The 55,922-nt window shown below is 39.5% G+C and overlaps 4 protein-coding genes and 3 pseudogenes across 7 annotated transcripts; 4 read left to right on the top strand and 3 right to left on the bottom strand.

The window, feature by feature from the left end:
- Window positions 1–5,094: 5,094 nt before the first annotated feature.
- On the bottom strand, window positions 5,095–6,223 carry LOC121809082 (annotated as a pseudogene).
- An 8,418-nt stretch (window positions 6,224–14,641) lies between these two features.
- On the top strand, window positions 14,642–18,206 carry LOC121806609 (probable serine/threonine-protein kinase PBL5). Its single transcript, XM_042206723.1, has 9 exons — window positions 14,642–14,858; window positions 15,139–15,218; window positions 15,324–16,080; window positions 16,164–16,412; window positions 16,512–16,672; window positions 16,748–16,824; window positions 16,898–17,045; window positions 17,232–17,381; window positions 17,470–18,206. Exons 1-9 carry the CDS (start codon window positions 14,681–14,683, stop codon window positions 17,707–17,709), a joined length of 2,040 nt encoding a protein of 679 aa, XP_042062657.1. The 5' UTR covers window positions 14,642–14,680; the 3' UTR covers window positions 17,710–18,206.
- Window positions 18,207–20,787: 2,581 nt separating this feature from the next.
- On the top strand, window positions 20,788–25,017 carry LOC121809081 (annotated as a pseudogene).
- Window positions 25,018–27,071: 2,054 nt separating this feature from the next.
- Window positions 27,072–30,497, top strand: LOC121806690 (CSC1-like protein At3g54510). Its single transcript, XM_042206811.1, has 10 exons — window positions 27,072–27,351; window positions 27,624–27,767; window positions 27,847–27,910; window positions 28,040–28,252; window positions 28,349–28,540; window positions 28,659–28,957; window positions 29,105–29,384; window positions 29,483–29,761; window positions 29,919–30,152; window positions 30,256–30,497. Exons 1-10 carry the CDS (start codon window positions 27,083–27,085, stop codon window positions 30,412–30,414), a joined length of 2,133 nt encoding a protein of 710 aa, XP_042062745.1. The 5' UTR covers window positions 27,072–27,082; the 3' UTR covers window positions 30,415–30,497.
- A 93-nt stretch (window positions 30,498–30,590) lies between these two features.
- LOC121806691 (annexin D3-like) lies at window positions 30,591–32,378 on the bottom strand. 2 transcript variants are annotated; one of them, XM_042206812.1, is made up of 6 exons: window positions 32,124–32,378; window positions 31,874–32,040; window positions 31,484–31,711; window positions 31,198–31,410; window positions 31,029–31,118; window positions 30,591–30,958 (listed from the first exon to the last, which is right to left on the bottom strand). In XM_042206812.1, the coding sequence occupies exons 1-6, from the start codon at window positions 32,197–32,199 to the stop codon at window positions 30,755–30,757; spliced, it is 978 nt and encodes a 325-aa protein (XP_042062746.1). In that variant the 5' UTR covers window positions 32,200–32,378; the 3' UTR covers window positions 30,591–30,754. The 2 variants fall into 2 exon arrangements, with proteins under 2 accessions (XP_042062746.1, XP_042062747.1); XM_042206813.1 differs by having other exon boundaries at window positions 31,874–32,019.
- Window positions 32,379–39,836: 7,458 nt separating this feature from the next.
- On the top strand, window positions 39,837–48,914 carry LOC121806972 (annexin D4-like). 3 transcript variants are annotated; one of them, XM_042207153.1, is made up of 6 exons: window positions 39,837–39,917; window positions 40,004–40,176; window positions 40,283–40,342; window positions 47,916–48,071; window positions 48,154–48,450; window positions 48,516–48,914. In XM_042207153.1, exons 1-6 carry the CDS (start codon window positions 39,872–39,874, stop codon window positions 48,723–48,725), a joined length of 942 nt encoding a protein of 313 aa, XP_042063087.1. In that variant the 5' UTR covers window positions 39,837–39,871; the 3' UTR covers window positions 48,726–48,914. The 3 variants fall into 3 exon arrangements, with proteins under 3 accessions (XP_042063087.1, XP_042063088.1, XP_042063089.1); XM_042207154.1 differs by having other exon boundaries at window positions 40,283–40,347; window positions 47,921–48,071; XM_042207155.1 differs by lacking the exons at window positions 39,837–39,917; window positions 40,004–40,176; window positions 40,283–40,342 and adding an exon at window positions 47,299–47,348 and having other exon boundaries at window positions 47,868–48,071.
- A 2,874-nt stretch (window positions 48,915–51,788) lies between these two features.
- On the bottom strand, window positions 51,789–53,597 carry LOC121809080 (annotated as a pseudogene).
- Window positions 53,598–55,922: the final 2,325 nt, after the last annotated feature.

Genomic DNA, 55,922 nt, shown 5'->3' with positions numbered 1-55,922 from the left:
AGTGTCCGTTTTTGGAGGCTTAAACAAATGGGGACTAAAAGAAGTTGGATTTAATTTCATCTTTAATTTATTTGTTGGATTTAACTACATTTAATTTAAGGGTTGTTTAATTATATGATTCATCTAATAAAAATAGTTTCATTGATGTAACATGTAAGATAAATGTAACATGTAAGATAAGGACTTTAATGTGAGAATTGGTAAATTATAGTACTACGCAACATATAAATAGAGAAAGATAAAATGTGAATAAAATAAGAGAAAAATGAGAGGATTACTTGTCTCTTCGAAGGATTATTTTCTTTCGGCTGTTTCAGTCTTTTAAGTTATTTTGTTTCGATTCTTATCGAGTTTCCAGTTCCTATTCAAAGTTATTCCAGTTCCTATTCAAAGTTATTCTCTTCCTGCCTTTCACACCATATCACGTTAGAAATCGATAATTTTAAGTTGGGTTTCGGTAACCTATTAAAAAATCATACTACTAATTATTTGAATTCTTTTTTCTTAAAATTCATATTTTATCTTTATTCTCTATATTCATATAAATCATGTTTAAATTATATAAACCTGATATAAAAATCAGGTTTAATCAGGTAACATAGGGTCTCATTATGTAAATCTTACGTATTAAAAATTGTGTAAATTAGGTTTTCCGGGTCGTGGCAAACCGTGCGTGTTTAGATTTGAAAGTAGCAGGTCAAGTTCGTGTTCGGGATATACCCGATAATGACCCAACTAGCATGGATATGTCATCCTAAAGATACGTAGTGGATCCACAACAAAGTGAAGGGCTTTTTATTTAGCGATAAATAGTGGATCCACATACTATAATCAATACATATGATTTACCCAAAATTAAGTTGTATAATGAAATAAATAGTGATAAAAAATGAAAAATAATAGTACTAGAATCAAGTAAGTGTTGGGAGTAAACCAAATGGGTGCTGCGGGAACAGTATTAGTACTATTGGTATTGGTAATGTTGTGATGCAAGGGATATTAGCAATTGGAGAGAGTAACGTTGGCGCAGTGGTAGATTCCGACATCTGGTTGATGATGATGTTGTTTATGGTGGGTGAAGTAAATAGAATTGGGGTTGAAATGGGAGATGGCAAAGGAGTGGTTGGTTCCAAGAAACAAGGCGAGATGAGATTGAGATGAAGATGAAGATGAAGATGAAGACGAAGATGAAGATGGGCATGTCCGAACCCATCCATCCTCCTCCTCCTTTTCAACTCTCAAGTTTAATGAAATACTGAGTTTTGTGTTGGCATTTGTGGATATAACGTGACACCTGGAACAGCTCATCCGTCTGCGGAGCATACGCCAGGTGCTCCGAGTCTCCGACGGACTATCGGTGTGTGTCCGAATCCAAGCTAATTTGGGAGAATCCATGTCTGTCAGGTCCCAGTCCTCCAACCCCGATTCGTGGAGCTCCGACTTGGTCAAGCAAGTGAACACATTGCTTTTGCTGGAATACACAAAGTCATCACACGAGTTTTAATGTTAAATTGGTGAAGTAAGAGAGAGGTAGAGAGGAAAAGTAAATAAAATATTGTTAGTGGAGAATAAATCTCGTCTCAGAGAGAAAAGACTTTCCAAAATTAGAAAGTGCATATTCTTGTGGGACGAACGATAAAGGAAAAAATACATATTCTTAAGGGACGAAGGGAGTAATTATTAATTAATTTAATGTATTATATAATTACCCTTCTATAATAATTTAGGAAAGCGTTTTCCTTCATCAACGTTTACATTTTAGGAAATGATTTACTACATAATCAATTGCATAGTTTCTAATCAATTATGTTGAATCGATCTATTCAATTAGGTAGATAATATTATATAGTTGCATAATTTCTTCTTCCATAAACAACAAAAAGGATATTTCTTCATCCATTTCCTCTAAATTTAAACTCCCCCTTACAAACTAAATTATCTTTTTAAATTAACTTCCGCATTTCATTATTTTATTTTAAATCAACTTTGCAATTCAAAGTTTTAAAAATACTACCTAGGTATTATTTTTTAATATTATCAACAAAATAAAAAATAATAATATTCATTCGCATCCAATTATTTTATTATTGAATAATATTTAAAATTATAAGTTTATAAAAGCAACTTCATGTGTATATAATTAATTTCTTAGTGTTATCATCCAACTAAATAATCGTAGTCATTTCCATCCAATTATTTTATTGATAAACAATCTTTAAAATTCTAAACTATAAAAACAACTACTACATGTGTATATAATATTTTCTTTGTGTTGTCATCCAAAGAAATAATTATAGTCATTCACATCCAATTATTTTATTATTAAATAATTCTTAAACTTATACTTTGGCCCTCCGTCTCACAAGAATATACACTCTTTCCTTTTTAGTCCGTCCCATAAGAATATTCAATTTTCAATTTTGGAAACTCTTTTCTCTCTAATGAAGTGAGACCAATTTCCCACTTATAATACTTTAATTACTTTTTCTCTCTACCTCTCTCTTGCTTTACCAATTTTGCATTAAAACCCGTGTCGAACCCAAAGTGCGTATTCTTTAGGAACGGAGGGAGTAAATTATAGCGACTACACGCATATATGATTAATTTCTAGTGTTATCCTCCAATGAAATAAAAATAGTAATGCCCATTCGCATTCAATTATTTTATTATTAAATCATCTTTACAATTCTAAGTTACAAAAATGATTACATATGTATATAATTAATTTCTTAGTGTTATCTTTCAACGAATTATAAAATAATTATAGTTATTCGCATCTAATTATTTTATTATTAAATTATCTTTAAATTCTAAGTTATAAAAACGACTACTACATGTGTATATAATTAAAATCTTAGAGTTATCATAGTCATTCGAATCCAATTATTTTATTTTATTCTTAAAATTCTAAGGTATAGAATGAGCACATGCATACTTAATTTCTTAACGCTAACATTACATAAAATAAATATAGACATTTGCAACCTTTTGTAGTCTTTACTGTATTATTCCTATAAATTAGAATTAACATAATTATAGTAATGTAATAGCACAAGTCATGTTGGAGACTTGGAGTCTGTGATACCCATTTTCTCTTTTTAACTTATACTCTGTATATTTTTTTTCTTGTAAATTTATATATGAAATTAATTTAAACTAAAAGCAACATTGTTTTGTTTTCATTTGTTTACTTTTGTTATATCCTTATCATTTTGTAAATTTTAATGTTAACAAGTGGGAAATTATTTATTTTATGTTTTGTTCTTTTCATAAATTTATAATAAAAAATATTTTTTTATTTTTGGTTTATTCATAAAGTTCTGTAAAAAAATAATTTAAAATTATTGAATAATAATATTTACATTTAATTTTAAAGTTGTTTGAGTGCAATCTAAGAATAAGAAACAATTGGAACCTAATATGATAGTAGGATTTAAAACGGTCGAGCAAACCATCTGATGTAGTACTATTTTCATATTTTTTGTTGTAGTGATCTTCCATATTTTCAAAATTTCCATATATAATTAATGTAATTTAATAGTGATTAAACTTTACAAATATTACAAAAGGTTAAGTAAGTGAAGAAATAATAGTTAATAAGAAAACCGGTTTAAATAAAATCAGTTTAAAAAGAAGGGGCATTTTGTATATAGAAAATTTGTTAGTTTATCTTTATTCAAATTAATCCTCCTATATTGTAATGTAGTACATATCCGTGGAATATTCACATTAATATGAATCTTGAGGGAGTACACAATAAAATCTTAAGACTTGAAGCGCAAGTTATGTAAGAGTGAGAATTACAATAAAATCTTGAGACTTGAGTATAAGAGTGAATTCAATTTAATCTTCCTATATTAATTGGAGGGATATTATTATAGAGATAGAAGGGTAAGGGTGAGGGTGAGATAGAGATAAAGATAGAGATACAGCAGAGAATGAATCTCCAATTTATATTCCGTGGCACTGGTAGTAGGAATATGAATAGGAATTGGAATTAGTCGTATAGGATGATGAGGAGGAGCAGCAGCAGCAGCGTTAAAAAAATATCATCAATATCCCCATGGCGGATGCTAGCTAGCAGCACCGAAATCCTCGGATGATCATAAGTTGTAGAGCCTTGGAGAGAAGAAAGTGATTAGCATGAAGAAGCTGGAAGCGCCGGCGTGGGCACAGGGGGAGCGGCTAATACATGTAGCCAGGGCTGGATGGCATCATTCAATAAGGACAACCAACACTCTCCAATCCCATCACCCCTCGCCACATATAGTATAAAGCTTCCCGCCTTGCCCGTATCCACTTCACCCGACATTTGGCAATGTTTGTCGGAGGCAAAAGCTCATTTGCGCTTCCACTTCAACTTGACACCCGATTCTATATATTTTATGTCACAAAAAATGTACTGTAACTGCTAAATCTCTCATTACCATCCTTGTGGTCCCTTAACATACAAAAATTATTTAAAAGCAATATATCCGTTGAATCACGAATTTTCTTTTCCGTTCCATTGTGTTTTTGTAGAAGGAATGACTTTGTTTAGTAGTAGTCCAAATACAGACTGGTGGAATTCTCTATTTACATAAAAAAGAAGTTGGTGAAATAAATTGGTTCAATAATATAATAGCACATAGACTTTTGAGTAAATGCTAAAACTGGTTCTGAACATATGTCTATTTTACGATTTTGATCATAGACATTATCTTTTGAATTTTTGGATCCCAATCATTTCAACTCGGATCACAATCGGTCCAAAGTTAACTATTCCGTTAAATTTTAATGGTCAACGTTTTTAATCCCGATTTTGACCAAATTAAGCTGTTACATAACACAACAAAATTTAACAACGGAACAAATCTGTCAATAAAAAAAAGGAATCCAAGTGCTTGTATCGAGAAATGCGAAGAAACACGCTGTCAATTCCGACTGGAAAGCTCATTCATAAAATCTCATGCCGATTCCTAAATGTTGTACTATATTTAATGGGACGGAGGAAGTAATATAGTACTAAATCCCCTGTTTTCTGGCAATATTCTTCATTTCTATCAATCATAGTGAAACAAAAACCTTTTATATACAAATCCAATCCAACTAATTTACACATTCAAGTAAAAATGTATCTCACAGAATAAAAAAAAACAATAATAATCTAAATAACACATTCAATTGCTGTGATGAGCATAGGAAGAAGCAGGCACCCACCACACCCTGATACTCCTATCAAGACTCCCACTATACAACATGAAGCCGCCGCCAACCCGGACCGGCGACGCCTGCAGGCACTTCACCGGCCCGTGGTGCCCCTCGATCACCATATGCCTAAACACCCCACCACCCGCCTCCCTCCCCCACACGCAAACGTTCATATCCGTGGACCCGCTGCACACCATCCTCTCCCCCATCACGCACAGACACAAAACCGCAGACTCATGCTCCCATCCGAGCCGCCCCCGTCCTGAGTGAGCACCACAGCATTGAAGGACACGTCCCTGTGCCCTTCCAGAACCTTCTTGCATTCCAACCCCTCAACGCCCCGCCCCCAGGCCTTGATCCGCCCGTCCCCCGCGGCGATGCCGTTGATGGCGTCGTACGGACTCCAGGCACCTGAAGTCGGAGAGGCGCCACACCTTGACGGTTTTGTCCCATGAGGCCGGCCGAGAGGGCGAGGCAGGAGATTGTGTCTGAATGCTCGTTCCAGAGGGACTTGTGACCACTGCTCCGGGGCTTGACGCATTTTCCGAGAGAGTCCTTGGTGGTGGGGAGGGTGTAGAGGAGGCGGAAGACGTGGTCGGGGCTGCGGGAGAGCTGCCAGGCGCGGATGTGGGAGTCCTGGTGGGCGGAGAAGACGAGGTTGCCGGAGGAGGGCCTTGACGGCGCCGTCGCCCTAGCCGAATTTTGTGAAGAGGCGGAGGTCGGGCTGCTGCCAGACGAGGATGTCGTTGGCGAGGGAGGCGCTGAGGATGAATTCGCCGCAGAGGGGGAGGCAGGAGACGGAGCCGGAGGGGGTGCATGTGACCCTGGGTTTCAGATCCTGGAAATCGTATCGGAATGAAGGCGTGGGGCTTTCTTTTTCGGCGGTGGAGGAGGTGGTGCTGCGCGGCGTCGAGCTTGTTGTTAGCAATGACGTTGGTTCGTGAAGGAATACGGATTGAAGCCTTTTTTTTTCTGAATAATTTGAATTGGTGATTTTTTTTGTCAGAATCGAATTGGGGGTTTTCCTCAATACATGCGTATAGGAAATTAACAGAGAGAATCAATATTTTGGAGAGAGAGAATGGAATGGATTAAATCGAGAGGGAAAGGGGCGGGTGCAACGGCTACGCAGACTATACCAAAACTACCTTCTTACATTGTGCTCTCTGTTGCTGATAAATGTCTTTTATTGCAAAGATTCATACAAGTTTAATACAAATGTTTAAATTTGTAAAAGAAAGTGAGTGCAAAAATTACTGTGCGATTTACTTTATGGTTGGTGGGGATTTTTGATAATTTTGTGATGTAAAACATATAATTATAACAATTTTCAGATGTAAACAATTTAGTTATGACAATTTTTTAGATATATATTTAAACTCAAACACGATTACATACTAATTTAAGTTAAATTTGTAAAAATAAAATAAAACGTAAACACATTTTAATAAATTTTAAAGCATTGTAGAATAAAGGCGCATTATTTTCTTGATTAAATGATTTATCACTAATTAATTTAAAAAAGAACTTGGTACTTTAGAGAAATATTTGCTTCGGTACATCAAGAATATGTAATAAAGAGTATTGTAAGAGCAAATTAAAAAGGGTGATGTTTATAAATAAAAATTGATAACAATTGTTGCGTAGTTGTGATAGCTGAATGGATTAAAAATAAGGACAACAATAATGATGCATGTGTGTCTATATATTTTTTTTATATTAATATTTGTTGAAGAGATACTCAAAGTATCTAAACTTATTCATGCAATTATTGAAAATTCATCGGCTGAATTGCTCCACGATACTTGATGGAGTTTCCTCGACAATATAGCCTGCATCCATAATTTAATACTCAGTCACCATATAAGGAAGACCATTCTCTCATAAATATAATGGTACATGGGAAAAAAATTCATAGCATATATAATTATGAAATACCGATCAAATATTCATCAGATTCAAAATTTTGAATCGAAATTCCAGCCACAAATTACGAACCATGTCAACTATAGTTGTGAAAAAATTTGAACCAAGTTATTAAGTCACAATAAATAAATAAATAAATCTATATTCCTCTTTTTATATAAAATATAAGACTAAAATACTAAATTTAAGTAGAACGGTGAAATAAAATTTTGGGACTTACTTCCGCATTTTGAGTTAAGGGGGAGAGGATTGTTGCACATTTTGGCGACATGGGCGACATTACGAGGGCTAAGTACTTTCTCTGTATAAGTTACAAACATTTGGCAAAATTGCAAAACATTCACTTTTTTTAAACTAGTGCAACATTTTTGGTCGGGTTTGATCATTTTTGGCGCTGCTATATGCATATAGAGCGCACAGTCCCTTACTAAATCGATCATGCTGCTAAATTGTTGTTGGCCGACGCTTGCAGGTGGAAGCGCAGCCGCGGCTGTAGCCACCTGAGCGTTTGTAGTTATGATACCGATGATCACGACGGTTATTGACACCTTTGAAAGGTGAGTTGGATTATTGGCCATGTTATAGATATCTTGTTTGTGATTTTGTGGTATTTGATTTTTGTTGGGGTTTTATACACTTGGATTAGGCTTTATGTAATTCTAATTTGGCAATAATCAATATCTCACATTTGCATGTAAAGTTTTCATATTAGTGAACTATATAAGTCAGCAATAATCAATATTTCACATTTGCATGTAAAGTTTTCATATTAGTAAACTCAAGGGGAGGGAAATAAAGTTGATTTTATTGAAAATCCTTTTGGAATATTTTTCGTAGAGGGTTCGAAGTTTAAGACCTTAATAATTACCATGCCTCATTTACTAATATATGGTAAATTTGGTACAAATGTGACATCGTGTATGGGCAAGCTATTTATATTTTATATTACTACTGAATAAATCTAGAAAAAATAAAAATAATAAAAACAATTTAGTAAAACATACTACATCAAAGCAAATTGCTCTCTCTCTCTCTGTGCAAGGAGAAACATGCTCTGGCTAGTGTTCAGGAATTGACATCGCCTTCAAAGATGAAACAAATTATTGAGTATAAGTATCCTAAACTTAAGATTTGATTCCTTAAGATATTCATTTCATTTGGGATATGTTTCCATTATGTTCATTTATTTTATATTTGGATTATCTGTGTATTTCCTAACAATTAGTTACTTAACTAACTGTAACTCCTGGAAAATAAGTTTAAACATAATTAAGTATTCTGATAAAAGAATATAGTATGAGTATAATATAGAATTCTCTGTTAATATAGCCAATTACCAAAAATGGTAATAATTGATTTTGATATATATTATTAGCATAGAATCTTCTAAGAATTAAAATTTCAAATTAGATACTCTCTCCATCTCATGGTAGATGTCACACTTAGGCCATCCGCAATGGGCGGACGATGGCACGCCCGATGGCGCGCATCGTCCGTGCCATTCATCGTCCGCCCCCACTGTGGGTGTGTGGCATAGGCCGCAGACGATAGTCGCGGCCTATGCTTCGGGCGCGACTTAAACCGCGGACGATGGCCATCGTCCGCGCCATCGTCCGCTCCATTGCGGACGTCGCGGACGATGGCCATCGTCCGCGACATCGTCCGCCCCATTGTGAAGGCCGCGGACGATGACACGCGGTTTCGTTTTTTTATATAAATCTCGTTTCTCATTCAGTTGTGCATACGAACATATCGACTATCTCTCAACATATTCTCTCTCAACATCCAACGAAAATGAATCCCGGCGAAGACACCAATAGTTCTAGTTCGTCTGATTCCGATCGTTCGATTGACGGAGCATTAGATGCAGCCGTTGAAGAGGCCATGGCGGCTTGCTATTCGCAAATGCAGCGCGAGAAGGCGGCGGCTACAGCGGCGGCTGAGCAAGTCCATCGTCCTATTCGACATAGGACGTATGTCCGACGCAACCACGAGGAAGCTCACAGGCGTCTGGTTGAAGACTATTTTGCCGATCAACCACGTTGGGGCCCGACTGTGTTCCGCCGCCGGTTTCGAATGTCGAGGTACCTTTTTCTCAGCATTGTTCGTACATTGTCTTCACGTGAAGAATACTTCACGTTTCGAGAGGACGGCATCGGGAAACCCGACCTTACACCATTGCAAAAGTGCACGACTGCTATTCGTCAGTTGGCATACGGCACCACGGCGGACCTTTTTGACGAGTACCTCCACTGTGGGGAGACTACAGGCCGCGAGTGTCTGAAGTACTTTTGTCGGGGGATAGTAGAGGCCTATGGCGACACATATTTGCGCAAGCCGACAGCCACTGATTGTCAGGGTCCGATGCAGATGCACGAGAGGGCGCACGGGTTTCCTGGGATGCTCGAGAGCTCGACTGTATGCACTGGCAGTGGAAGAACTGTCCGACGGCGTGGAGAGGCCAATTCACAAGTGGATACAAGGGCAGCCACCCGACGATGATCCTCGAAGCCGTCGCTGACTATCGGCTTTGGATCTGGCATGCTTACTTCGGCGTAGCCGGGTCGAACAACGACATCAACGTCCTCAACTCGTCAACCCTCTTCACCGACCAATGTAACGGCAACGGCCCGGCCATAGAGTTCACTGCCAACAGACGCCAATACCATATGGGGTACTACTTGGCCGACGGCATCTACCCACGGTGGCCAGTTTTCCTAAAGACGGTCAGCTGCCCGATTGGTGAGAAGAGGGTTTTATTTGCGCAAAAGCAAGAGGCGGCGCGGAAGGATGTAGAGCGGGCATTTGGGGTGCTCCAATCACGGTGGGCAATTGTGAAAGGGCCGGCTCGTTTCTGGTACAAGGAAGTCATCGCCGATGTCATATATGCGTGCATAATCATGCACAACATGATAGTCGAGAGTGAAGGCGGAAGCATCACCGATTGGAATGACGACGACCGTGCATCTAGCTCTGCCGGCACATCGACCGAGACACCCGATAGAGGGTTACCGTTAGGTTTGGATGAGGTTTTATCTAGGCAGGCCTCAATGCGCAACCAACAGGAGCATGCGCAGCTCATGAGCGACATGATTGAAGAAGTGTGGGCTCGTAACCGCCGTCGCTGAGTTTGCGTTTTTTATTATTTCGCATTGTAATGTATTAATTTATATTAAATGAATGAAGTTTTTAAAATTCGTATTTTAAATGTATTTTAGTTTTTTTTTAAATTTGTATGTATTTTGTAAATATTACAAAATTGATGATGTGGCGCGCCATAGGGCGCGCCTTAGGGCGCCCCACTGCAGGTGGAGAAGGAGGAGGATAAAAATGCTGACGTGGCGCGCCATAGGGCGCGCCTTAGGGCGCCTCACTGCTGATGGTCTTAGGGTGGTGGCACAATATTTTAGAACATGTTGACCTGTTGTTTTGTGTGTTAAAGGGAGAAAGAAAAATATATTTTTATATATTAATGTGAGAAATATTTTTTTTTTAAAAATGAAATGTTACATTTTTTGCAAAACAAACTAAAAATGAAAGTGTGATATCTACCTTAGCACGAATGAAGTATTTAGTTAAATTATAAAAAGATATAGTTAATTTATTATTTGCTAGTTCAGTATCATTAATTTATTTTCCTAGTGCTAGATCTTTATACCAGCGATTTATTGTATTATAAGAATAAATAATTAGATAGCTAGATTTCGTTTTCTAGAATGCTAGAGCTTTGTACCCATTATTTATTGTACTATGGTAAATTGTACTTCCCCCGTCCAAAAAAATAAAGTACATTTGTCATTTTTTATTGTCCACATAAAATAGAGCACATTTAAAAAGGGAAAGTTTTCAACAACTTATCTCTTACTAATAATATGGACCTCACATTCCACTAACACTACTTATCTCTATTTTTTTCTCTTCTCTCTTACTTTACCAATTCCACATTAAAACTCGTGTCATTCACAACATGTCCTATTTTCCGTGGACGGATGGAGTAATTAATATTATGCCCATAAATGATTTTATTAAATAATAATACTAGAACTTCTAAAATATTACTCCCTTCGTCCCTCATAATTTGTCACCATTTGACCCGGGACGGATTTTAAGAAATGTAATAGAAAGTGAGTTGAAAAAGTTGGTGGCATGTGGGTCCTACTTTTATATATTAGTTTTATAATAAAATGTGAGTGTGAATGAGTTAGTGGAATGTAAGGTCCACTATAAAAAATGGTAAAAGTGAAAGGTGACAAATTTTTAGGGACGGACGAAAAATGAAATAGGTGACAAATTTTCAGGGACGGAGGGAGTACTCATTTTGTAGCATTTAAGATGTCCACATTTCTTTTTTAGTTTGTCGCACTCAAGATATTCATTTTTCATATTTGGAAACAAATTCCTTTGTCGCACTCAAGATATTCACTTTTCATATTTGGAAACAAATTCCTGTGTCGCACTTAAGCAAATTCCTTTCTTCTCTTTCCTCATGAAAATTCCAGTTACACTTTTTACTCTACTTTATCATGCCCAACTACTCCACTTAAAATCTCATGCCATTTAAATATGTGGACATCTTAAATGAGACGGAATGAGTAATCACATTCACCCAAGAAAATCATGGGTTTGAAAGTCCGCACCTAATGACAAGTCAAAGGAGATCATAAACAACACCATATGTTCAATGTTACTTCTATATGCTTCGAAATAAACAATCATTGAGATTGCGGACTTAGATTTAACCAGTATAGATATACTTATCTCTTTGTGATTTTTGTTCAGTGCTATAAAGCACTCTAGTATTATAAGCCATCAAAGATAATGAAGTAATTTTGAATAGACACTAAAAACTGCTCATTGATTCAGGGTGTATGTTGCTAATAGTAAGTTATAGTTTTGATAATAATCATAAAGATATCGTGGTCACGATTTAAACTATACCATTTTCAAATTATTACTATCTTGATATAGGATAGGTCTTTTCAAAATCACCTTATATGTTTTTAACATGAGAGCGACAATTTTTATTCTTGAAATAATTTTTAAACGCTTTCAGGGAGCTTATAAGTTTTGAGGCATCTTTATAAATTGTTTGATAAAATTTATAAATTTAGGTCTTTTCAAAATCACCTTATATGTTTTTAAGATGAGAGCGACTATTTTTATTATTAAAATAATTGTTAAACGCTTTCAGGGAGCTTATAAGTTTTGAGGCATCTTTATAACTTGTTTGATAAAATCTATAAATTCAACCATCACTTTACTTAGAAGATCTTTGTCAATGAAATTTAGATATAATATAATATATTAATGTTTACTAAATAGTTACTTGCGGAACATGTTACATTGATTAATAAATACACTTTTAATTTAACCCTCTAACAATATCGTTACCGCCAAATTTATTTGCTTTAACTTATTTCTGGGGCTTCATTCGTTGTATTGCTCCTTCACACTTCACATATATGATCTGACTTTGTAAGCTGCATTTTGGAATTAATCTTTAATCACCATATAATTAACACAAAATTATACACATCAACCCTCTAACAATGTAGTATAATTAAATAAAAAAAGATATGAATACTTACTTCCACATCTTGATTTAGCAGGGAGAGGAACTCCACAATACTTGGCTGTGCGGACGACTTTACGAGGACTATTTGGTAGTATAAAAAAGATTTTGCAAAATAATGGAACATTCACTTTTTTAATACTTGCACAACATTTTGTATTGGGTCTAAAAATTCTTGGCACCGTTCTATGCATATAAATCGAACAAATACTTTAGGAAATCGAACATGTTTCTGAAATTTTCTTGGACGCCCCCGCTCGGCACTGGCCCCGCCCCGCCACGGGAGGTGACGCTCGTGGCGGCTGTGATGCCCGTGGCGAAAAATTAATTAAGAATTAATTAATTGTAGCTCCAACACTTTAAATCTCACATATTATGTTCTTTATGGGGGTGGCTATTGAAGTACTACCATGTAAGACAATTTAGTTAGTTTGATATAAATAATGTCAAAAATTAAAATAAATGTACATAAATTTTGTATCTATATAATAGTCTGAAATTTTAAATTTAATTAAATAAATTACAAATTAATTTTATTATTAGGTATGTTATTCTATAGCAATAAAGCGAAAAATGGTATGTATAATTTATGACAAATTTTCACATTATTTCTAGTTTGATTCGACATAGTTATGTGCAATAAAAAATATTTTTTTCTTAAATATGTTGATTTATAATTTTAAAATTTTAATATTTTTCTAAATTATTGAAAAATGATTAGTATGTGATTTATTTTAAATTAATTAAAACTTAAATTAAACTTTAATGTGAAATCTTGAAAAGGTTCCTTTATATATATATATATATATATATATATATATATATATATATATATATATATGTACAATTTGTATACATTTATCACTTTCCGTACGTAAAAATGCTATGAATAAGATTTGTTTGTTTGATTACAAAACAATTTGTTACTAGTAGGAGTACTCCATCCGTCCCGGACTACTTGCACTTATTTTCTTTTTGGACGTTCTAAGTTATTTGCACTCTTTCCATTTTTAGTAAAAATTATCACCTACAGCTGCAATTGTTGACTTTGCTATACACTCATTCCTTAATCTCCGTGCCGAAAAGGAAATGTGCGAGTAGTCCGGGACGGAGGGAGTATTATTTTTTATTTTGTCTTGCAAGTAAAACAAAACTAAACCCTGTTCTATCACTGCTCTATATTCTGTTATTTACTATATGAATTATGGACAGTGATAAATGTATATAAATTCAATATGTATACTTTGATTTTTTAGGTATTTCATATATAAAAATTAATTCTTGAATATTAATTCATTTAAACTTAATTAACAGTCTATTACATATGTTACATGTACCTTCTATAACCTTTCAAGAAAAGATTAAATTTTTGACATTATATCTTACAGATTTGGGAAAAGATTTTCTTTTCCATGCATATCTAATATGTAAATAAAACAGTAAACCTAAACCATATGTGGATTTATCATTATCATAAATCCTTCATATAATTTCTTTTTCATTGGATAAATCCCAATGGTGAACTAACTCAAAAGTATGGAAATTATGAAAAATATATTGATTCGCATATTTGAAATTGCAGATTTGATACTTTGATATATTTTGATATTTGGGATTTAAATATAATAAGTATAATTTAGTACTACTAATTAATGACAAAATTGGTGTTAATAAAACTGATACATGCATATTGAAATTTAAGGGTATTGTATTATTATGTACGTATATTTATCTTTACTAATTGATCGTATTTTAGTGCGTGAATGTTCATTTTCCGACGGTAGAAATTCGCAAATATAATTCAGTACGGAAAAGGTATGTAATGATTAAGTAATTAATCCGAGTAGTTATCATCTTTAATTACTTTTGAATTTAAAACATAGTTACCTCTTTATTATTTGATCATCAAAAGAGAAGAATTCCAAAAAAGGTAAAAAAGTGTGGCCTAAATAATAAAACCTCCACAAGAGAGAGAAGAGGTTTATCACGACAATGAGGATGACAGTCGAGAGTTCCGAATTGTTGGAAAGTGGCGGAGAAGCTGGCTCTGTTGTGGTGGTTGGACTGAAGGTGGACTCTCGGAGTAAAGAGTTGCTAACTTGGGCGCTAGTGAAGGTGGCGCAGAGTGGCGATCGTGTCATTGCTTTGCACGTGCTCGATCCTAACGCCGGTGAGAATTTTTACAATTAGCACCTAATTTCACTTTCCAGTGCTGTGTTTTTGAAATCTCAACACAGAATTTTTTTTGTGTTAGTTTAACTTTGTGAAATATGTTTGATTCGAGTTTTCTTTTCCTTTGCTGGAATTGCCAAGTAGAATTAGTTTAACCGTCGCAATTTGAGGCTCTCGAAATTGCGTAGCTGGATAATTGCGTTGCATTGCATTTTCTGAGTTTGATATTTCAGTTTCTAATTTGTTGCGAATTTGCGATTTGATTTTGGGCGGAGAAGATGAATCAGACTTTCTTTCGCTGGTGAAGGCTTTTGATTCGATGCTGGTTGCTTATGAAGTTTTCTGCAACCTAAAACAGGTGTTTATGCTGTTTCTACACGTCTATATTTTTCAATTTATTTTTCGAAGAGTATGTAATTTATTTTCAATCCACAGTATTGATGATATTATCGAATTTGAGCAGGTGGATTTAAAGCTTAAGGTCTGTAAAGGATCTCCAGTTCATAAAATCATTCTCCAGGAAGCAAAATCATGTGGAGCAACGAGTTTAATTGTCGGTACTTCAGGAGTTGATCACAAAATTAGATCAAGGACCTCAGTTGCCAAGTATTGCTCCAAGAATCTTCAAAAAAATGTAGTATCAGTTATATGTGTCAACAATGGCAAAATTGTTTTTGGTAGAGAATCGAATGCTTCATGCGCCCCGTTGCTTGGAAGAGTTGATGTCAAGCGACCAAGATCAAGGAGGAACAAATTGTCCAAAAGCCCTCTGAGTCTGCCACCCCAGAGACTCTCAACATCATATAGCAATGAAACTCAGAATGTTTCAATGGCTATGGTATCTGTAAAAACACGAGAAAGGCCTGAATCTAAATCAGGATGGGCAGTATTGCGCAAGTTTTTTTGTCATGGACTGATACTATCTGAATCTCCTTCTAGTAAGAAGTCATCTGTGCTGCGACGGATATTGAGTTTACCGAGTCGACTATCTAATGCAGCTATTTATCCTGATCAGAAACAGACTAGTACATCTGAATGCCTAACATATTTGGACCCAGCAAAGGGAGATAGTGTACCGTACTCAGTCGAAAATAATTCTTATCTATTTTCATCTAAGATCTTCTCGAACGAACTCAATGCTCTTACAGAGAAGTACTCAGCTACATGCCAACTGTTTAGCTACCAGGAGCTCTTGTTAGCTACGAATAACTTCATACCTGGTTCGTTATGTTCCATTGGTTTGCCATTTTCTGATTCACTCTTTCTTCTCATGTGTCATTATTGATGTATGCTATCTTTTCAGAAAATTTGATCGGAAAGGGTGGGAGCAGTCGTGTTTATCGAGGCTGTCTACCAGGAGGCCAGGAATTGGCTGTCAAGATACTAAAACCATCAGAAGATATACTGAAGCAATTTGTTTCAGAAATTGAAATAATTTCGTGTTCCCATCACAAGAACATAATTTCCTTAGTTGGCTTCTGTTTTGAAGAGAACAAATTACTACTGGTTTATAATATTTTTTCTAGAGGGAGCCTGGAAGATAATCTCCATGGTATGCGTATTTGTTTATTTCTGTATATCGTGTGCATCCTCTAGCATCATTGGATCAACTTGTAATTCTGTATCTCTTAATTACTGCTCTTTGAATTAGGTGCTGAAAAGTCCAAAAACTTCTTTGGTTGGGACATGAGGTACAAGGTTGCCTTGGGAGTTGCAGAGGCGCTGGACTACCTACATAGTTCAGCTGAACCAATTATTCATAGAGATGTGAAGTCTTCAAATATTCTTCTTTCAGATGATTTTGAACCAAAGGTATTATAAAATTCAACTAGCACCCATTGCTGATTTCTGGTGTAATACTAATTCTGCCTATGGTTTCCCTTGCAGCTGTCGGATTTTGGCCTTGCAACTCGGGCTTCAAGTATACATCATATGTGTACTTCAGATGTTGCTGGCACATTTGGGTTAGCTTTATAGCTTTTTCTCAACATAGTTTGGCAACAGAGGATGGAGTTTAGTAATATGTTTATCTTGCAGCTACTTGGCTCCGGAATATTTTATGAATGGGAAGCTAAATGAGAAACTTGATGTCTATGCTTTTGGGGTTGTACTTCTGGAGCTATTAACGGGAAGAAAGCCGATTAATGATGGATCTTCAAAGGGCAAACAAAGCTTGGTTATGTGGGTAAGTATTCTTTTCTGAAGTCCGGATGTGATTGACTTTTCTCTTAGTCGAAATGTTTGGAATGTTTTCAGATATCAACCCATTTCTTTTCAAATTGTCACCTCCAGAATTATTCCTTAGTTTCTATTTAATCGAGAAATGACAAGCACGACTGATGTGGCTGTACTTAAAACTGTTTTAATTCAGGCAAAAGACATTCTGAAGGATGGGAAAATCTCAGAACTCCAAGACCCAGAGTTGGTTGATGCTTATGACCAAGAACAATTTGATATTATGGTCTCAGCTACAACCTTGTGCACCAGACACGCGCCACAATCTCGTCCTGAAATTAGCCTTGTAAGTAGTAGCAACTGGAGTTTTTTTTCCGCTAAAAATGGTTAAATCCGGTTATGATTCTTAACACTGTCCGCGCGGCTCAAAACAGGTCCTCAAACTTCTTCAAGGTGATCCAGCAGTGGTCGAGTGGGCTAGGCAGGAAACCGAGACTTGTGAGGACTTAAATATGATCTATAGCAAACAATCCGCTACAGATATCCAGTCCTTCATAAACCTCGCTTTGCATGATTCAGAGGATGATTCCACCTCATCTAGCAGCACTGAGCTCGACATCTCCGTGGAGGATTATTTGGGGAGTCGTTGGAGCCGTTCATCAAGCTTAGGTTGAAATGTAGAGCATAACAGGTTGATCCTACCATGTACATAGATACAGAGGCTTCCTTTGTTAGAGGTATTGGACGAGATGATCCCAATGGGTTTCGACCCAATAAACAAAAAATTTTAAAAGCCGCATTATGGTGGAGACCTTTGGTAAGGTCTCAAGCACTAATCACTCATACAGTGTTTAGCGTGGCCAAATTTTCAGGTCTCTTTCGTCGTAGAGCAAAGTTGGTCGACGGCGTGAAGGATTGCCAAACTATTGCAGTTAAATGGGTATAATTCTTAGTCACAGGTACTACCTACTGAGTAGATGTTAGTTGTTTATTTGTGAATCTTTAGTTAGAATATTATATTGATCATTACTAGAATTTAATTAGGGTTTATGGTTGTATGCTTGTTCTGATTCTGTTTTTAAGGTTTTTTGTCCTGCTACCTAATTGTTTGATAGGGACCATATGACTTTAAGTGTTGGTGATTAAAGTTTTTGTCGTTTGAGGGTAGTCCCGACTAATGCCCTCTTTTTATGACAAATAATCCACTACTTTCTTGGCATGTACAACTAAAAATTGATCAACGCAATTTGAATCATTCACAAAATCTTACTCAAAATAAGTTGCTAAATTGTTGTGAATGAAAGGTGTTGAGAGAATAAATGTCGTTTAAAATTTTCATTACATTTGACATGGAAAAGACTGATTAAAATTAGTTATGTTACATATCTCAATATCTCATGGTCCCGAGCAGGACGTGGCTAGTTTCCAATACATTGATTAAGGCATTGAATCAAATTAATTATTCATATAATGACTCGATCAATTTATCAACTCGACTTGTACCACCGATCAATTTGATGTATTTTAATTTTATTAGTACTCCCTCTATTTGCTAAATTTTCTTTTTGTGGAACTGGTGTGGATTTTAATGTAAAATCAGTATACATAAGAGGGCTGATGAGAAAAAAATGTGAAATTAGTGATTATGGATTGTGGGTTTTTTTTATAATGATTTTTTTTTAGGAAACAGATAAAAAAATAAATAAATAAATAACTTTTAGAAAACGGATATTGTCCAATTCTTCATTACTAATTTATTTTAATTCAACTATAATAGCGTGAGTTATCAACACAAAAGAAAAAATAGTTAACACAACACAACAAGAAAAAGATAATTAAAACACCAAATCGAAAACTTGCGAAATTAAATTAAGCCGCTCCTTAAATTTCTCATATCAATCGGCGCAAATTTGATTCTCGATAACCTCTTCTTTTCTTTTGTCATTTTTTCCCTTTTTTTATTTTTTCTTTTTAGATTTTCCTTACGTTTTCTTTTCTTTCCTTTCCTTTCCTCTCTTTTGGTTTTGTAAAACACAAAGAATGAACCTTTTCATCACACACCTAGTAAGGGCATCCACTATAGGGCCGGCGCGCCGGCCTCCCCCAATCCGCTGCCGCCCCGCCGATCTATAGTGCATGGAGCGTCCGCCCCGAGGCGGACGCCATTTTTGGGGCGGAAGGCCCTCCGGCGATAAGGGTGCGAGGACGCGCCGGTCACGCCTCGCCGCGCCTATAGGCGCGCTGGCCTATAGTGCGCCGGCCGCCCCCAGGATTTTTTTTTCAAAAATTGTATTATAAATACCACTCCTCCACCACCCATTTTACACAATTTTCAAACACTCTTCATTAATTCATTCTCTACACTTCCACTCTAAAAAAATGCACGGTGCAGACGACGAATCACCCGGCACTGACGAATCGGGATATGGCGGCTATCCTTCCCAACCGTGGGGTTGGAGTCAAACTCCCCCTCCGTGGGGATCGAGTCCAACTCCTCCTCCATCTCAGCCGTGGAGGTCGAGTCCCACGCCCCAACCTTTTCAGAGGAATTTGAGCTGCTCAGCGTTTGGAGATTACAAACCTAACCTGGACGCACTTAACCATCCGCGACCGGAGACCCCTTTCCATTCCAGCCAATCTCCTTTCACCGATGCAGATCGAGACGCACTGGAGACGATGATGAGTCTGCTCAGTCTGGGCGTACCGAATACGCCGGCAGCACGCGTGGATACGCCCGTTTCGACGAGAGTCGGCGGGTCCGGTGGGGTGGTTGGAAGCAGTGGCGGTGGGGGCGGCGAAAGAGGCGGCAGCGGCGCCGGCAGTGGCGATGGCGGCGTCGGGCAGCGGCGCGGGTAGCGGCGATGGCGATGAGGGCAGCGGCGCCGGCAGTCGGCGGTGGACAGGCCACGCACTACACCAAAGCGGAGTCCATTGTTGTGGCACGGGCGTGGGATGCTGTCACATCGGACCCTATAGTGGGCACCGATCAGACCGAGGGGAGCTTTTGAAAGCGCGTCCTGTTGGCATACAACGAGTTCAAACCTCGAGGCGCCAAACCGCGTGACGGGGAACAGCTCCGCAAAAAGTGGTCTAGGATTCTGCATGCCACCAAGCGGTTCGCGGGCATATACGAGAACAACCTGCTCAGTGCTGAGAGTGGCTGAAGCGAAGCCGACGTGAAGGCGTTGTCTATGACCCAATTCAACATGGAAGGCTGGCCGAAGTTCACCATGTGGGAGGAGTATCTTGTTCTCGAGCACTGTCCGAAATTCAAGGTCATCTGTTCGCAAGAGCGGGCAGGAGCTCCTGGGGTGAAGCGTACTAGACACAACATAGCCGGGGACTACAGCAGCGGCAGTGGATCGCAATCATTCGACCTAAACGACGAGCAAACCGAAGAGCCCTCCGCTACAAACTCTAGGCGCCCACATCCCTCCGGGACAACATGCCTCTATACGAAGCGCTAGAGTGGCTGGAAGTTCTTCCCGCATATCGTCGGCCGCGTCAGGATCGCGCATCCCGCAGCCCGCCCCTATATCGCCACGTTCCTATTCACTAGAAACTTCCCTCCCTCGATTGCTTCCCCATTAATCATTGTACTCCCTAAACACCACCCGTATATTTTATCTCTGATGCTGCTCACAATCACCATCACTACTGATCCCCAATGAACAATCCCTTTTACATCTCCACACTTTTCCGGATTTCTCTCTCCCACCGTTTACCTTGAACGATTTCCGGCGCGTGTGGCAATGGGGATGGCGTCGGAGATTGACAGAAAGAGGAAGTTTTTGCTAGGGATTGGGTATTCCGTGCAGGGGTTGAGGTGTTTCCCATGGATGGGGGTGAATTTCTTCCTCAAGGATGGGATGAGAGTCGCTCCTGCCACTCTTCAGATCCTTCAAAATTCCGCCAATTTGCCTATGGTTGCTAAACCCTTGTATGATATTCTCTCCGATTGCGTCTACGTCTTCGCCGAGCACCGTATCCCCTACATAGCCTTTGGAGGTATACAATTTAATTTCCCCCAATTCATTTCTTTCAATTCAAATTGCCTACATCACTGAATCACATTTATTGATCTTCTAGTAAGTAACCAGTCACTGTGAAATGGAGCCCTAAGGGTGTCCACTATGGAACCGCCGCGGCTATAGCTTCGGCGGGGGTGAGGATGGGGCACCTTATAGTGGAGAGCACATCCGCCCCGAAGCGGATGAAATTTCCGGGGCGGACGATCAATCGGCGTCTTTGGAGCGAGGACGCGCCGGTCCAGGGCGGACGCGGTGAATAGGCGCGCCGGCTATAGTGGTGCGGTGCCCGACGCGCCGGAGGATGGCGAAATTATTTTTTTTAATTCAATTTAATTAACCTATTAATACACCCCATTCAATTCATTATTTTCACACCATTCCAACTCTTCATCACTCAAACTTTCTCTCACTAGAATTTGTGGTCTGAAATGGACAATTTGTGAAAAGACGCGTGGAATTCTCTGATTCAACAAGTGCAACACCAGGCCGCCCAGGAGGATGCGGCGCGCTTGGCGGAGGCTGCGATCCCTCGTGCGATTACTCATCGGCGGACCATCCAACGAGACCACGTCGGTGCGCACCAGCATCTAATGGCTGATTACTTTGTGGCCCGAGATTTTTCGCCGGCGATTCAGAATGTCGCAACGGCTCTTCAACCATATAGCAACGAATTTGGCAGAGCATTACCGGTGCTTCACCCTCCGGCGTGATTGCGCTGGCCGGATCGGGCTGTCTACGCATCAGAAGTGCACCGCTGCAATCTGGCAGCTTGCCTACGCCGGTCCAGCCGATATGTTCGATGAATACCTACAGATGGGTGAGACGACTAGCCTAACGGTGCTTAGGCAGTTTTGTAAAGGGATCCGGGAAATTTTCGGTGGGGAGTCCCTATGGAAGCCCACCCCTGATGAGTGTCAGAGACTGTTGGATATGCATGGTTCGATCCACGGGTTCCCAGGAATGTTAGGAAGCATCGATTGCATGCATTGGGAGTGGAGGAACTGCCCCGTGGCCTGGAAAGGCCAGTTCACAACTGGATTCAAAAGGAAACATCCATCGATGATTCTGGAAGCCGTTGCTGACTACCGATTGCGGCTCTGGCATGCGTATTTCGGTGTGGCAGGTTCGAACAACGACATTAATGTTCTTCAGTCATCGCCGCTCTTCAACGATGAGTGTCGGGTGGAGGGTCCAGAAATCAGCTTTGTAGCCAACGGCACGCAGTACAGTAGGGGATACTATTTGGCTGATGGGATATATTCGCGGTGGCCCATATTCGTCAAGACAATTCGCCAACCGATTGGACCGAAGAAACAATATTTTGCGCACAAACAAGAGGGTGCTAGGAAGGATGTTGAGCGGGCTTTTGGTGTCCTCCAATCGCGGTGGGCCATTATACGGTGCCCGGCACGAGTTTGGCACGAAGATGATGTCGCGAATATTATGTTAGCATGTATCATATTGCATAATATGATAATAGAAGACGAATGATTTGCGGTAGAGCACTGGGCACCGGAAGAGGGCGCAAGTACAAGTCACGGTTTTGCATCCGCGCCGATCCAGATGGGCGTACCACGAAGCAATGAATATTTGATCCAACGTTTTACTGATATGCGCAGGACCACAACACATACCACACTCCAGGCCGATTTGATTGAAGAAGTTTGGGCACGTAGGGGAGGCGGCGCAGTGTGAACACCTTTGTGATTTGCACTAGATTAAATTTTCGTTGTATAATTTTTTATGTACTTTAATACGACGAAAATTTAGTGTTTAATTTTAATTTCTTCATGTATTACCGTTTTCTTCTAATTACATATACTCCGATAAATTTAATTATAATTGAAGTAACATAAAAAATGAAAAAAAGATTGGGACTATTGGAAGTGTCCACCATAGTGGCGGAAACAAATTTTTGGGACTGTGGACAATAATTTTGGGGCTGTGGACAAAAACTGGGGCGGGACTATGGGGGTGTCCGTCTTATAGTGGACACTCTAATAACATATTTTCACGTAGTTAGTGTGAATTGCGAGAAGGGTAATGCTACTACTATTGAATTAAAGCGTCAATGATGTGATATGTGAGAATTCAGTTTTTGTGGTTATTCTCAACCTCTTTTTGTTCATTCATACTCACTTGTGCAGTTATGCTGACAATATGCCAATTGAGTCAAGCCTATGTTTTATTCAGCATACTTGTGTGAATTTGGTGAAATTTTATGTTTAGTGTCTTGGTCCAAGGATACTCAATGTTCATGTTGTTTGTTTGTTGTTCATGGCTGTTTGAATAACCTAATGCCTGCTATGAGGAGATGCTTCTTAGTTCACTGATTTTTTGTTACGACTTGAATGTTATGGAAGAATGACAACCTTTTGAGGAAATTGGAATTGATAGAAGACTAGGAGTTACATGCCTTTTCTCAAAATCTGGAATGGATTATTGTTTTTCTGACAGAGTGATGAATATTTTGCAGCTTTCCTACAGGCAATCTCATGGATGGCAATCGCAATCTTTGCAGCATAAGGCATCTCCTTCATGTCGATTACATTTTATCTCCTTCTATAGTTGAGGTTGCAAACGATGCCATGGTGGCAGAAACTGTGAATCAACCCACTGCTTCCAAAAAAGACAAATCCTCATCGATAGGTGGAGTTCTGGGAAATCTTGTAGGTGGTATTGTTATTGATCGATTTGCCCCACGGATGATGTTTCTAATCTATGGCGCTCTCCTTTCGATTCAATTCAATTCTTAATAATTCGAGAGAGCAGTCTAGCCTTACCGAAGAGTTCATCCTTAGGTTTTAGGAAGCAATTATCCGAATAATCTGGTTTTCTTTTTCCTATGCTGTGATCCCAGCCCTAACAGGCACCATGCTCTTCTACCAAACTCAACATTTGAAGATTGAGTCGTCGCTGCTTGGGATATCACAATGCTTCTCTGGGGTCTGTGTTGTTTACAATCGCTACCTCAAGTCAGTTTCATCTAGGAAACTGATCATTGCTGTTCAGGGGACCATGGTCTTTTTCATGCTGTCGGATTATCTTTTCGTGAAAGGGTTCTATCAGACTCTTTGTACGTTATCATATTCTCCAGCTTGCTCGAGGTCCTCTACTTCTTCAAGATTCTACCCTTCAGCGTTCTGATGGCGCAGCTTTGTCATGTAATCTCAAGGTATCAATCTTTCAATAAAATACATATTTATTTTACTGAATTGTGGAACATTTATTTTAGTAGTGGTAATAAAGCAAGAAAATGTGTTCTCCTCATTTCATTTCATTTCAACATCATAAAAAAGCTAAAGAAAACAACCCAATATTAGCATAAGCAGATCATTTCAAAAGTGATCGACAGAGACATTGTATTGGACAGTAGCATCTCCTGTCTTAGCATCAAACCAAACGGTATGCGCCAAAGCATACCCTCTTGCAAACCTAAACAGCCCGCTCCCGCCTACGATCGGCATCTCCCTCACCTCAAACTGCTCCCATTGTACTTCCCTTGCGTGAAACAGAAGCTCACCACCATCAGCAGCCCCAGATCATTCTGAGTCGCCACCGAGTAGCGCTTCGGGTGAGTGCATCGTCGATCATGTATGTAGCTCCGAACCCCATCCCTTTCCCGGCGATGATTTGCACGGCCACAACTAGGGTTTCGACGAAGTCGTCCTCGAGTGAGGAAATGGTTGAGAGTGAGAGAAGTATGAAGTTGAGGATGAAGAGAGTGCAAGTATAGGAAGAGGCCATCTTGGATATGCTTCATCAACTGATTTGGCCAAGGGATTTATATAATACACGAAGATTGCTTTTGATTTTGGTTTGTTTTGTTAAATATAGTATATTGCAAGAAAGCTACTCATTGCAAATTTGCACGCATGCCGTCGAAATTGAATTGCTTGCTTGCTTTCTTTTCGAGTAATGATGTGTCATATGTTTCTATATTTTAGGTGACAGTATATCTATTAAAATTATTGCATTTTATTTGTGCATCTACGTCAAAGGTAAAAGTTGTTGCCCCCTAAAAAATCAAAGAGGAAGAGTACAATTAAGAATGTAATGTAAAAGGAATGCTTCTTCAATCCTTAAAAACAAAGGATTCAGCAATTACAGGCTAGCCTAGTGGAAGTGATGATTGTCACATTAATTTTGATCAAAAAGGGCTATTTGATAGAATATTAGAAATTAAGTAGTATATGCAGAATAGCAACATAATTATTGATTGCTAGAAGAAAGATATTTGAAAATCACGTAAGCCATAAGTTTAAATACTCTGCAATGAGAAAGAATTTGTTTTTATAAATATGATATCGCGCAATTATTCGAAATATGATTTTTTTAGACAAATTTCAAAATTCACAAAATAAGTACACAAACTTTGTGAGGGGTGTCAATTTTCCAATGACGGAAAATTCGGGCTAATTTAAAATAATACGAAGTGAGATGGCAAAGTTTTCATGACGTGAAAAATGAGATAACAAAATTAAAGCGTACTCGGTAACTCTACACATTAAATCAATATCGCTTTACATTTTAATATCAAAATAGATAAAAAAATCTTCTCCAAATTTGGTAAACAAACAAAAATATACTCCTTCAGTCTCTCCATAGTTGAGTCATTTTTCCATTTTTGAAAGTTTCCTCATAGTTGAGTCATTTTCCTATATAGTAATTTTTTTTCTTTCTTACTTTACTTTCTCTTATTTTATTCTCTCTACTTTATTCACTTTCTACTTTATTCTCTTTACTTTTTTCATGTCTTACTTTTTTATCTATTTATTTAACACATTCAACATCAATTTTTTAAACTCCGTTCCGAAAAGTTTTGCTTAACTGAAAAGGACAAAACGTGATTGAAAGAAACCAAATAACGTTAATAACACAAGCATCGCATATTTTTCGTTTACAACTTATATTGTGCATGAATAATACTGGTATGACTTTAAATCTTACACGGTGATCTACGTTGGAGCTGTGAATCAGTCGCTAACTATATTTTAAAAACCATACCACATAAATATAAAATAAGAAACAATTATGTAATTTCATAGGGAAAAAAAGTTTTCTTTTACCCTGTACCCCTTTTTATGTTTGCTATATCAATTTGGAGTCATATATCAACTTACATTGCATATTTCACGTGTCTTATTCCCTAATAACTAATACTTCCTCCCGTCTCACTAAAAATAACTTATTTTTCTTTTTATGATTTGTCTAAACTAAAATGACTCGTTGCTAATATTAAAAACATATATCTTTATCTCTACTTTATTTCATCTCTCTTACTTTACACTTTTCGTTCAACACATAAAATAAAGCTGCATAAAAATCTCGTGTAATCTAAGGAATGAGTCATCTTTCTTGAAACGGTAAGAGTAACACATTTCACATATTTCCATCAAAATAATCCTAGTGTGGAATATAGTGATATAATAATCCTAAAAATGTGTAGGTTTAAATCTCATGATTTATATGACTTCTTCTCGTCCCTATCAATTGTCTCATAGTTGACGGTGCCAATATTTTTGTTTCACTTCGTTAAAAAAAGTGATAGAAAAAATTATGTATAATACATATCCTAATTTTATATAATTTATAATAATTGATTAGATATGTGGTCCACTTGCTTAAAATACTAATAAATAAAAATAAAATAATTAATTGAAATATAAAAATAAGACGGAGTTTTTCCTAAGACACGGCAGTTTCACTTTCACAATTAAGAAGAAATTATTGTTGAGATTTATTATGTGCCTAAGAAATTAAATGGAAATTCTAAATTGAAATAATTGCATTAGGATTACATTAAAAGTGGGAGTTGGTTAAATCCGAAATAAAATGAAAAATGTTTGAATAACGACACAAAAACCGCATGCATCTTTCCATGCAACCACGTCTCCGACTCTGCGAGTCCGCCACGTATAAAAATAGTGGGGCCCACCCAAAAATCAGTAGAAGGTGTTTCCCCCCAAATCGAAAAATCAGAGAAACCGCTGTGGGATTGACATGACATGAAGGCATGAATGCAGAGAGCTTGCTGGTCTCGGCGTCCATCAACATCGGCTTCGCTCTCTTAATTCTCTCCCTCTTCTCCATCCTCCAAAAGCAGCCTTCCAATGCTCCCATCTACTTCGCCCGCCGCCTCTCCCAGCACCGCCCCGTCTCCCTCCACCCCCGCCTCCTCCCCTCCCCCGCCTGGATCCGCCTCGCCCTCTCCGTCACCGAGGACGAGATCCTCGACACCTGCGGCCTCGACGTCTTGATCTTCATCCGCCTCTTCAAATTCGGGTCCGTTTCAATCATATATCCCCATCAATTATATTTGCTATCAAATTCAAATCACATGGATTGATATTTCTGTGTCAATTTTATCAGAATGAGATAGATATGATTATGTTGATGATAGAATTAGATGATGATCTTAATGCACATCATTTCATTTGCATTCACTGTCTGTGTTGCAAATCATTTAATTTCATGGATCCGAAGCTCGATCTCTTCGGATCCTATTCGTAGTGGCAAGTGAAGTGTGTCACTCAATTGAAATTCAATATTTGCAGGATCAATTTCTTCTTGGTTGGCTCTTTGGTCGGCTTATTTGTACTAGTCCCGATTAACTATCTAACCGGGGATGGAGAGCAAGCCGGCCATTCTCATTCTTTGGATGCCTTCACAATAACCAACATTACCAAAGGCTCGGACTGGTGAGCTTTTGGTGCATTTTGCAATGCTTTTATACTTCATTAGTGGTTGATGTTTATCTGAAAACTTGATGTTCTACAGGCTTTGGGTGCATTGCGCGTGCTTATACTTCGTATCCTTTTATGGATTATACCTACTACACAAGGTAGCATTTTCTTCTGCTTTTTATGTGCGTTCTCTTTTGATTTTGATGAAGTTTAAAGCATTTTTCCTAATTATTCGGCCGAACAAACTAAGGAAAGCATTGTGAATTTGTTTCTTCCATCTATCCCAGGAATATGAAGATATTCTCGACAAGAGGATCCAACAACTACATCTTATGAGGCATGAGCCAAATCAGCTCACTGTTTTGGTTCGAGAAATTCCATTTTGTGAAGAACACAATGCCCACGATTGCGCTGTTGATCACTTTTTCTCAAAGTATCATCCACATTCATATCAGTCTTATCAAATCCTTTATGATGGACGCGAACTCGACAAATTATTGGTAAGGTTAATCTAGCATATTGACTTTATTCTTTGAGCCGGGTTGAGCCAGTACAGGAAGTTCAGTTGTCTTGATGTATTAACTACTTATTTACAGAACCAATCAAAATCGGTTAGAAAAAAAATTGAGAAGGTGCGGAATCGTTTAGAGAATAAAAAACAAAGCATGAATTTGCCCGAATCAGAAGCATTGAGAAATGATGCAGAGATGGAACGGCTAAAGGAACAGCTTCGGGACATCGGTCACAAAATACAGTTTACACAGAGTAAAGATCAGCTTCAAGCTAAGGTAAAATTTTACTTGATGAACAATCTGTCTTGCGAGTGATTAAAGTTTTTATAACACGAGTTATTTACTTGTTATATTAGAATTTATTGTATTATTACCATTTTTTTCATCCTTGTAGGAACTTCCGGTTGCTTTTGTCACATTCAAGTCACGTTGGGGTGCTGCATTAGCTGCTCAATCTCAGCAGACGTCTAACCCTGTTATATGGGTAACTGAAATGGCTCCAGAACCGAGAGACGTACTTTGGAAAAACTTGGCAATTCCTTTCAGATACATGCCTCTTTACAAGTGTGGTGTATATGTATCAGTAACAGTACTTACAATCTTCTTTGCTGTACCTGTTACTGCCGTTCAAGGAATTGCAAAATTTGAACGTCTAAAGAAATGGTTTCCTCCTGCCATGGCTGTTCAGTTGATGTAAGATAAATGTATCTCCATGAACTGCATTTTCATACTCTTTCCCCGACCATTTTGCTCTTCTTGAGTTCTGTTGTTTGCAGTGAAGCATGTCTCGAATATTCCCTAGTAGTATCTCACACCTCTACATCTGTTTATCTTTTGTAGACCTGGATTCAGCTCTTTCGTGACAGGCTATCTTCCAGGTGCCATTCTCAACGGTTTTGTCTATATCGTTCCATTTGCCATCATAGAAATGGCAAATATTTCAGGCTATGTATCAAGGAGTCGGAAGGATATAAAAGCGTGCAATATGGTTTTCTATTTTCTCGTTGGAAATGTTTTCTTCTTAAGTCTGTTATCGGGATCATTAATAGATCAGATTGGTGAATATTTCAGCAATCCTAGGGATTTTCCTGGTCGTCTTGCAAGTGCTGCCACTGCTCAAGTAAGAAGAACAGTACTTTCTACTCGTGATCATTTTTATGTGAAAACTTATATCCATCTATACCTTATTCTTGATTCTCTCCTTATCCTTTGTTTCAGGCAGATTTTTTCATGACGTACATCTTGACCAATGGGCTGTCAGGATTTTCTCTGGAGATTCTACAGCCCGGGTTGCTTATATGGGAAGTAATGAGGTCTCACATATGGGATCGTGGGAGGAAGACCCGACCATATCTTACTTCCCTACCTTATTACCGTACAATTCCTTTTGTTTCACTCTGCATGTTGATCGGCATGGTGTATGCAGTTGTGTCACCATTGCTCCTTCCATTTCTGGTTGGCTATTTTTGTCTGGGCTACATCGTGTTCATAAACCAGGCCGGTTTCCTTTCCTCAACTACAAACTATATATAGCATACACTGTCACACATTGCTGGCCACATATAATTTTCATATTCATAGATGTTTTGTAGCAAAAATTTGACGTGAGAAAGATTAATATGGCAATGATACAGCTCTATGTTGCACCTTGCAGATTAAAGATGTGTATATAACTACTTATGAAACATGTGGCCAGTATTGGCCCTACATTCATCACTACATCCTGGTTGCAATCGTGATCATGCAGATAACGATGATCGGTCTATTTGGACTCAAATCGAAGCCCGCAGCTTCTTTTTGCACAGTACCTCTCTTGGTCCTCACTCTGCTCTTCAACGAATACTGCAAGGCTTGCTTCCTACCCACGTTCTACCAGTTCTCAGTCAAGGTCTATTACATGCTTTTTTTTGTCAAGTGGATCATTGATTCTCAAAGAGGGGCCATTTCTATCTTAATATCCGATTTTTTAGAAGTGAGTTTTTCATTTGTAGGATGCAAGGGACAGGGACGATTTTGATGAAAAAACGGACTTGATGGAACCCAACATACAAAACGCCATCGAGGCATACAGCCCTCCCTGTTTGCGGCCACTGGATCTTGAAGATGGGGAATCAAGTTCGATGCAGCCACTAATAAATGCCACCACGTAAAACTTTCTACTTCACACTTCACTAGTTTTCTACACATTGTTTTTCTGCTGCATGAGTTTGGCAGATGACATACAGAACGATGATTGCTGCTAGTATAAATTGTCTCTCTTGTTCTTGCAAAACTTTCGGGGCCCATCTATAAAGCCTTTGGTTTCTGATAAATGTGAGAGACGAGGTTTCAAACGACAGAGTCTGATCTTATTAGTACATTACACTCTGACATTACACTCTGTTTTATCCATTTCACAATCGAAGTAACAAATTATGTACCCAGAAAGTAATAGGTCAAATAACACACCAATCAATCAAAACTCATTAAACCAAAGAAAAAACAAGAAAATCATATCTTTGCTCCAAGCAAAGTCATGAGGAAGTCCTTGTAGTCCCCAGCCGTGTCTCCGATGACAGCATTGTCTAGACTAGATTTATTGGCGTTGAAATACTCAGCCCGCACCTTCATCATATCGATCTCTGCCCGAGTTACAATGGCTCTAGTCAGCGAATCTTCATCGGTCCCCAGTCCTACAATAGAAGCTCTTATAACCTGCCATTACCAGTGAAAAAGGGGGTTACTTCCCATTCCAGCAAAGAACAATTTCAACGAAGCGAATTACCTCGGAAAAGTGCTTCTCAGGGGTGTCAAGGCACCAAATGACCACTTTCATGACTGACTCCACAATGCCCTTCCCACATGCCATAATGTCCTACCAAATTGGAGTATTTCTATCAGTGATCAATTGAGGTCAAAATGTTAGTATTTGAGATATGAAAATGAAAAGCAACCTTGTCAATGGATGTTCCATAGTCATCCTTGTAAAGCTGGAAAGTCTTTCTGAGCTGAAATGTGTTCCTTGTAGAAAGTATCCTCCAGAGCTCGTCATCGTCTAGTTTCTTCGCTTGAATGGCTTCGCGCAGTTTAGCTGCCTCCATCTTGGCCACGGACGAGTCCACTGCTTCCTTATCGTATCGGTACGAACTCACCAAACTGAGCAGGATCTGTTGGATGTTTCTGTATTAGTTAGTGATTAGTTTTGAAGAATGAGAAGAGTGAAGGTGGAGGGAAATGTACCTTTTGGAGGGGAAGAGAGACATTGGATATGATGTCTTCTTCAAGAGAAGAGTGGAAGAGAGAGCAATAGGCTTGTCTAACCGCAACCAGATGATGAGGCGATGTAGCGCATGCTATCTCAGCTATAACTTGCAGCTCTGTTAGGTTTTTCCTTCTCGACTTCAACGCCTCATTCGCAAGCCTTGCGTCTCTTTCCCAGGGGTCGTATGTCCACAGAATCACCGCTTTCTACCATTTTCGCAGAGAATCAGAAGTAAGCACACAAATCGGAAAAAAAAAATCACATGTAAATCAACGAGAAATGGAGTAGGAGCATCATCAATTGACAATTGGTAAAATGATTCAATGAAACAGGGAAATGAACTTCGACGAAGATGTGAAGGTACCGACCCTGAAATCACCGGAGAGCTCGTCGTTGAGGCAATCGATGAGGGAGGAATTGTAAATCTGGTGATACGCATCTCGGATGAGTCTTCTCTGAGCTGCATTTCTGCAACCGAGAATCCGTATTAATGCCTTCTCATCCGTTCCAAGCCCTAAAACCAAACAACAATCACCTACAATATCATATACATTCTCACCAGAAATCGACAGCCTAATTGAAACGTTAATTGGTTATATAATAGGAAAAATGACCTACTCTTGCAAGCATTGTTGATTGCTTCGCAGTCTTTATCTGGAGACGGAACAACTTGAGGAACTCTGATCGTCGACATTTCCCCCCCTTATTTGATTTTTTTTCTTGCTTTGATGGGGTTTAGTAGTTTCAGTTTCAGTTTCAGTTTCAGTTTCAGTTTCAGTTTCAGTTTCTTCTCTACAGACTGTTGAAGATGAACGGTGCATGTTGCAATTTATCTTTCCCAATAGACGGTTTTGCCCCTCATTCTCATTTTATTTCCGCCCAGCTCCAGGTGGACTAGTATTTATTGTTATTGAGTATTTTGAAATCTGAAAATTATATATGACCAAGTAAGATAACAGATAAAATAGGTTGGATCAAATATGTCACTTAAAATTATTGTAGGTGGCCTAAGACAGTTAGAGCACCGCAACGAGCATCCGTGCCGCTGGCGCGGCGAGCAGCCACCGCAACGAGCATCCGTGCCGCTGGCGCGGCTCACCGCTGTGCTCTTGCCGCTGACACGGCGCTGCTCGATGCATTGAACACGTCCGTGGCGGTCGCAGATTAGCCAACGGCAAAGTCGTTGGCATTTTCGTTTTTTCTTTTTAAAAAAAATCGGATTTAATTAAAAAAATCCAAATTGAATAAAAAAAATATTTTCCCACTTCACAATAAATTATATCTGTTTTCTCCCAACTTTCAATTTATTTTTCAATTATTTTCCCCAAAATTCACATTTTCATCTATAAATACATCCACTTCCACACAAAAAATTTCACACCACACTACACAATTCTCATCTAAATTCTCTCATCTTCTCTTATCAATTCTCAATCTTTCACCCTTACTCAAAAAAATGTCCGGCTCCGGCGATCACCCATCCGACTCCCGCGGTTGGAACCACGAATGGTTCGGCTCACAACCATTCCCTAGTCCGGAAATGCAATTTTCGGCCCCTCCTCAAACCCAAGGTTCTCAAGTTCCGGGTGGCTACCGGCCTTACCCGGTGGACGATCAAGATGCCCCCGATGGGCGATACGGGTGGGCACCCGAACCCAGATCGGGAGGGAGCAGCGGCTCTCAAACTCCTCCTCTTCCTACTCCTACTCATACTCCTCGTGGTGTCCTCACCCCGTACACTCCGGCGGAGATGGATCAATTATTGAAAGCCTATTTGATTATCTTCGAAGATCCGGAGGTTGGCACGAACCAAAGCGGGGATAGATTTTGGTGGCGCGTCTCTCGCTGGTACAATGAAAACCGCCCGGCTGGAACCATCGAGCGCAATGAGAGTATGGTGCGCAATGTCATATTCATAGCCAACGAAGAAATCCAAAACTTCCAGGGGTATTACCTCCAGGAAGTCGGCGACCTACCAATCCCTAAATTACAAACCGTTCAAATACCTCAGCGCTTGGCAGGAGGTGCGTGTGCATGCGAAGTATAGGGGAGACGTATCATCCTCCTGCTCATCCAGTAAACGGTCGGGGTTGGTATCCCTATCCTACGCCGGCAAGGATGAGGTGGCTAGCCAGCTTGCCAGAGCTAACTTGGGTAGCCCTGACGCCGGCCCGAGCAGTTCCCAACGCCAGCCGCAAGGAAGGAAGAAGGCGACGGCCAACCGCCGTCGCGCCGCGACTCCATCCGCCCCCGCTCCCGCTCCCGCTCCCTTTGTGCCATCTCAACCCCTCCACCAACTCGTTGTGGACCCTTTTGGCCCAACTCAATTTGGCTGATAGGCCAAATATGACCCCCGAGCAACTTGATTCACATTTGGCAATGATACGGGGTCTCCGAAGTGTTAGGTTTGGTATATTGAAAAGCATGTTTCGAGCAAGTTCGCGCGAATATAATCTTGCTTGTATACGGAAAACTCTACAATCCACTTTTAACCCGATTCAGTATTATTCGAGCAGTATCGCACGAATAGGATCAGTATATTATTACATTGTGTTTGCTTGTGCATTTATAAGATGTTTTATAAACATTTAAATGTATAAGAAGCAAACAAAGTCTAAGTCTTTTGCTTAGTAGACTGGTTGTGGGCGTCGTCCACTTTAAGGTAACACAGTCGGTTCTATGTAATGCTTTGCAAAAGAAAAAGAAGAATTTCACAACCCAGATAGGCTTAGACTACCTATCGTGAAATGTTGCAATGTCAGTTCGATTATTTCTAAGTCTTTCTGAAATAAGATGATGTTGGTGTGGTAGAGCACTGAATGGATCTAACAGCAAGATGTGTCTTTATGCTATCTACTGAAAGACTAGGTCTTGATAAAATACTATTTCTTAATCTACATACGTTAGCATTGAGCATACGATATTGATTATGCACTATTTTGACTTATCAAAAGGTGCGGGTTTTTCGCAACCCAATAATCCTGATATATTGGGTAGTGGTGATTAATATCTAGCGGTGCTAGGATTGCTATTATGTTGAATCGTGCGCGAGGTGAGTCTCGTTTGATAATGTCCTCAAGAGGAGCTTGAACAAAGTTTTATTATTCGGACACTGGCCAGTTGGAATTTAATTATTCCATGAATAATAAATAAGTGTTTCTTGCTAAGTCCACTCTTGAAATTAATAAGATGTTAATTAATTAAGTCCATAGCAGACTTTAATTAATTAATGGACATTTATATCTTAAGCGCGAGAAATAAATAATAAATAAAAAGGAAACCCGAATTACTTGTAATTTCGGATTTGGATGGGGAGGTTAATATTACTTCTGTAGTGGCTGCTCGTAATATTTCAATATAAGCTTGTATTAAATTGTGGGTTCAATTTAATTAGTAAAAAGTTAATTGGGGGTGCTCATATCCAAAACCTTCCATAGATCCCTAACCGGGCCCAATATGAACTTAATATAAATATGAGAATAAATGAGACAAGAAACACAATTTTTAAAGATGAAATTTTCGTCCCTTCTCTTTTTGAAGGAGGACGAAATTTTCTAATTTTCTCATCCGTGAGTTTTTCAGCTCCTCCTCCGTGAGAAAGTTATGTCTCTTTATTCGAGTCCTAGTATTTTGATAAGATCAGCCCACCCTAATATCGAGATACAGTTCGGGAACCAGTCAGAAGATCTGTGGTCTAGTATTGAAGATCATCGTGGAGAAGGCGCAAGCAATCAACGATTCTTTGGAGAATCAAAACGGTAACTCTAAACTGTAGAATTCATGGTTTAGGATTTATATTCTTTAAGCATGAATTATTTGCGTTCTAGCTTGCAATTCTATGTTAACATGTGAATAGATTAATCTCATAATCTGTCAAATAGATCATACGTCTGATTTATTTGTTTTGTACAAGTCTTCCGCTGTGCAAGGGGCTCCAAACCCCAACACGAAGAACATTGGGGATAGTGCCGGAGGACTAATCTTCCATGGGGTTATTTTTTAGCCTTTATTATGTATTTTTTATTTTTTAGGATTTTAATTATGTATTTTTATTTTTTAGGATTTTAATTATGTAATTTTTATTTTTTAGGATTTAATTATGTAATTTTTATATTTTAATATATTTTTAGTAATTGAAGTATATAAATTAAATAATGGAATGGTGGGACCCTTGAGCATGTCCTTGCGGAAGAGCATGAATGTTGGTGTTATGCTTTTGGGGAAGAGTATAGAGTAAAAAAGTAATAAAAGTGGGTCTGAGCCCACATCCGTGCTCTTGCCAAAGAGCACGGACGTGGATGCTCTTAGACATATGAAATAAATGCATAGTTGTTGAACTTTATTAACCAATGGGGACATATAGCACATCATATCCTCTTCACGACTCTTACTTATTCCATGTGTTTTATCACCCTCCCATTCCTATTCACATGTTTTAATATCAAACTTTGTCTCTTAATAATTGTAACTTTTTTCTTTTCTCATTTTTCGTTCACATACATCTAGCATCTATGATAACTTCAATATGTAATACTGCATTAGTTGAAGTGGAAGTGTTTACCAAGTAAGTTATCATCACATACTGCACCTTTTAACTATTGATAAAACATTTCGTTGTTTTACATATTCTTTCCCTTCTTCCTACAATAAGATTCTTATTTTGTCATTTCGGTTTGTCTCATAATAAGAGTTTTATTTCACTTTTACTATAAATGAGACATCACATTCCACCAATTTATTCCGTTCACCTTTTATTATAAAACTACTAATATATATAAGTGGACTCATATTCCACTAAGTTATTCAAGCCATTTTTATTGACAAAACTCTTGCTATAATCAAATAGGACTCCTATTGCGGAATTGAGGGAGTATGTAAGAATTAAACTGTACTCCTATCTTTATAATGGCATATAAGGAGTTTATCATACGAAAGTACTTCCTCCGTCGAACTGAAGATGACTCACTTTTCTTTTTCGTTTATCTCAACCAAGATAATCTATTTCTTAAAATGAAAACATCATTATCTTTACTTTATTCTCGCTTTTTTTTATTTTGTTCTCTCCACTTAACACATAAAATAAAATTGCATAAAATTCTATAGCGCTTAAGGAATGAGTCATTTTTATTTAGACGGATTAGTATTATTTTGGTGGGAGCCTTTTTTATGTCAAGTCAGTGTATAATTTATTGATTATATCCATCACGAAGGACCAATATATAGGTCTACCTTGATTGAATGACGTGGTACCTACAAAGTAATAAAGTAATGGACATCGGAAGACAATAATCACAATACTAATGATTTAATTATTGTGAGCTACTAATCAATTGCCACTCTGTATTGGAAAATTCGTCTCCATTTCTTTTTACTACTAAGCTTCGTGTCTACAAATGTTGCAAGAATATAAGTATATGACACGTATCAACGAAATCACATTTGGAAGCTTTTTTATTTGGTGTATCAGATCTTTTATTATTAAATTTTTATCGAAGGGTGGCTAATCAACTAAGTACTTTTACAGAGTCCGTTTCCACCTGAAAATTAATTTATAATATACTATTAATCGTAAGCTCACAAATGCATCCCACTAACATTAGCTTTTGCAAAGACTATGCCTTTTTTTTATTTGGAAAGATATTACACATAATTAATTAAATTCAACTGTGATATGAATAGGAGTGGGTCGATACGATATATCGTATCGAAAACGTTGTATCGTATATCGTATCGAAAATATCGATATGAAAGAATTTCATATCGTTATCGTATCGAAAGTTTCGATATATCGAATTTCGATATATCGAACTTTCGATATGGAGGATATCTATATCGTTATCGTATCGATATTTCGATATATCGTACCGAAATTCGATATATCGAAAATATCGATATATATCGTATATTCGATATATATCGTATATTCGATATAAAACGATATATCGAAAATATCGATATATATCGTATATTCGATATAAAACGATATATCGCGATATAAGGAAATTCATATCGTTATCGTATCGAAAACTTACGATACGGTATCGTTTCGTATCGAAAATTACGATATATCGAAAATCCGATAATTTTTCGATATTTTTCAATACGATACGAGCGATATATCATTTTTTCGATATTTTTCCCCAGCCCTAGATATGATTGAAAATAATGCAAACAAGTTTATTTTTTTATTCGTCTCCACAGAAATGTTGATTATCATATTTAATTTATTACGGAGTATTTTTCAATGGATATATCTGTCACAATATTTATAAATATTGATTATTTAATTTGGTTATGTATGAGGGTAGATTTGTAGAACAAGTAGGAAAGATTTGACAACCCACTTCAAACAAGTTTATGAAAATCAAATCACTTAGATCGAATATCATCATTATTAAATGCTGATAATAGAAAAACATGGGTGGACTATCTCAATTTATGAATTATGGCTGTAACGTCTCACTAATGAGCTGCAATAATAGATGATAATGATCTTTCATGGAGTACCACCACTTCTTTTTTCCTTGCCTTTTACACACAAACAAATTACAGTATTTGAAACAAGCACATATATATCCTAATTATTGGCGATTACATAAACACCAAGTTTTGTTCGATATCCAATGAGTTATTTCAAAACTTCTAAAGACTCGACACCTTAATTTTTATTTTTAATAATAGTAAAGTTTTCACAGCTCATATGCCGTTTGTAGCTTGTACCAATTGGATTTCGAGTCAATCAAATTATACAGAAGATAATGGTGAAATAGAGAAGAAAATTGTAAATTGACGAAATAATTCTAAGATAAGATTTGACTTATATTTTATGTGATATCGAAATGTTGCAAGTAATTAGTTTTGTTTTCTTGATAACTATTGCCCATTTCTTGATGTAAATGTATAAAGTGAATATTTCTATCTAAAAATACTAAAGTGCAAGCATTTAACATTCAATTAGAGTACTAATAGATATTTTATGTCCCTAAAAAGTATGAACTATTTCCTTTTTAGTCCGCCCTTGAAAAATATGAATTTTTCAATTTTAGAAACTCCTCTCGCTAATGAGTGGTGAATCATTCTCTACTAACAATATTTTAAAAACTTTTCTTTCTATATTTTTCTTACTTTTCTAATTATGCATTAAAATCCGTGTCGAATTAAATGTTCATACTCTTTGGGGAGACGGAGCGAGTATTACAACACTATGGAATCGTCTATTTAGAAACACTGAAATTATGAATGCGACAAAAAATTGACCACCATGCACATGGCTCAGACTGTAGAATGGGCACGAGTTCCTCATTTTTGGATATGAGGTGAAGCAATCATCAAACTGTAAAAAGGAAAAAATCAGTAATTGGCATAACTTGATGAGGAAGATTTGTAATTGATACAATATAATAGGACTCTAGAATAGATTGATCTCTTTCCTTAGATAGTTATACCCTTCTCCTATAAAAGAAGGAGAACTTGTACACTTTGAATATATAAGAAGAAAGAGAACGTATATATTATTCTCTGCAACTACAATGTCTATTCCATCAACAATTGCTGCCTCTCTCGATCATCATCTTTAAGATCATCTACCTTAACCTACCCAATACATATTTGAATTTTCATCATTTAATAGAAATGAACAAAAATAATGTTAATACGGACTTTTTTCATCACTACACATATTATGGAGTATAGAGTAGTAAATATGTGTTCTACGTTTCATATACACGTATTATATCAAATGTTATACTATGAACAATCTATTTACATAAATGTCTCGTCATTGTATACGTTTCAATTGCAAATTGCAATCTACATCACTTAAACTTATCTTATTTATTTTTTGAGATGTTTGAAAAATCACAAAGCCATTACACCTCTTACTATCGTATACTATACAACCTTAATTATCTTTATTGTGATTTTTTTTTCTCTTGTACTGAAACTACTAAAGCATTTAAAAATAATATTAGTGAATTCTCATCAAGTCGGAAATAGAATAAAAAAGGATAGAACTAGAGTCTAGAAACAGAAAATTTTCTTAAAGTGGTATACTAAGGCCACCAGAAAATATTTTTAAAAATTAAATAAAGTGAAGAAAGTAGTAACTGTAGTAAAATTAATTAACGTAATAAATTGAGACGTAACCAACGCAGAAGAAGCGATTAATAAAACTCCATAAATTAATTCCAAACATTACACAATAAGGACTTGAGCGACATAGTAACACTTCGCAGGGGCACTTTTGTCTTTTCAAAATTCAAACATACTAAGTCGTCGTCACAGTATAAATATAATGCGAGAGCGCCATCACCATCTACCTTCAAATCGAAATTCCCTCAAAAAAAAGAACAAATTTACAGAGAACAATGGCAGCTTCCGACGACCTCGGATCTCTCACCAGAGCTTTCACAGGTACTTTAATTCCGCAATTTCATGAAATAGCAGTCTCTCTGAACTTCAATGTAAAATTAAAATCGTGTGAAATGGTGAGGAATTAGGGCTTGGAGTGGACGAGAAGGCATTGATATCGACGCTGGGGAAATGGCACCCTGAGCAGAGGCAGAGTTTCAGAAAGGGAAGCCGCGACTTTTTTAGAGAGGATGAGCGCCAGTTCGAGAGGTGGGAGGATCGCCATATCCTGCAGCTTCGTCACGAGTTTCTACGTCTCAAGGTGTGTAGATATATGGATATGGATGAATTGATCTGTGATTCTGCGGTTTTAATGTTAGATCTAGATTGAAATTGTGAGTGAATTGAAAGGAATTGAATGAATACAGGATGCGATAGTGCTCTGGGCGATGCATCCATGGGAGAGAGATAGTCGGTTGTTGAAAGAGGCGTTTGATGAAGCGGCGAATTTTTGATGGTGATGAATGCAGGAAGATGCAGATCACGACACAGAGATTTTACGTGGTTCGATTTACTGAGGTAAATCTACGTCCACGGGAAGAAATGAGAGCAGAGTTGTATTGCTTGATCTGTTTTCTTACAGCTTACAATACAGACTTGCTATTTTGTGTTTTATCTCTAGAAAGCGAGAGAGTCTATTTAGAACTTAACCCTATCTATCTGATCTAGGTTCTATTTATACATTGAACCTAGATCGTGGCATGCAGCCATTTACTAGGTAGTGGATGTCGTGGAGATCGTGGCGATCTTGCATGGGTCCACTATCCTGCATGAGTTAATGACTGCTTGACACCACTAAATAGATCGTGGGTGGTGGAGGTGGAAATCCTGCATGAGTCCACTATCTCCTAGTTCGGTCGAATACTGAGACCGAACTGCTGAATTATGGCCGAGCAGCTTTTGCCGATCTGAGAGTAGAGCTTGATGTCGACCTGAGAGCAACCGAGCTGTAGGCTGGGGCCGAACTCTTTGGTTGTGCCGAACTGAACTTTGATACTCTTTAGTCATGCCGAACTGATACTCTTTCTTGGGCTTTAGGCTGATGGGCTTTACTGCTGTTGGGCTTGTTTAGTACATACTCCATCACTACCCCCCCGGGAAAGCGAAGTGAATTACTTCGGCATTCTGGAAAAAAGGTACGGGGTAAGTTGATGTTTGTCCTCGGTCTTAGGAAGTGAACTCTTCTTTGACCGGACTCGTCTTTTTGGTCTGATGAAATAAACATCTTTGACCGGACTCGTCTTTGGGCTGATGAAATAAACATCTTTGGCCGGACTCGTCTTTGGTCCTAATTTGGCGAGTTTTATCGCTCGGATCGGACTTTCCGTTGTCCTAATTTGGGGATCGGACTTTCCCTTGTCCTAATTCGGCGAGTTTTATCGCGTGGATCGGACTTTCCCTTGTCCTAATTCAGGCAAGTTTTATCGCGAGAATCGGACTTTCGTTGCAGTTCGTTTTAGACGAAGTGCTTGATTTTTAAGCCGAATTGTGGTCTTGTATCCTCTTTAGAAGCTTGGACTTCACAATCGTTGGCTTATTGCAGTTCGTTTCAGACGAACTGCTTGTTTAAGCTGAATTGTGGTCTTGTATCCTCTTTAGAAGCTTTGACTCACAATCGTTGGCTTGTTGCAGCTCGTTTCAGACGAACTGCTTGTTTAAGCTGAATTGTGGTCTTGTATCTTCTGTAGAAGCTTTGACTCACAATCGTTGGCTTGTATATGTTCTAAGAAGGGGATCAGCCTTCGAAGAACAAGATACCTCAGTAACATTTGTAAGAGACGACACGCACAGAGACAGACAAAACACACAGACAAAACGCACAGAGACAAATAAAGACCAAGTAAACCAAATAAAGCACATTGACTGAACAGGACTCAAGACTGACTGACCGGACTGTCTCTTACAAATGGAACTTTTTGAGGTTGGAAATGTGCCATGTTCGGGGTACCTGTTCTCCTGACATGTGAGCCAATTTGTAAGACCCTTTGCCGAGGACTTCTGACACCCGATACGGACCTTCCCATGTGGGTTCGAGCTTGCCCAGCTTTTCTGCTCGGCTTACTTCGTTGTTTCTCAAGACGAGATCTCCCACTTGAAATTGCAGCTTCTTCACCCTTTGGTTGTAATACCGGGCTACTTGCTCCTTGTACTTGGCTGCTTTTATGCATGCCAATTCTCTTCTTTCTTCGGCAAGATCTAGCTCGGCTCTCAGTCCGTCGTCATTCATTTCTGAGGAGAAATTTAGAGTTCGGGGACTGGGTACGCCGATCTCCACCGGAATTACGGCTTCAGTGCCGTACACCAGACTGTACGGAGTTTCACCGTTGGAGGTTGTGGGTGTAGTTCGGTAGGACCATAGGACTTGAGGGAGATTTTCTACCCATTGTCCTTTGGCTTGTTCTAACCGAGCTTTTAACCCTTTCACCAGGATACGATTTGTTACCTCCGTTTGTCCGTTTGCTTGTGGATGAGAGACCGAAGTGAACCGCTGTTGAATATTCAGCTCTTGGCACCATTGAACGTCTTGTCGGTGAACTGAGTCCCGTTATCCGAGATGAGGATGTGGGGTATGCCAAATCGGCACACTATGTTCTTCCAGACGAAATCCAATGCCTTCGAGCTCGTTATCGTAGCTAATGGTTCAGCTTCCACCCACTTCGTAAAGTAGTCCACGGCAACGATTAGGAATTTCATTTGCCGAGGAGCTTGAGGAAGTGGTCCCACTATGTCTATGCCCCATTGCATGAAAGGCCAAGGGCTCTGCATAGTGGATAGATCGGTCTGCGGCATCCTTGGGATATTTGCATGGATTTGGCACTTCGGGCAGGTCTTGACGAGCTGCACTGCTTCTTGTACCAAGGTTGGCCAATAATATCCCCATCTTAGAACTTTTTTAGCTAAAGCTCTAGCTCCGATGTGGCTGCCGCACGATCCTTCATGAACTTCTCTGAGGATGTAGTCCGTCTCTTCTGGTCCTACGCACCGCAATAACGGCTGGAGGTAAGACTTTCTAAAGAGGACTCCTTCATGAAGTTCGTACCGAAGTGCTCGGCACGTGATCTTCCGAGCTTCTCTCTTATCCTCGGGCAATTGTCCTTGATCCAGATACTGCAAGATCGGCGTCATCCAGTTCGGCGAGCTGGATACTGAATGTACCTCGGCTTCATCAATGCTTTGATGCATTAATTCTTCCGCCTTTGAGCTCGGATCTGATGCCAACTTACTTAAGGTATCTGCTCGGCTATTTTCCGCTCTGGGAATGCGGATTATCCGAAAATAGGAGAAACTTCGGCTGATGCTTTGCGCTTTGTCCAAATACTTTTTCATTCTCTCGTCACGAGCTTCACTTGTACCCAACATGTGATTTACTATGACTTGTGAATCACAATGGACTTTGAGAGATTTGACGAGCAGACTTTGCGCTAACTGGAGTCCGGCCAGGAGGGCTTCGTACTCGGCTTCATTATTAGTAGTGGGGAATAGGAAACGAAGTGAATAGGTTACCTCGTGTCCATCGGGAACGATAAGCAGAATACCAGCTCCACTTCCCGTTTTATTCGAAGCTCCATCTACGAATCCGCTCCAGCAGTCCGGCGGCTCTTCTTCGGATTCCAAGGGCTGTGCTAGTTTGGCATTGGCAGAATTTTTCTGTTCGGCAATGACAGGGATTGCTTGATCGAACTTGGCCTCTGCAAGAAAATCTGCCAAGGCTTGTCCCTTGATGGCTTTCCGAGGTAGGTACTCGATTGAGTGTTCTCCCAGCTCTATGGCCCATTTGGCGATTCTGCCTGATGCTTCTGGCTTGGTCAAAACTTGCCGAAGAGGCAGATCGGTTAAGACGCATACCTTGTGAGCATAGAAGTATGGCCGCAGTCTCCTTGCTGCATTTACTAACGCCAGAGCAATTTTTTCCAGAGGTTGATACCTTGTTTCTGGACCTCTTAATGCTCGGCTTGTAAAGTAGATGGGAAACTGCTTTAGGCCTTCTTCTCGTACAAGCACCGCGCTGATGGTTTGATCCGATGCTGCTAAGTATAAGAATATTACTTCGGCTTCGGTTGGAGCAGAGAGAATAGGAAGCTCGGCTAGATAACTTTTGAGCTCGTCAAGGGCCTTTTTCTGCTCGGCTCCCCACTCGAACTTTGGTGCCTTTTTCAACACCTTGAAGAACGGCAATTGCTTTTCAGCTGCTTGGGAAAGGAATCGATTCAGTGCGGCTAGACATCCGGTTAGCCTTTGCACGTCATGTATGGACTTCGGCATTGCCATGTTCTGAACGACTTGAACTTTTGAGGGGTTTGCCTTGAGTCCGTCCTTTGAAACCAAACAACCCAGAAACTTTCCCGAATCTACCAAAAAGGTACATTTTTGGGGGTTGAGTTTGAGGTTGGCTTTTCGGAGCACGTTGAGAGTGGATTTGAGGTTGTCTTCGTACTCCGAAGTGCTTTTGCTTTTGACAACTATGTCGTCGACATACACTTCAACCTGTTTTCCGATTAGGTGCCGAAAAAGCTTGTCTACCATCCTTTGATAAGTGGCTCCGGCATTCTTTAAACCGAATGGCATCTTTTTATAAGCGAAAATGCCGAAATCGGTAATGAAAGCTGTTTTCGGAGCGTCACTCTCATCCATCAACACTTGGTGATATCCTTTGTATAAATCAAGAAAACAGAAAATTTCGAAGCCGATCAAAGCTTCTACTTTTTTATCTATATTCGGAAGGGGATAGCAATCTTTAGGACAGTGCTTGTTTAGATCGGTAAAATCTATGCACATCCGCCATCCTCCTTCTTTTTTCTTGATCATCACAGGATTGGCCACCCAAGAAGGATATTTCACCTCGTATAGTACATCCGCTTTTAGTAATTGGCGGACTTCGTCATGGATGACTTGGCTTCTTTCTGCCGCAAAGAGTCTTTGCTTCTGTTTTACTGGCCGGATTGAAGGATCAATATTTAACCGATGAGTGATTACCTCGGGGGGCACTCCGGTCATGTCCAACGGAGACCATGCAAAGACATCTTTGTACTCCTTGAGGAGCTGAATGGTCTTTTCCCGGAGTAGAGGCGTTCCTGCGAAGCCGATCTTGACCGTTCTGGATGGATCATCTTCGTATAACTGAACGGTCATTGAGTTCGGCTCTGAAGTGACTTCGGTCATCTCGCTTGCCTCTGACTCCGGTTGCTGTGATTGCTATGCTTGATGGTGCCGAACTGATTGTTCGGCACTTTTAAGCGCAATCTGCAGACATTCTTTTGCTCTCTTTTGATCACCTCGGATGACCGCTATCCCACCTTTAGTGGGGATCTTGATGGTGAGGTGATAAGTAGAGCAAACGGCCCGAACTGTGTTGAGCCAGTCTCTCCCCAGGATGATGTTGTACGGGGACCGAGCTTTCACCACAAAGAACTCGATCATCGTATTGGAGCTTGTAGGCGCTTTTCCCACCGTGATCGGAAGGCTGATAATACCTTCAGGGCGGGTGTCCTCCTGGGCGAAACTTTTCAGAGGAAGTGGAGCCGGACTGAGCCGAGCTGGATCCACTTCCATTTTATCGAAACATTCTTTAAAAAGAATGCTGACTGACGCTCCTGTATCCACAAATACTCTGTGGATCAGTTTGTTTGCCACTCCGGCTTGAATGACAATAGCGTCTTGATGAGGAGAGATGGCTGGGACGGGATCGGCATCTGAAAATGTAATCACTTCGTCTTTCTTCAGCCTTTTATGTGTTGGCTCCTCTTGATTGGAACCTCTGCGTTCTGCTTTTAGGGACGACTTAGTCTTCCCGGCAGGGAGAGCATCAATAGTCAGGATTACTCCATCATATTGCGGCTCGTCGTCGTCTTCGGGATCCTCATGCCTTTTCGGATCCTGAGGATTGCAGTTCGCACCTCTCTGCCTTTTGTTCTTTTTCGGCTGCTTGCTTTGGTATTTTTTTAACGTTCCTGTTTTCACAAGAACATCAATACCTGCAGCCAAATTTCGGCACTCCTCGGTATCGTGACCGTGGGTTTGATGGAAGGAGCAATATTGATCCTGAGGTCGGCGCGCGGCCGATTTCGTCATCCGCCTTGGTTTTTCGAACATATCGGAATGTAGTTCGAAAATTTCCGCTCTTGACTTGTTTAAGGGTATGAACTGAGCGGGCGGCTTCTCAGGATTGAGACGTGGTCCCAATCTGCCTTGTACCGGTGCCCTTTGAATTCTTTCAAAAGGAGTTCGGCGAGAAAGCCTCTGATCGCTATGATCGGGCTTCTTTTCGTCTCCTCTAGATGAGCTGTCTAAAGACCGTTTTCGACGGTCTGCCTCATCGGCACGGGAGAACTGGTCCGCAATGTCCCACATTTCTTGAGCTGTTTGCGGACTGCATTCCACGAGCTTTCTGTAGAGAGCTCCGGGCAGGATTCCATTTTGGAATGCCGAAATGACAAGTAGATCATTGAGATTATCTACTTGTAGGCATTCCTTATGGAATCTCGTCAGGAAGTCGCTGATCTTTTCGTCGCGACCTTGACGTATAGAAAGCAGCTGAGCCGAAGTAATCCGGGCTTCCGCTTTCTGAAAGAACCTCCTGTGGAAAGCATCCATTAGATCTCGGTAGGATCTAATGCTGCCTTGAGGAAGGCTGTCGAACCACCTTCTGGCGTTCCCGATGAGCAGCTCGGGGAACAGCTTGCACATATGGACCTCATTGAGACCCTGGTTCGCCATATTATATTGATAGCGTCCCAAGAAGTCATGAGGATCCTCTAGCCCGTCATAAGTCATTGACGGTGTCCGGTAGTTCCGCGGCAAAGGAGTTCGGGTGATATCGTCCGAGAACGGAGTCTTTAATGCTCCGTACATGGCGAACCCGACATCTCTTCGGTACGGAGGAGATGGAGTTCTCCTGTGGTTCCGGTACCGAGGAGGAACAGGAACATGTCGGGGTTGAGGATTCTTTCTCCTGGAAGACACGTCACTACTGCGGTAGTGACTTTCATGTCTGGATGAGGAGGGAGAATCCGCCGTTGTCTTCTCCGGCTGTTGGCTCTTCTGCAGGAAGGTTAAGAACTCCTCCTGCTTCTCGGCCAAGAACAGCTTGACAGCTTCATTTAAATCAGGCTGCTGGGAAGACTCGGTGTGTGGACCTTTTGAGCGGCTTGTTCCTTCTCCGTGAGAACTGGAAGTAGATTTTTCACGAGGCTGCTTTCCAGGCCTATGGGCTGCTGGATTAGCTTCCTCATGGTTATCACGAACGGAGGCACGGGTGTTATGTGATCTGGTATGCATTTTTTTGGTAGAAGAGGATCAAAAACTCGCTTTATCACAAATTTGGTTCTCTGGTTCCCACAGACGGCGCCAGTGATGAAGCGGCGAATTTTTGATGGTGATGAATGCAGGAAGATGCAGATCACGACACAGAGATTTTACGTGGTTCGATTTACTGAGGTAAATCTACGTCCACGGGAAGAAATGAGAGCAGAGTTGTATTGCTTGATCTGTTTTCTTACAGCTTACAATACAGACTTGCTATTTTGTGTTTTATCTCTAGAAAGCGAGAGAGTCTATTTAGAACTTAACCCTATCTATCTGATCTAGGTTCTATTTATACATTGAACCTAGATCGTGGCATGCAGCCATTTACTAGGTAGTGGATGTCGTGGAGATCGTGGCGATCTTGCATGGGTCCACTATCCTGCATGAGTTAATGACTGCTTGACACCACTAAATAGATCGTGGGTGGTGGAGGTGGAAATCCTGCATGAGTCCACTATCTCCTAGTTCGGTCGAATACTGAGACCGAACTGCTGAATTATGGCCGAGCAGCTTTTGCCGATCTGAGAGTAGAGCTTGATGTCGACCTGAGAGCAACCGAGCTGTAGGCTGGGGCCGAACTCTTTGGTTGTGCCGAACTGAACTTTGATACTCTTTAGTCATGCCGAACTGATACTCTTTCTTGGGCTTTAGGCTGATGGGCTTTACTGCTGTTGGGCTTGTTTAGTACATACTCCATCAGCGTTGTATAAAGGACCTCAATACCACGTGTTGGTGGAAATCGCGTGCACCAGATCCTCCGACGACTTGCTCGGAGCGAGGAAGGCCTATCACTCTCTCTTTAATCACTCTGTTGAGGAGGATGTCGCCTTCCACCTCCACACTCCTCACAAAAAGGTAGTATTGTTCATTTCCTTTCTCCTTTCTATTCAATTTTCCAGCAACAAACAATCTCATCAATTTTTTCTTTCATGAGCAGCTTCTGGTTGCGCTTTTGAGTTGTTATCGATATGAAGGCCCAAAAGTGAGCGAAGAAATCGCAAAAATTGAGGCAAGGGCGATTTCGGAAGCGATCAGGGCAGGTGGAAGCAGCCCCTTGGAAAACGACGAGGTTATCCGGATTTTATCAACTAGGAGTAAGCTCCACCTCAAGGCTGTCAACAAGCATTACAAGGAGATCACTGGCAATTTCCTGGATCAGGATTGTGATGACTCCCACCTGATTCTGAAAGAAACCGTCCAGTGCTTATGCACGCCTGAAACCTACTTCGCAAAGGTGAATGAAACTCGATTTTATAAGTACCGTTTCAGATTTTTTAACCTAAAATGTTGATGGTGTAGATTTTGGAGGCGTCGTTGAGGTGCAATGTGGACGAGCTAACTAAAGAGGCAGTGAGCAGAGTGATCGTGACCCGAGCTGATGAGGATATGAAGCAGATTAGAGAAGAATTTCATCGTCAATTCGGCATTGATCTTGGCAAGAAGATTGAAGATGTTGCCAATGGAAACTATAGAGATTTCTTGCTCACTTTGGTTGCGAGATCGGATTGAAGTTTCAGTTGTTCACCATGTTTTGATTTGCTGGGAATTTGAAAATCCTGAATATAAAACTAAATCTGTTAATTTTTATTTTTTTTATTTATTGCCGGGTGTGATTTTTGTAAGGATAAACTGTCGATTTGTATTGAAGCTTTTGTGAGTGTTTCCGTATTTGAATAAGATTAATTTGTTTCCTGGTTATTTTCTAGAGCATGAAACTACTATTTGTTTGAAATGATCTTGTGTAGAGGTGCGGTTACGTATAAACCTACGTTATACTATATAAATGCTCGAGTAATGAATGAAGTCAGTGTGAAATGAGTTATTACGATAATTTGCTCAGAAAAATGATGAATTGAAAGAAATGGAATTGTCCACTACATTCGAACATAAGAGCATCCACAACCGTGCTCTTGCCAGCGGCACGGTTGTGGGCCCGGGCGGTACTATTCATGTCTGCTCTCTGGCAAGAGCACAACACCCACAACTGTGCTCTTCCGCAAGGACGAGCACAATTAATATAAAATTCAATTAAACAATAACATTTTCATAATATTAAAATCCATTTAAAAACCATAATAAATATTACAAATTACAAATAAAATTAAAAAATACATAATTAAAATCCTAAAAATTAAAAATTACATAATTAAACTCCTTAAAATTAAAAATTACATAATTAAAATCCTAAAAATTAAAAATTACATAATTAAACTCCTAATAAGACTACGCATCCGCGCGGGATCAACCCCAATTGTTTTTGGAGACCTTTTATCATGGTCTCGTGTGTTTCAAGTTGCGTGGGGGTCATAGATGACCTATCGGCCATATTGAGTTGGCTTAAGAGCATCCACAGCGAGTTGTTCGGGGGTGGAGGTGGCACATAGGGAGCGGGAGCGGCTTCAGGAGTGGCTTCGGGAGTCGAGCCGCGACGACGGTTGGCCGCCGCCTTCTTCCTTCCTTGGGGGCGGCGTTGGGAACCGCTCGGTCCGGCGTCGGGGCTACCCAAGTTAGCTCTGGCGAGTTGGCTAGCCACTTCTTCCAAACGTTAAGATATTTGAACGACTTACCGTTCATGGATTGGTAGGTGCTCAGCGCGGCGGTGATGATGTCGACCTCGCTTCGGCCGCTCCCGGCATTCCGGGACTCCTGGATGAAATAGCCGTTGAACTTGCCAATTTCTTCGTTGGCTCGGCCGATGCAGTTGCGCACCATACTCTCGTTGCGCTCGATCGTTCCGGGCGGCCGGTTTGCATTTTACCGGCTAGAGACGCGCCACCAAAAGTGATCGCCGGATTGGTTCGTTCCAACCACCGCATCTTCGGAGATTTCCAAGTACGCCTTGAACAATCTTTCCATCTCCGCCGGTGAGTACGGTGTGCGGACACCGGCGCGAGATGGAGGAATCGGCATTTGGGAAGGGGCGCGAGGCCTAGGCTCCGGTGTCCACCCGTAGCGCCCTTCGGAGGCACCTTGGTCGTCGATTGGGTATGGACGGTAGCCACCCGAAACGGCCGAATCTTGGGTTTGAGGAGGTGCCGAATATTCCGTTTCCGGACTAGGAAACGGTTGTGAACCGAACCATTCGTGGTTCCAACCGTGGGAGCCCGAAGGGTTATCGTCTTGGCCGGACATAGTGATGTTGTAGGGTATGAGAGAATGAAGATGAAAATGGATATGAGAGAATGGAGATGAGAATGGATATTGGAGAATGATGATGGGAGTTGTGTAGTTTGATGTGAATTTTTGTGGTGAAATTGGGGGTATTTATAGATGAAAGTGTGTATTTTTGGGGTAAAAAAAATGAAAAAAAAATTAAAAAGGTGTAAAAAACGGTTATAAACGGATATATTTTTTTGAGGAAGTGAAAAAAAAAATTTATTTTTTATCGGTTTTTTTAATAAAAAACCGATTTTTTAAAAAAAATAAAAAAATGTTTAAATGCAACGGTCAAGCCGTTGACGAATGGGAGCGCGCCACGTGTGCGTCCGCTGGCACGGACGTGCTTGATACATCGAGCAGCGCCGTGTCAGCAGCGCGAGCGCAGCGGCGGCGGATGGCGTCCGTGCCAGCGGCGGCGGATGGCGTCCGTGCCAGCGGCGCGGACGGCGGTGGCGACGGACGCCACCGCTGCGCATGCTCTAAGGCCACATATTCATTGAATGTTACATGCGACATAAGGGAGAAAGAAAAAGATTAAAAGAGTATTAGTATGTGTTGTTATTGTCTGTATTGAATCGGTTGATTACTTTCATTGAATGGATCACTTTAAAGAGAAATAGGGATGAGCAATATTGGGTATAAGTAATGTTTTTAGCAACAGAAATTATATAATCTATTATACATTGTGGCCGTTCGGATGACCAGATTGTCTCTATTTCTCTATTTATCTCCCACAATAAATCTTGTCTTGTGTTCGGTTCGGTTAGTCTAATTCCCAAAAGTTAAGCCCGTGACAGCCCGTCTCGGCTTGTCTCCCTGGGTTCAAGATTAGACTATTTGACTGATTAGCCATCTCACCTATACCCCAGCGACTAAATTAAATCGCTACCCATCTCATCTCTCTGTTCCCAAATTATTTGTTGATCCTACTCCATGCTTTATTAATCGTGATCCTCAAATTTAAGAAGTCGAAAAAGGAAAAACAAAGCTATCATTTTCCAAAGTTTTGAGATCTTTTTTAGATTAATTATTTTATTGTATTTATTGATATTAATATTATGTAAACTTTAATTAAATTTTCACTTACAGTTTTTAGTTTAAATTTGTTTCATACATTAAAAAATGACAAGTTAAAATAAAATTAATTAATTTTACAGTTTTAATTAAAAATAATTATTGGAATTAATCTTATCATAAAAACACTTTATTAACATTATCTTAGATACAATCTAGGTAACCAAACATATCATCTAATCCAATACTAATTTTATCCTATATAAGGCCCATCTTGAGGTATCTCATATTGTATCTCATGATTATTTTATACAACCAACCGAACGGATTGAATATTAATTCAATCCCTCGATTGCATAAATTGATTTATTTCTTTTATTTTCTAAACTTGCCATCATATTATATTATTATATTAAGTAGTGAGATCTTCGATACACAACTTGCAAATGACATTTTCAAAACTTCACTTTTTGAGTTGACTACTTTAGTCAAAAAGACGATCAAGACAATGAAGGGGTTGGAGCGGACCACCAGCAGCGAGAAGACGGAGACAAGGAGGATCGACCAGACAATGACGATGGGGTACAATTGACCCTTAAGGAAGGGGTACAAGTGGACGATTACCCAGATGGCAAAGAAGAACGGGCCCTACTACTGGTGCCCACTGTTGATGGCGTAGGAGATGTTTGCCACGATTCCGACGATGTTGAACATGAGGATCGTTGTCGGAGAGATGAGGAGGGTCGTCCACTTGAACACGTAGAGCTCTGCGAAGTCGCCATCCTCATCGGAAACCTTCGACGGGACCGTGAAGATGACGTCGATCCCGGTCAGCACCTTCAGGAGACATTGGAAGACGGCGAAGAGATGCACGGGCGACCCGCCGATCACCCAAAACTGCTTGTTCCTCCACCAGTCCTCGATGCTGATGCCGCTCCACCTCATCTCGAATATGCTTGTGGCATAAATCGAGATGAAGAGGAGAATAAACCACATGTTGGCAAAGTTGCTTATCTGCACAAGCATATCAGTTTAGAGTTAGATATTCGATATTCATCCCCATGAGACGAGAAGACCGATCAAAATCGTGTTCGTTACTTACCTCGGGAATGATAAATTTGTTGGTAAGAAGACATATAGCGGGAAGAACACAGTAAACGACCAATGGGATCGAGGTGAGCGGGTACACGATGGTGTTGTTATACGCGAGCCTCTGCAAGAGCTCCAGTTTCCCGTTGTATATAGGGCAATGCCTGCTAAGCATAATCTGGATGGAGCCCATAAACCAACAAAGCACCTGGTTAAGACGATCTGAAAGATATATAGAAGTCGCACACTTGAATGTCGTGCGAGGAGGCATGTAGTAGATGGAAATCCATCCGCACGCGTGCATGCATCTTAAACCCGATCAAAATATCTTCTGTGATGGAACCATAGATACACTCGATCTGAAGCGAAAAAATTAGGCTTAGCCAAGTTAATACCTCAACTTCCAAAAAAACAACATAGATTGGGCTTAAAACACAAATAAAGTGAAACGGTATACCTCTTTGCCCCACTTGGTCTTATCCTCGTATCCACAACTAATGACGTGACAAGCTTCTTTCATAAGAATATATCATAATCCGTCACAGGCGGTATGCCTCCCATTTCCATAAAGGTGGCAGCTACGAAGATGGGAGACTGACCGAATTGCTTCTCTAAGCTCATGTGAAGTGCCCTATGGTCATCATATCCTGCCAAGAAAGCAATTACATCAACCTCTACGAATTCTGATACATTCAATTTAGTCAGATTTTTACAAGACACAGGTACAAGTACCTACCTTCCACACCTGTTTCGATGTCTTCTATATCAACGTATTTCTCATTGGCATGTCTCTCCTTCTTCATCGGTCCACAACAGCTCTTGACGATAATGTTTGCCTGCATATCCTCTTCGGGTAAGACAGGGTCATAACCAGGTGCATCTCTTCGCCGTCTTCCAATGTCTTCTGAAGGTGCTGACCGTGATCTACATCATCTTCACGGTCCCGTCGAAGGTGTCCGATGAGGATGGCGACTTCGCTGAGCTCTACGTGTTCAAGTGGATGACCCTCCTCATCTCCCCGACCACAATCCTCATGTTCAACATCTTCGGAATCGTGGCCAGCATCTCATACGGCATCAACAATGGACACCAGTCGTGGGGCTCGTTCTTCTTTGCCATTTGGGTAATCGTCTACTTGTACCCATTCCTTAAGGGTCAATTGTACCCCCATCGTCATTGTCTGGTCGATCATGTTGGAAATATAACTTGAGGTGTCCCAAGAATGTTGGGAAGAGAAAGTGTGGAGTCACATCCTGTTGGAAAGAGGAGATAGCATTTATAATGTTGAGTTCCAATAAGTATAGTTCCTAGGTGCATTACTTCTCTAGTCCTATACTATGTATCAACAAGAACAATTCAAATCAATCACAATGTAGTCTTCAAGAATTCTTCAATTTTATTTTCCGCATATTACTTTTCAACAGATCCTCCGCGTCTTCGTGTTCTCGTTGTTGGTGGTCCGCTCCAACCCCTTCATCGTCTTTTCGTGAATGGATGGTTGGTTGTGTATAAGGCAACTCGATTATATCTCTTTCAATATTATCTTCAATAAAGTGTATGTCTATATTTACTTGTTTGGTTCTGTCATGATAGACTAGATTTTTTTAAATACTTATAGCAGCTTTGCTTTGTTAGTTGACACTTTTCTAGGAGAAAAAATCAATTTCAACTACTATTAGCTTTCTTAGCTATAAAATTTCAGTCAGACCATTCTTGTTGCCTTAAAATTTAATTTCAGGATTGGATAGAGTGACTTTTTATGTTTTTCACTACCAAATCCTCTCTTACAAAGGTAAAGTAGCATTTGTGAATTTTTATCAATTGGGTTACTTATTCAATATATGCCTATTTTTTAAAACAATCTCATATCTAAATGTTTCTATTAGATATCTAACGATCTTTTATGCAGATTTTAGATGGTCAATTTGTGGCTTCTGCATGAATTGACTCACAACCCCAACGACATAGACCGTATTTGATCTTGTATGCGAAGGTAAACTATTTTACCAACTAGATGTTAATGCCTAGGCATGCACACGGTTCAAAAACCGTGTGCGTAAATAAAATTCAAAAAATCACGATAAAAATTACAATTTTATTGAGATTACAAGTTACAACAATTATAAATCACAAAAAACTTGAAGTCTTAAACAAAAAATTTAAATACAACGACACTACTAGTCTACAACGAAGCTAATTACAAATTACAAAAAAGACTTGAAGTTCTGAACAATAAATTTATAAGTATATATACTCTTAGTCGGCGAAGGAGATGTTTCTACACAACTAAATTGAGGGCACCTTTAGCAATTCAACCTTAAATGTTGAGTTTAGTCTAACAATCAACAATTATAGTAGAATTGTCAAAAGTTTCCCGGATTTAGCCTTATAGAGAAATCTACTTAACCGACTAGAGTGTATACAAATACAATTATTTAATTGTATTTGCATATTTTTAAAGTAGAAACAAATGAAAAAAAAAAAGAAATAAAGGAAAAAGGACTTTAGCTCAACTTAAATTTAAAATTTAAGTTGAGGTGCCTATGTATCCCCAATGCTCATTTGCATTAGTGAATCAAAGCTCACGTAGTTCTCTTACCTTACTTACCTATTTGGCTTGGCCGGCGATTGACAGTTGGGTTGGCCTACAATTCATCCCTGGTGAATTCTTCTTGCGATTCATCCTGACGATCATCCCAATCATTTTCTTGTTCTCTGACGTCAGCTTTGGCCCAATCATCAAGTAACATCACGGCATCCATATTTTTCACGGAGAGCTTACTTCTTGATTCATCCAACACACGTGATCCAACACTGAAAGCAGACTCGACGGCGACAGTGGAAGCCGGAACCGAAAAAATCTCCTTGGCCATTGACGCAAGTATGGAAAAATCTTTCTCGTGTGTTCCCCACCAATCGAGGACGTCGATTTGGGCGGGAGGAGTAGGACCTTCATCACCAAAGGAAAAGAGTGAATCGAAATATAAATCTAACTCACTTATCATACCTGAGGTCGACCTTCCGCCGGTGCTGTAGTTGTATAGGTCGGCTAATTGGAATTGCGTGTCGGGGTCATCATAATCAGTTTGAAATGTGAAGCCAAAATTATGTTGTTGAGGAGGGGTAGGTCTTCTGACTTGGTGGATACTATTATACTTGGTTTCATATTCGGTGTAGAGAGCACGCAAGTTAAACTCGAAGGTTTGCTGGACAATTGACCGGTCCGGGAGGTTTATTTGGAATGTTTAGGTTAGGTTTACTCCATATTGGTCATTGGTATCCGCTTGCAATGCTTGAAGTGGACCAAGATCAATAGAACTCAAATTGTTATAATAAAAATCTAAAATCCTGGAGGTACCGGCTAATTTCCATTTTGGATCCAAGACCTTTGCAATCAAAAACACCGTTGGAATCTCACTGAAATACTTAAGCCATTTGTCAATC

The sequence above is a fragment of the Salvia splendens genome, chromosome 6 (genome assembly GCF_004379255.2).
Source record: "Salvia splendens isolate huo1 chromosome 6, SspV2, whole genome shotgun sequence".
Classification (NCBI taxonomy): domain Eukaryota; kingdom Viridiplantae; phylum Streptophyta; class Magnoliopsida; order Lamiales; family Lamiaceae; genus Salvia; species Salvia splendens.
This window is presented reverse-complemented; position numbering and strand designations above follow the sequence as displayed.

Bases quoted from the DNA above. Each gene is read 5' to 3' on its own strand.
- LOC121806609 (XM_042206723.1), top strand. From the start codon at position 14,681: ATGAGGATGACAGTCGAGAGTTCCGAATTGTTGGAAAGTGGCGGAGAA. The intron at 15,219-15,323 runs GTGTTTATGCTG...GAATTTGAGCAG, and splicing joins TTTTCTGCAACCTAAAACAG to GTGGATTTAAAGCTTAAGGT. The intron at 16,825-16,897 runs GTTAGCTTTATA...TTTATCTTGCAG, and splicing joins GATGTTGCTGGCACATTTGG to CTACTTGGCTCCGGAATATT.
- LOC121806690 (XM_042206811.1), top strand. From the start codon at position 27,083: ATGAATGCAGAGAGCTTGCTGGTCTCGGCGTCCATCAACATCGGCTTC. The intron at 28,253-28,348 runs GTAAGGTTAATC...ACTTATTTACAG, and splicing joins GCGAACTCGACAAATTATTG to AACCAATCAAAATCGGTTAG. The intron at 28,958-29,104 runs GTAAGATAAATG...TATCTTTTGTAG, and splicing joins GCCATGGCTGTTCAGTTGAT to ACCTGGATTCAGCTCTTTCG.
- LOC121806691 (XM_042206812.1), bottom strand. From the start codon at position 32,199: ATGTCGACGATCAGAGTTCCTCAAGTTGTTCCGTCTCCAGATAAAGAC. The intron at 32,041-32,123 runs GTAGGTCATTTT...ATGATATTGTAG, and splicing joins AATCAACAATGCTTGCAAGA to GTGATTGTTGTTTGGTTTTA. The intron at 31,411-31,483 runs GTACATTTCCCT...AACATCCAACAG, and splicing joins TCTCTCTTCCCCTCCAAAAG to ATCCTGCTCAGTTTGGTGAG.
- LOC121806972 (XM_042207153.1), top strand. From the start codon at position 39,872: ATGGCAGCTTCCGACGACCTCGGATCTCTCACCAGAGCTTTCACAG. The intron at 40,343-47,915 runs GCGTTTGATGAA...CATACTCCATCA, and splicing joins ATAGTCGGTTGTTGAAAGAG to GCGTTGTATAAAGGACCTCA. The intron at 48,451-48,515 runs GTGAATGAAACT...TTGATGGTGTAG, and splicing joins CTGAAACCTACTTCGCAAAG to ATTTTGGAGGCGTCGTTGAG.